Here is a 72089-nt window from a genome sequence, read left to right on the forward strand (position 1 = left end):
GTTCAGACGTGCCGAGAGAAGAGGATTGGGTGGAAAGAGTGAATCAGATATGTAGGATGGAAAAACTGTATTATATGCAAGAGGACAAGATGGGGTTATATTACAGGAGGTGAGGAAAATGGGAAGATTTTATAGCCAAGGTGAAATATTATGAAGCAGTAGAGTGAGATATGTGAAAGTACCCCTTACTTAGGAAAAGGTGTAATGGAGGTATGCAGAGTGGGTGGTTTTATTTTTTGGGGGGGTAGGTTTCAGGGTGGGTGGGGGTAATGGGAAAAAAGATAGAAAGGGATATAACTAATGGTTATGTATGTTATATGAGAGTAATGATGGAACATGTATTTTATATGGAAAATGAATAAATATTTAAATAAAAAAAAAAAGCCTTCCACCCGGGGGGCTCAGGGTAGAGTCCTAATCCTTTGGGAGGAGGACTAGAAACCCACTCTTAAGTGCACCTGTTTGTGTGTGTTTTTTGTACATTTAGGTGTTTCGTTTTGCACACCACCACGGGTTAGGAAAAAAAAACTCAGAGGTCAGGGATCAGGTAACGTCTGTAGACTGCAGTCTCCAACTCATCACACTGCAAGCGTCAACCCAAACCAGCACAGATGGAGTGGTCCACATGTGCGGCTGCATGAATTGCTGTGCATGCGCAGGGAGCTCTGGTGGAACCACTTTTGTGTTGCCACTTTAGCAGGGTGACAGGTTGGACCCTACAATATGGGGACGCCTTTGGGGACAGACCCCTTACTTTGGGGACTGTCCCAGGGAAATGGGGACAAATGGTACCTTACACAACTCCTCATTCTCTGCACAAAGCTGAGGTTTGGTGCCACCTGCCAGTCGAGAATGGAATGCCAACTCAGGGAACACCCAATACACCTATGAGTAGTAGGTGTGTTGTGAAGAGGCACCACCTGCCAGCCAAGGATGAAATGGCAGCTCAGGGAACATACTAACAGCTGCAAACTCTGGGTGTTCTGTACAGGGGCACCACCTGCCAGCTAAGAGTGGAATGACAACCTCAGGGAACAGCAAAAACAGTGACGTGTGTGCTGTGAGGGGGCGCCAAAGTCCAAACAGCTGTGAACACTGAGTTCTTTACAGGTTTACCAACTACTGGCCAGGAGTGTAATTGACACTTCAGGAAATAGAACAGCTTTAAAATCTGAGTGTCCTGTATGGGGGGCACCATCGGCTGGCCAGAAATGGAATTTACACTTCAGGAAATAGTCTGGCTGTGAGCGCTGAATGTGCTGTGAGAGATCACCACCTGCTGGCCAGAAATGGAATTGACACTTCAGGAAATAGTCTGGCTGTGAGTGCTGAATGTGCTGTGAGGAATCACCACCTGCTGGCCAGAAATGGAATTGACACTTCAGGAAATAGTCTGGCTGTGAGCCCTAAATGTGCTGTGAGGGATCACCACCTGCTGGCCAGAAATGGAATTGACACTTCAGGAAATAGTCTGGCTGTGAGCAACCACCACCTGCTGGCCAGAAATGGAATTGACACTTCAGGAAATAGTCTAGCTGTGAGCGCTGAATGTGCTGTGAGAGATCACCACCTGCTGGCCAGAAATGGAATTGACACTTTAGGAAATAGTCTGGCTGTGAGCGCTGAATGTGCTGTGAGGAATCACCACCTGCTGGCCAGAAATGGAATTGACACTTTAGGAAATAGTCTGACTGTGAGCCCTGAATGTGCTGTGAGCAACCACCACCTGCTGGCCAGAAATGGAATTGACACTTCAGGAAATAGTCTGGCTGTGAGCCCTGAATGTGCTGTGAGGAATCACCACCTGCTGGCCAGAAATAGATTAACAGCTCAGTGAAGCATTGGAATATCTGTGAGGGTGTCCTCTAATTGTAATTTCACTCCTGGCTGGCAGGTGGCATCACACATGAATGTGCAATTTTATTTGTGCTTTTCTTTTTCTCCGCATTTTCAGGACACGCATAGGGCAGTCCATTCCTTTTAATAGGCTGCCAAAGTAACTCATGTGACTTTTTGGGCATTGAGCTTTATGGGGGTTTTTTAACTTCACGTATTGATGCGTTTGTTGGGAGTTTTTGCGCTCATTTATGAATTATGTGCTAAAACCACATGTCCGCTTGTGGGGCCATTAATTGTTAATGGCACCCCAAATGCGGCAAGAAGGCATGTGTTTTTAAGTACGCAGAAAAGTTCACCAAACTTCTCAAAATGCGCAAAGCTGAAAGCCCAAAAAGCCAACATGGTCTACTTTGGCGCATTTGACATGAGTAGGGTAGACCATTGAAATGAACGGGCTGTCCTATGCATATCACACAAAAATGCACATGAAAAAAAAAAGTATCAAATCAGACATTGAACAAAATACTAGGCGTGAACCCAGTTTCTGGCTGTTCCCTGAGGTGTCACTTCACACCTGGTCGGAAGGTGGAGCCCTTGTACAGAACATTCAGTGCTTATACCTTTTCGGACTTTTCCTTGTGCTGCCATTCCATTTTTGGCCGGCAGACGGCGCCCACATACACACACAGTGCTCACAGCTCTTCTGTCTGTTCCCTAAGGTGTTATTACACGTCTGTCTGGCAGGTGGCGCCCATGTACCTAACACACAGCTGTTTCCTGAGGTTTCATGACATTCCTGGCCTGCAGGTGGCACCTCAGCTTTTAGAACTGAGGTGTCATTTCACTTGTTGCCTGCTAGATGGCGCCCCCGACACTCACAGCCGTTCGAGCTACTCCCGGCCGGCAGGTGTCAGTGTGTGGAGCGGCGCTGTTCTCAGTGACTTTCTGTGGCCGTCCTGTGAGTCTCGGTGGTGATTTCCGGTGGGGAAGAGTGGTGCGGAGTGGAGGGAGCCGGTGGTGGTGAGTTTTGGAGGCGGCTGGGGAGGGCAAAGGGTACACCTTCATGGGCTGACTACACACTGTAGAGGTGGGGTCGCTGCTGGAGGAGCACAAGTCCCAGCATAGTCTCCAGCTGTGTCCATGGCAGGCCTGCGCTGTGTATTGCTGTGCATAGTGAGGACTACAAGTCCCAGGAGGGCCTCCTCATAGTCCAGGAGTGGTGGACTACAAGTCCCAGCATAGCCTCCAGCTGTGTCCATGGCAGGCCTGCACTCTGTATTGCTGGGCATAGTGAGGACTACAAGTCCCAGGAGGGCCTCATAGTCCAGGAGTGGTGGACTACAAGTCTCAGCATGTCCTGTGTGATAGCTGGCTGTGTATACACCTTGTCTTCCTGTAGGTGTGGAGGATGAAATCTGCAGTGGTGTGTTTTATTATATACACACAGTGATGTATATAGAATGGGGTATACCCTACTATATGGAGGGGGGATAGAGATATTCCCCCCAGAGCACCCCAATATTGCTGGCGTAAAGGATGGAGCCCCTCCAGGATAAAATGCCCCCCCTTCCTCTCTATGATCCCAGTTGTAGAACTATAGGAAAAAGGTTTTTTTTTTTTTCATTTTGGATAGCGTAAGGGAGGGTTTTAAACCATCAGATTTTATTTTTCCGCCATCTGTGTCCCATTTTGGAGATTTCCCTTAATATCTTGTCCCATATCCAAACAGGAAGTGAGAGGAAATCCCTGTAAATTAAGGGAATCCTTAGGGCCCCCCCCATTTCCACTCCGCCACGGTCTGATGTGATGTAAGGGCGCACTCCGCCACGGTCTGATGTGATGTAAGGGCGCACTCCGCCACGGTCTGATGTGATGTAAGGGCGCACTCCGCCACAGTCTGATGTGATGTAAGGGCGCACTCCGCCACGGTCTGATGTGATGTAAGGGCGCACTCCGCCACGGTCTGATGTGATGTAAGGGGCGCACTTCGCCACGGTCTGATGTGATGTAAGGGCGCACTCCGCCACGGTCTGATGCGATGTAAGGGGCGCACTCCTCCGCGGTCTGATGCGATGTAAGGGCGCACTCCTCCACGGTCTGATGCGATGTAAGGGCGCACTCCTCCGCAGTCTGATGCGATGTAAGGGCGCACTCCTCCGCGGTCTGATGCGATGTAAGGGCGCACTCCGCTACGGTCTGATGTGATGTAAGGGCGCACTCCGCCACGATCTGATGCGATGTAAGGGGCGCACTCCGCCACGGTCTGATGCGATGTAAGGGGCGCACTCCGCCACGGTCTGATGCGATGTAAGGGCGCACTCCGCCACGGTCTGATGCGATGTAAGGGCGCACTCCGCCACGGTCTGATGCGATGTAAGGGCGCACTCCTCCACGGTCTGATGCGATGTAAGGGCGCACTCCTCCACGGTCTGATGCGATGTAAGGGCGCACTCCTCCACGGTCTGATGCGATGTAACGGGCGCACTCCGCTACGGTCTGATGCGATGTAAGGGCGCACTTCTCCACGGTCTGATGCGATGTAAGGGCGCACTTCTCCACGGTCTGATGTGATGTAAGGGGCGCACTCCGCCACGGTCTGATGCGATGTAAGGGGCGCACTTCGCCACGGTCTGATGCGATGTAAGGGCGCACTCCTCCGCGGTCTGATGCGATGTAAGGGCGCACTCCTCCGCGGTCTGATGCGATGTAAGGGCGCACTCCTCCGCGGTCTGATGCGATGTAAGGGCGCACTCCTCCGCGGTCTGATGCGATGTAAGGGCGCACTCCTCCGCGGTCTGATGCGATGTAAGGGCGCACTCCTCCGCGGTCTGATGCGATGTAAGGGCGCACTCCTCCGCGGTCTGATGCGATGTAAGGGCGCACTCCTCCGCGGTCTGATGCGATGTAAGGGCGCACTCCTCCGCGGTCTGATGCGATGTAAGGGCGCACTCCTCCGCGGTCTGATGCGATGTAAGGGCGCACTCCTCCGCGGTCTGATGCGATGTAAGGGCGCACTCCTCCGCGGTCTGATGCGATGTAAGGGCGCACTCCTCCGCGGTCTGATGCGATGTAAGGGCGCACTCCTCCGCGGTCTGATGCGATGTAAGGGCGCACTCCTCCGCGGTCTGATGCGATGTAAGGGCGCACTCCTCCGCGGTCTGATGCGATGTAAGGGCGCACTCCGCCACGGTCTGATGCGATGTAAGGGCGCACTCCGCCACGGTCTGATGCGATGTAAGGGCGCACTCCTCCGCGGTCTGATGCGATGTAAGGGGCGCACTCCGCGAGGGTCTGGTGCGATGTAAGGGGCGCACTCCGCTACGGTCTGGTGCGATGTAAGGGGCGCGCTCCGCTACGGTCTGATGCGATGTAAGGGGCGCACTCCGCCGCGGTCTGATGCGATGTAAGGGCGCACTCCTCCGCGGTCTGATGCGATGTAAGGGGCGCGCTCCGCGAGGGTCTGATGCGATGTAAGGGCGCACTTCTCCACGGTCTGATGCGATGTAAGGGCGCACTTCTCCACGGTCTGATGTGATGTAAGGGGCGCACTCCGCCACGGTCTGATGTGATGTAATCGTGCACTCCGCCACGGTCTGATGTGATGTAAGGGCGCACTCCGCCACGGTCTGATGCGATGTAAGGGGCGCACTCCTCCGCGGTCTGATGCGATGTAAGGGCGCACTCCTCCACGGTCTGATGCGATGTAAGGGGCGCACTCCTCCTCGGTCTGATGCGATGTAAGGGGCGCACTCCTCCACGGTCTGATGCGATGTAAGGGCGCACTTCTCCACGGTCTGATGCGATGTAAGGGCGCACTCCGCTACGGTCTGATGCGATGTAAGGGGCGCACTCCGCCATGGTCTGATGCGATGTAAGGGGCGCACTCCGCTACAGTCGGATGCGATGTAAGGGGCACACTCCGCTACGGTCTGATGCGATGTAAGGGGCGCACTCCGCTACGGTCTGATGCGATGTAAGGGGCGCACTCCGCTACGGTCTGATGCGATGTAAGGGGCGCACTCCGCTACGGTCTGATGCGATGTAAGGGCGCACTCCGCTACGGTCTGATGCGATGTAAGGGCGCACTCCGCTACGGTCTGATGCGATGTAAGGGCGCACTCCGCTACGGTCTGATGCGATGTAAGGGCGCACTCCGCTACGGTCTGATGCGATGTAAGGGCGCACTCCGCTACGGTCTGATGCGATGTAAGGGCGCACTCCGCTACGGTCTGATGCGATGTAAGGGCGCACTCCGCTACGGTCTGATGCGATGTAAGGGCGCACTCCGCTACGGTCTGATGCGATGTAAGGGCGCACTCCGCTACGGTCTGATGCGATGTAAGGGCGCACTCCGCCACGGTCTGATGCGATGTAAGGGGCGCACTCTGCCACGGTCTGATGCGATGTAAGGGGCGCACTCCGCTACGGTCTGATGCGATGTAAGGGCGCACTCCTCCACGGTCTGATGCGATGTAAGGGCGCACTTCTCCACGGTCTGATGCGATGTAAGGGGCGCACTCCGCCACGGTCTGATTTGATGTAAGGGGCGCACTTCGCCACGGTCTGATGTGATGTAAGGGCGCACTCCGCCACGGTCTGATGTGATGTAAGGGCGCACTCCGCCACGGTCTGATGTGATGTAAGGGCGCACTCCGCCACGGTCTGATGTGATGTAAGTGGCGCACTCTGCCACGGTCTGATGCGATGTAAGGGCGCACTCCTCCGCGGTCTGATGCGATGTAAGGGAGCACTCCTCCGCGGTCTGATGCGATGTAAGGGCGCACTCCTCCGCGGTCTGATGCGATGTAAGGGCGCACTCCTCCGCGGTCTGATGCGATGTAAGGGCGCACTCCTCCGCGGTCTGATGCGATGTAAGGGCGCACTCCGCCAGGGTCTTATGCGATGTAAGGGCGCACTCCGCCAGGGTCTTATGCGATGTAAGGGCGCACTCCGCCAGGGTCTTATGCGATGTAAGGGCGCACTCCGCCAGGGTCTTATGCGATGTAAGGGCGCACTCCGCCAGGGTCTTATGCGATGTAAGGGCGCACTCCGCCAGGGTCTTATGCGATGTAAGGGCGCACTCCGCCAGGGTCTGATGCGATATAAGGGCGCACTCCGCCAGGGTCTGATGCGATGTAAGGGGCGCACTCCGCCACGGTCTGATGCGATGTAAGGGGCGCACTCCGCCACGGTCTGATGCGATGTAAGGGCGCACTCCGCCACGGTCTGATGCGATGTAAGGGCGCACTCCGCCACGGTCTGATGCGATGTAAGGGCGCACTCCGCCACGGTCTGATGCGACGTAAGGGGCGCACTCCGCCACGGTCTGATGCGACGTAAGGGGCGCACTCCGCCACGGTCTGATGTGACGTAAGGGGCGCACTCCGCCACGGTCTGATGTGACGTAAGGGGCGCACTCCGCCACGGTCTGATGCGACGTAAGGGGCGCACTCCGCCACGGTCTGATGCGACGTAAGGGGCGCACTCCGCCACGGTCTGATGCGACGTAAGGGGCGCACTCCGCCACGGTCTGATGCGACGTAAGGGGCGCACTCCGCCACGGTCTGATGCGACGTAAGGGGCGCACTCCGCCACGGTCTGATGCGACGTAAGGGGCGCACTCCGCCACGGTCTGATGCGACGTAAGGGGCGCACTCCGCCACGGTCTGATGCGACGTAAGGGGCGCACTCCGCCACGGTCTGATGCGACGTAAGGGGCGCACTCCGCCACGGTCTGATGTGACGTAAGGGGCGCACTCCGCCACGGTCTGATGTGACGTAAGGGGCGCACTCCGCCACGGTCTGATGTGACGTAAGGGGCGCACTCCTCCACGGTCTGTTGTGATGTAAGGGGCGCACTCCGCCACGGTCTGATATTTTGGATAGAATGGAGAGGGGTTAGAACCCCTGTCAGTTTTTATTGCTGTCTATGTCCCCATTACCACTTCCCATCTGCCCTATAGCATAAATACTGCCACAGGGCAGCACGGGTGCTCAAACTGATGTGTATATATACGTGATTTTGCATTTCCGGGTAGGGGGCACAAGCGCCCTACCCGCGCTGCCATTCGTAGCTGCGGCTGTCAATCACCGGGCCCTGAATGGTAATTACTCGCTGGGGCCTGGTGATTTCCGAGGATCTCAGATGGGGAGGAGAACTGTTTTGTTTACTAACAGTCCTCCTTCCTGTCAGCTGCGGCACACTTCTGTGGATGGCTGTGCACAGCACAGCCATCCACAGCAGTGTGATTACAGTGAAGCACCCCGCCCCACCCCCTAGTAAAACTCTCCATGCATACAGTTAACCCTTTGACCACCCCCCTTTGATCACTCCCTGCACACTGTTAACCCCTTCCTGCCCAGTGCCATTAGTAGTGCCAGTGCTTTTTTTTTTAGCACTGATCACTATATTGGTGTCACTGGGCATGCCAGTGACACCAAGTCAGTTCCCCCCAGTGTCAGAATGTCCGCCGCAGTCCCGTTATAAATCGCTGATCACCACCATTAATAGTAAAAATTAAAAAAAAAAAATCCCAGTATATATACCGCCATTTGTAAACGCTATAACTTTCACATAAACCAATTAATTTACAGGTATTGGGATTTTATTTTTCAGCAATGACAGAGCAGAATAAATTTTGGTGTAAATTTATGACGAGATTTGTTTTTTATTTTTTTTTGCTGGACATGTTTAATAGCAAAAGTCAAAAATATTTTTTTTTTTCTCAAAATTGTCAGGTTTTTTTTTTATAGCGCAAAAAATTAAAACTGCACAGGCAATCAAATACCACCGAAAGAAAGCACAAGTCATGGGGAAAAAAAAAGGACGTGAATTTCATCTGGGTGCAGTGTTGCATGACCGCGCAATTGTCAGTTAAATTAACGCAGTGTTGTAACGCAAAAAATGGCCTGGTCAGGAAGGGGGGGGAATCCTCAGGAGGGCAAAGGGTTAAGGAAATTCAGCCTTTCCATTTGTCCTTTTTACCATTATAAGTGAAAGTAAAAGAAAATCCCAAATTTTGAGTTGTCCCCAGAAAAGTAGTAGGGGGGAACTCTTCGAATGGGGACTCTATTTCTGGTGACCTGGGGGGCCCCAAGGAATTACCTTCATTTGCAGGGATTTCCTCTCACTTTTTGGCTATGGGACAGGAAGTATAACCCTCCCTTACTCTATTCAAAATGAAAAAAAAAACAACTTTTGCTTATAGTTGTACCGTATTTGCCGGCGTATAAGACGACCCCCCTACTTTTCCTGCTAAAATGTAGTGTTTGGGCTATACTCGCCGTATAAGACTACCCCTCTTCCAATGCACACCAGTGGGAGGAATAGTGCCCCATCATTGGTGTCAGTGGGAAGAATAGTGCCCCATCATTGGTGTCAGTGGCAGGAATAGTGCCCCATCATTGGTATCAGTGGGAGGAATAGTGTCCCATCATTGGTGTCAGTGGGAGGAATAGTGCCCCATCATTGGTATCAGTGGGAGGAATAGTACCCATCATTGGTATCAGTGGGAGGAATAGTGTCCCATCATTGGCATTAGTGGCAGGAATAGTGTCCCATCATTGGTATCAGTGGGAGGAATAGTGCCCCATCATTAGTATCAGTGGAGGAATAGTGCCCCATCATTGGTATTAGTGGCAGGAATAGTGCCCCATCATTGGCATTAGTGGCAGGAATAGTGCCCCATCATTGGCATTAGTGGCAGGAATAGTGCCCTATCATTGGTATCAGTGGAGGAATAGTGCTCCATCATTGGTGTCAGTGGGAGGAATAGTGCTCCATCATTGGTGTCAGTGGGAGGAATAGTGCCCCATCATTGGTGTCAGTGGCAGGAATAGTGCCCCATCATTGGTATCAGTGGCAGGAATAGTGCCCCATCATTGGTATCAGTGGCAGGAATAGTGCCCCATCATTGGTGTCAGTGGGAGGAATAGTGCCCCATCATTGGTGTCAGTGGGAGGAATAGTGCCATCATTGGTGTCAGTGGGAGGAATGGTGTCCCATCATTGGTGTCAGTGAGGGGTGGAATAGTGCCCCATCATTGGTGTCAGTGGGGGGGGGAATAGTGCCCCCTCGCCGGTGATTGGCTGCCTGTGTGCCTTTCCTGAGCTACAGTTCTGGCGGCCAATCACCGGTGAGGAGGTGGAGCCGAGCAGCCGCACGAACATCCAGTGGCCGAACTGAAGGAGACGCCGCGCTTCCTGGACCGGATCGTCGTGGGACTGGATCCAGGTAAGAGACATCAGCCCCTGCAAACCCCTGTACTTAATGCCGCAGCCCCCCTAACATGTGTACCGGCGTATAAGACGACCCCCGACTTTTGAGAAGATTTTCAAGGGTCAAAAAGTCGTCTTATACGCCGGCAAATACGGTACTTTTAATGCATGTTGCAATGCACTGTATATTCAGTGTTCTAGTGTGTTTGTGTGTCACGATACACAATACATTGCATCATTGTGCATCTTAAGGCATGCAAGGCCATCTATTTTGATGCATTTCCACTAGAGAACACATCAAGCAAAAAGACAAATCCAGCCATACAGAATTCCAGCCTAAACCTAACTGTTCTTAAAAATGTGCCCTCCATAACACCTATGGTGACTATCCTGTGTAAAAAAAAAAAAAAAAATATATATATATATATATATATAAAACTATTTTTAGCTCACTCTGGTGATCTCCTGTGTCAGCCAGTACCAGCTGCAGGGGGGAGTGATCATTATAGAAGAACTTCGGGCAAAATGTTTATTTTCCCATTCATTGGGACTGTACCTGCACTGCATGGGTTATCTACTCATTTTGTCCAAGTAAAAGCTATGCTTACCGTATCCTTTGGAAATCGGTGTTCCCCCCCCCACACATCCAGCAGTGGATTGTTCCTACCGTTCTCACGTCCACAGCTGGTCAATGGGCCTAATAGCTTCAGGCTGCCAGACGCAGCCCTTTGCTTGCCTTTATCCGGCCCTTGAGGTATTATTCCTTCCACTGACACTAACAGTGCAGCATAATTCCTGCCACTGACAACAAAAATGGGGCACTATTCCTCCAACTGACACCAACTATTTCTCCGCTAATACCAAAGATTGGGCTTGGTTTACTCCCACTGGGCACAGTTTGGCCCTCCTAAAGTCTGAAGTAAACTGTCCCTTTCTTTAAGAAGTTTGGAGACCCCTGCCCTAGACAGAAGTGAGCCGTTAACACATGCAGTGCAGGCACAGCTCCACTGCATGGGAAAATAAAAATTAACCCAGTTTTTTTTTTTTTTTTTCCCAATACAGAAGCTGTCTAGAAGCAGTGCATCTCTCCTGGCATTTTAGTGCATCTGGAAGGGGCAGGTGTAGCACAAGCCCCACTACAAGCAGCCTTTAACCACTTGCTGACCGCAGATAGCCGAACGACGGCTACACTGCAGCCGGCCAGTTCTGGGAGGACGTCATATGACTTCTTCCCAGAACGCACCCCCCCGGCGATCCCCGTGATCACTGTGTCCTATGGACACAGCTGATCACGTGATGTGGTAAAAGGCCAATCACAGCGGCCTTTTACCACATGATCAGCCGTGTCCAATGACACAGCAGATCAGCGGTAAATACAGTTGCCGGTTATCGGATCCACTTTCCTCTCGCTCTCACAGCGAGGAAAGTAAATGTCAGAGGATGGATCAGCACTGATGATCAGTGCCCTGATGATTGGTGCCCAGCAGTGCCACCCATCAGTGCTGCCCCGCAGTGCCATCAGTCAGTGTTGCATTTCAGTGCCGCCTATCAGTGCCCATCATTGTTGCATATCAGTGCTGCCTATCAGTGCAGCCTCATCAACGCACATCAGTGACGGAGAAAAATGACCTGTTTGCAAATGTTTATAAACAAATTTAAAAAAAATGTTTTGTTCAAAATTTTTGCTCTTTTTTTGTTTATAGTGCAAAAAATAAAACACCCAGCGGTCAGTACATACCACCAAAAGAAAGCTCTCTTTGTGTGAAAAAAGTGATAAAAATGTTATATGGGTACAGTGTTGCATGACCACGTAATTGTCAAAGTGCGACAGCTGAAAGCTGAAAATTGGCCTGGGCAGAAAGGGGGTATAAGTGCCCGGTAGGCGAGTGGTTAAGTCTGTGGCAGGCTTCAAGTGAACGCTGTACCAGCTACCAGTGCTATCAGCATTTAGGGCCCTTTGTGTTCAGGGATGAAAATCTGGGATGCAACTCTTCTGCGTTTCAAACCGTCATCCCTGAACACAAAGGGCCCTAAATGCCCATACCATTGGGGACAATATTCAGCCGTAGGCTGCCATAGACATCACAGGTGCAAACTCCAAGGCTAATCATCATTTATACGTGATTACAGAGTATCGCTCACCCAGGGGCATATTGTACATGTCCGGTGTGCAGACACTTCACTGGCTGCAGGCTTGTTCCATTTCTTTCAGTTGCATAGCTTCCGTTAAATCACCCATGTAATTATGTTGTTTATTAAAACTTGTATCCTTTAAAAGTGACCATTAAACCAATTTTTATTTTTTTATTTATTTTGCAGACCTTCAGATAATCTGGCTCCCCGTATACTGAAAGAGAGAGAATTGTAATTTAATTGCGTCATTCACTCAGGGAGTCGCTATGGTGTTCTACTTTACTAGCAATGGTAATGTCAACTTTCAAATAGAATATATTTACGGTCAGAGATGTGCAAATAATAGCGCCCGATGCCCGTGACAAGTAGTTTCAGGCGCCAGGGAGGTGGCTTTTTGCTACATTTAACCCTGCTGCAGGCGCTTGCTGCTTATCAGGGATTGCTTTTTACTGGGTTCATAGTCAGCCTGTCACAGTCCACTCAGCCCTGGCACAGAGTACAGCCAGCTGCACGCGCTTTCACACCACCCTACTGCATGCTCTCGGGCTTCTTTCTCTGTCCTTATGGAGGGGGCGCACCTCATGCTCGTGCCCACGGAAGAAACACAAGGAGGGGGGAGCGGAGTATCGAACGTGTGTAGGAGAAAGTGAACCGGACCAGAGGACAGATCATCGGCACAGCTCCAGCTACGGGATTTAGAGGGATAGGATGCCTGATCATCTCAGTAAGGGAAAAAAGGAGGGGTCTAAAGTGTAACGGTGAGAGGTTGGAGGACCAGTGCTCAGCATTCCATCCTTTCCTTGCATGCGGTGCCTGGAGCTTGTGCCACAGTTCTCTCCACAGTCTGCAGTCCACTCATCAGCCAAGCTTGGCATGGGTACCCCATCTTTCCTGTCATCCCTTCCTGTCTGTGCCAGGTCATGTCAGAGGGGCAGATGTTCCTGACTGGCTGTGACAGTCCCAGATTTACCATATTTAGTCCCTGCAAATGTCAGCCCTGTCCAGTAGCCCAGGAGACCCTTTCCTTCTGATATATTCTGGGCCTCTTTTAATCTTTTTACCTGGAGAAAAAGTATTTGTCATCTAAATAAAGTCCTTGCAGGGCTCTTTGGGCGCCGGAAGTTGAAAACACGTTGCATCGCTGTATAGAGGTTCATTTGATTTTCCTCGGTGAAGCTTCCGAGCAGAGGGGACCAGGCGACTTCCTAACTGTGTGTAAAATGACCGAACCAGAAGTGAACCCCAAAGCCTACCCATTGGCCGATGCTCAGCTTACAAAGACTCTTCTAGATCTGGTACAGCAGGGTTCCAATTACAAGCAGCTTCGTAAAGGGGCCAATGAAACCACAAAAACACTAAACAGAGGGATTGCAGAGTCCATTGTAATGGCAGCTGATGCAGAACCACTTGAGATCATTCTTCACCTTCCTCTTCTCTATGAGGATATGAATGTCCCCTATGTCTTTGTGCGTTCTAAGCAAGCTTTGGGAAGAGCCTGTGGTGTCTCAAGACCAGTTGTTGCATTTGCAGTTACTATTAAAGAAGGTTCCCAGTTATAGCCCCAAATCCAATGTGTCCAGCAATATATAGAGAGACTACTGGTGTAATATATATATATATATATATATATATATATATATATATATATATATTTATTTTTTTTTTTTATTTATTTATTTTTTTTTTATTGAAATGACAGTGGGCTCAGTGCAGTATTGTGCATTGTACATTTTTTTTTAACTAGCCTAAAAATCTAATCTGCTTATGTAGGACTATTACGAATTCCAAAAGAGTATTTAACAGTGACTTCTTTAAAACATCCCTGTATGATCTGTCATGTTTAAGTTTAACATTCAGTTGTGGACATATAGTATTTTGACTTTTGAAAAAAGGAAAATGCTTAAAGAAAAATTTCAGTAAATTTGTCCCCCCCATGCTAAATAAAAAAGTCCTTGCAGAGAAATGTTCCTTGATGCCACATGACAGCTTTGAACATGTTACGCTAAGATGAGCCCAGTGGTACAGTGTCCCTTTAAAATGTTGGCAGCTATGCAGTGCCACCCTGGCAGAAAGTGCAGGGCCCTTTAAAATCCTCTGGGCCAATGCAGGATGTCCGATTTCAACTATACTGGTGACAGAAGTGCTGGATTAAAGTAGTATTAAAGGTTCAGCTTTAAAAAAAAACAAAAACAAAACTTGCCTGCTCTGTGTAATGGTTTTGAACAGAGCAGTCTCAATCCTCCTTGGGTCCCCTGCTGATGCTCCTGGCTCCTCCTCCTTGACCAGTGCCCCCAATGCAAGCTGCTTGCTATAGGGGCATTGGGGCATGCTCGCTCCTGAGCCCTGCTCTATGTGTCCATAAGATACACACAGAGCTGTGGGTTGGCCTCGCCCTCTTGCTCTCTTCTCATTGGCTCCCTGGCTATGATTGACAGCAATGGGATCCAACGGCTCTCACTGCAGTCTCAGCCATCGATGTGAGGGAGCCGCAGGACAGCCGAGGCTCTCATGCATATCGCTGGATTGGGCTCAGGTGAGGGGAAGCTGTGGGGGGAACTGCACACAGAATTTTTTTTAGAATGCATGACGGTGAAAAAACCTTTAGCCTTTACAACCACTTTACATATGTCACATAGCCCTCCTGGCAAGATGATTCCTAAACGCACAGGGGCTGGTTGTTAGGGGTCAACAATCTTGCAGATGGCACTGTATTGTTGTGTCTAGGCATCTCATCTTTGTTTTACTTTATGCAGAGGTTTTTTTGCTGTTGTGCTTTTTTAATTAATTCTGTTGTTTAGCTTCTGTTGGGTACTGATGTGTATGCAGTAGATTTTCAAGTAAGATCTGTCAGGAGTGGGAAGTTCCGGAGGAACTACTGGGGTGATCTATAAGGCATTACTTTTTTTTTCTCCCTCATTGGCGCCAGTGCCTCACTTACTCGCTCAACAGATGCGCTTCTGCTGAGCGTTAGGAGTGCACAACACTCTGCTTTCCTGATGAGCACCCTGTCTGTACTCATCACATTGCAAGGTCTCTCCCCTCCCTGCCAGTTCCCGGGTGTAGTGCTGGAGACAGGCAGGGAGGTGCAGAGGAGATAACCAGCGCAATGTTAAAAACATTAAAACTTTACATCGCCATAAAGCCCCTTTTCGTTTTTAAAAGCCCCAGACATTTTTTATCAAGACAAGTAAGATTGTCATGCGAGACAAGTAGATCGAGATCTTGATTTAGTCCCTTGGACAAGTAATTTTAAAAAAAAATTACCACACCCCTGTATTGTACACGTGTTTTTACTGGTAAGGTCATATGTAAATGTAAGATCAATTTTTAAGTGCCATTGAAGTATTACTTCTTGTCATCCACCTTACCATTTACCTTAAAGTAATTGTAAATGCTCCACCACCACCAATGGCTCCTACTGTTGTCTCTGAGCCAATGAGGGGGGAGAGATCGGGGCGAGCACCTGTACTCTTGTGCACGTCGCCTAAATGAGATCGGACTCAGGTAAGTATAAAAGGAGGCTTGGGGGGGAGGTGCATACAGAAGGTTTTTTACCTTAAAGTGATATTAGCCACTTGGCCTCCTGAGGATTTACCCCCATAATTACCAGGCCATTTTTTGCATTACGGCACTGCATTACTTTAACTGACAATTGCGCGGTCATGCAACGCTGCACCCAAATTTCCCACAAATTGAGCTTTCTTTCGGTGGTATTTGATCACCTGTGTGGTTTTAATTTTTTGCGCTATAAGCAAAAAAAGACCAACAATTTTGAGAGAGAAACAATATTTTGGACTTTTTGCTATTAAACATGTCCAGTAAAAAAAATAACATTTCGTCATACTAATACACTCCCATGGCTTCAACTATCACCTTGTTAAATCTAAATTATGATTCGGCACTTATATTGATGGCAAGCTTGCAAAATATTTGGTTTTTATGATTAGTCATAATTAATATTAATATGTGTAAGTGGTCTTTGACAAATGGTAGTATTTACTATTCTTCAATTATAGCTGAGACCAAAAGATATACAAGTTAAGCTGAAATAGTATATACCAGTTGAAAGTTGAGTAGACTATATTTAGAGATAGTTGGTTAAAAGTATTTGGTAGTTATGTCAAGGTTATTAGAAGTGACTTACTATTACAGTATGTATTTTAATAGTATTTGTTTGTATTTAGTATACGTTTCTAACATTGATACATATATACATTGATATGTTCTTAAGCTATACTATACTTTAAATATAGCTGAGGGTTACGTCATTAGCTTATAATATTATTTACATCAGCATACATATGTTCCTGTCCATCAAACATCATATGTATAGTATCCCCTCCCTTTTATGAAATGGCTTTGCTAAGCAGTAATAATTTCCATAGAAGGTATTAAGATCACTAACTATGACGTACATTTGCCTCTTAAAAGACCATGAGACTTCGGACAAGAGACACTCACTCACACACACACTTACAAGCTACATGACTCTTGCATACACACGTCTGAGAAGCTGCAACAGGTGCATACTGAGATCACTTCCGGCTACAATATAGTCACGTCCGGCTTCTCCTTCTTCACAAAGTCATTGAGAAGGACAGCATGGAGTATCGCACATGGCAAGGACAGAACAGCCATGACAGATAATCGTGACTTTGTTTTAAACGTTTGCTTGTCATTTTTACAATAGTTTTATCTACATGGAACTGTTCATAATACGCTTTACATTGTTATTCGACACCATTGTGTGATAGAATAAAATCACACTTCATTTTTTTATTTCAATGGCTCTTTCATTCATAATCGCCTCAAGACACTAGAAGAAGTATGATATGTGTCTAAAAATCCAACACACCTCTACACCGATGACACGCAAATTTACCTCTCCATCCCTCATCTCACCTCTTCAGTCTCCGCCCGTATCACCCACCTACTGAACAACATATCGGACTGGTTGTCGCTCCACTTCCTCAAACTGAACCTTTCCAAAACCAAGCTCCTAATTTTCCCCCCTGCCCGCACCCCCCCCCACCCTCTCCATGACCAACAACGCTACCATCAATCCCACCACGCAAGCCAAGGTCCTAGGTGTCATCCTAGACTCTAACCTGTCCTTCGAACCCCATGCCCAATCGCTGACTACTGCATGCAGGTTCCACCTCCGCAACATCTCCAAAATATGTTCGTTCCTAACCCCAGACACTACTAAACAACTCGTTCACTCCCTTATTATCTCACGCCTGGATTACTGCAACTCCCTTCTCACCGGCCTACCCCAAAACAAGCTATCCCCGTTCCAGTCCATCCTGAACTCAGTGGCCAGACTCATCCACCTTACCAACCGCTCCAATTCTGCCACCCCCCTCTTTCATTCCCTCCACTGGCTCCCAATTGCCCAACGGATCAAATTCAAACTACTAACACTGACATAGAAAGCCATTCATAACGCTGCCCCAAACTACCTCACCGACCTGATACCCAAATACCACCCTACCCGTAATCTTCGCTCCTTGCAAGACCTCCTACTCTCTAGCTCCCTGGTCTCCACCTCCCATGCCCGACTGAAGGACTTCTCCAGAGCTTTCCCCATCCTCTGGAACTCACTTCCCCAATCCATCAGATTGTCCCCTACCCTCCTCACCTTTAGGCTCACCCTGAAAACCCATCTCTTTAGGGAAGCCTACCCCACCCTCACCTAACAGCCAATCCCCTCCACTCCTCACTCCATTCCATCCCCCGCAGCCATCTCCCCCTGTATCACCATCCCCTCCCTCCTAGACTGTAAGCTTTAAAGGGCAGGGCCCTCGAACCCCTCGTGTATCGTGTATTGTTTTGCTACTGTATTGTCTTATGTCTTGTCCCCCATTCTAATGTACAGCGCCGAGCAAACCCTTTGGCGCTATATAAATACTCTGTTATAATAATAATAATAAATTTAGGCCACCATGTATTCTGCTACATGTCTTTGCTAAAAAAAAAACCCAAAAAATCCCAATACGTGTAAATTAATTGGTTTATGTGAAAGTTATAGCGTTTACAAATGGCGGTATAGATACTGGGATTTATTTATTTTTCTACTAGTAATGGCGTCAATCAGTGACTTTTAGCGGGACTGCGATGGACATTCTGACACTGGGCGGAACTGCCTGACACGCCAGTGACACCAATACAGTGATCAGTGCTAGAAAACAAGCACTGACACTGTACAGGAAGTCACTGGGCAGGAAGGGGTTAATGTGAGGGGTGATCAAAGGGTTAACTGTGTGCTGGGAGTGTTTTACTAGGGGGCACTGTAAACACACTGATCAGGATGGCTGTCCTATGGACAGCTATCCCAAGCAGTGTGCTCGAGTTGACAGGGAGGAAGATTGTTTGTAAACAAAACAATCTTCCTCCCCATCGGAGATGCTCAGTAATCACCGTGCGCCGGCATGTAATTACCGGCCGGGACCCGGTAGTTGACATTCACGGCCAAGAATGGTGGCGCGGGTAGGGCGCGTGTGTCCCCCTACCCAGTAAAGGAAGAATGATGTGTGTATATATATATATATATATATATATATATATATATATATATGTCATCCTGCGCACAAGTGTCGCCCTGTAGCAGTATATCAGCTATAGGGTGGTCCTTAAGTGGTTAAAGGTAAAACAAATAAAAAACATGTTATACTTACCTGCTTTATGCAGTGGTTTTGCACAGATTGGCCCTGAACCTCCTTTTCTTGGGTCCCCCACTGGCACTGCTGGCCTCTCCCTCCTGCCAAGTGCCCCCAGAGCAAGCAGCTTGCAATAGGGGCACCCTAGTCGCTGTAATTGCGGACAATGGGGTGCGACTTGGCATACGATTTGCACCCAGTGTGACCACGGTGTTAGTAAATAAACCCCAATGGCTCGAGAGGAGGGATTCCCCTGTAAACACTGTCTGTGTTGATAGGGGAGTAGAGAAAGGAATTTGCACTGTCTATAGCCAGCCTTAGGAACCAGAGTACGTGGAGGAAACCCACACAAGCACAGGGAGAACATGCAGACTCCATGCAGATAGTGTTTTGGCTAGGATTTGAGCTAAGGACCCCAGTGCTGCAAGGCAGAAGTGCTAACCACTAAGCCACAGTTCAGTGAAATGATAGTTGTGCTGGGAAGAATGTTACAGTAATAATTCTTGTTCTGAGCCCTGCTGACAGCATTTCCTTTATGTCTTCCACAGTTGTGTCTCCTCCGTACATGATATATATGGGAAAGGACAAATATGAAAGTAAGTTGTCGTTATTGGTAATAGACAGCATTGTACATTTTTTTTTGTACAAATAGATCTTTAACAGTTGTAAATCTGCAACATTGTGTGGCAAACATTTAAGTAGAAATGTACTTATAAAGTTGAATTATGTGAGGATCTGTTTCCCTACTGAAGGATGTGTAATTCTCATTAGCCAGTCTTGTGATTCACACATCTTTCTCTCTACACAGCCAGGAAGATGGCACCGCTGTTTGATATTTGATCTTTAGAATTGTCTTTGTTACCTGGCTGCTTATTGGACTGTGAATGTGCAGTGTGGTGATGCTGAGTTATTGTTCAGAGAACAAGTATGAAGCAAAGTCGTTCTGTTGCTGCAACATATAATTGTAGTGTCACCTGCCTGGCTTTGTAGTGTGATAGAGACATGTAGAACCCCTGTCAGTTTTTATAGTGTCCACACAGGAGATTTACCCACTTAATTTGTCCTATTGGCCACTGGCAGACTGAAATGTAAGGGAAATCCTACAGTTGTCACCAGGACAGGAATAGAGAGGAAATTTTCTAATGGGGACACTTGTTCCAGTGCCATCTGTCTACTAGGGGATTTCCCTTCACATTGGAGAGATTTTCTCACTTAACCCCTTCCCACCATCAGTATGCAGCTGTGGCCTTTATCCATGGGGCCGCATATCTGCATATCTCTCTTTGTGCTGGAAGCGCACAGAGACTGGGCTCTCACCAGGAGTTCTGAGTCTTGTATTAACGATTGAGACCCTGGACTCCCAGTTCCAGGTTACCTGATTGCTGTGATAGCCTCAGATTGGCTTTCACAATAATCAGTCACTGTGCAACCCTCCCCTGTGTTTTCTTTCTCTTCTGAATGGAGAGAATGATACATTGTATCTTTGCAGGGAGAAAGATGTAAATAAAAGTGTATAAAAAAGAAAAAAAAACAGATCAAGATTTGATCATGGTTAATTGTAAGGTCAAAGTAAGTGTCAAATGTCAGGATCAGTATATTTTAGATAGGATTTAAAAAACAAACAAATAAAACATTTTTTTATATTAATGTCAGTATGTTTTAGGTAGAATAAAAAGGCAAAATGCACATTGTTGTTTCTGGGCCCTACTACAGGTACATATAACAACTAACATACACATATGTGGTATTGCTGCAATCCTCAGGAGCAGGAGAATTTATTTTGGCTCATTCTTTGGTGGTAAGTTATGGTAATAGCAAGCAATATACAGCTATAAATATTAAAAAAACAGCAAGAGGAGTCTGATGGTGGTTGGAGCTGGAGGATAATTCTCTTGTGGTGGAAGTTGGAGGTCTGAATATAAAAGGTCTAGGATCCCTAAAAATTACCTAAAATGCGTTTATCTCACCAGAATCTGGTGAGTGCAGTATATATTTCTGTTTTGAGCACTTTTCTGGGTGGAAGTACATCTTTCTGGAGGAAGGACCTTTTTCTACTATCATATCGTGCACTTGTGATCAATGATTTTTTTCACAAAAGGAATTTTTTTCATTTATGTTGGAATGGGACTATGATTATACATATTTTTCTGTATGGTTATTAGGCATAATTTAAATTATTTGCACTGTTTTTTTTATATTTATTTATTTTTTGGTGTTAAGACACTTGGGTACAGCAGCATTTAATTTATTTATATATATATATATATATATATATATATATATATATATATATATTCTTACTTTTTTACATATTTTCTTGGTGCTGGTGATTTGTGGTTATAACATACAGCTATGTATTAAAAATTATAATTTTTTTTTATTATTATTTTTAGCCAGGAGATAGCCATTACCATTTACCACCGAAAGAAAGCCCAATTTTTCCTGGTAAAAACAAGGTAGAATTAACCTGGATATAGTAAGCAGTTGTGGTCAGGACTTTTTTTTCAGCAGGAACATAGGGTAACACAGTTCCAGCACTGAATGTATGTAATGGCAAGGGGTGCCTGATTGTGCTGCAGAGTCTATTGATGCTGGCTGCAGGGGGATCTATTGTTCCAGGAGGGAATCTATTTCTGGGGGGGTGTCTTGCTGCTGGGGAGGTTTATTGTTGGGGATCTATTGTTGCTGGGGTGTGTTTTATGTTTTGCTTGGGGTCATTTGTTCCTGGGAGGGATCTACTGTTGAGGGAGGTGTCTATTGTTGCTCGCTGCTGAAGGGTCTGTGGGTAGATCTGTTGTTGGTGTCGGGAGGGGGAGATCTGTTGTTGGTGATTGGGTATTTTGTTGCAGATGGTCCATTTTTGCTGAGGTTACTGGGGGAAGGGGGGGTCTATTGTTGCAGGAAATTTACTTGGCACCACAAACTCATACTTGCTTATGTATTCTTTCAAAGGGACTGTACTGGGAGGTGGATAGGGAGTGGAACCAAGAAATGGTACTCAGAGGTGGCTAGAGGCAGAGATAAGGGAGTGACTCAGAAATGGGCAGTTCCTGCACCTTTTCCCTGAGAAAAAAAGCCCTGGTTGTGATGAAATACAATAAAAAAGAGAAATCTCCCCCTAGGGTTGGGATTTTGTAGGCAATATGAGAACAATATATTAAAATAAGAATAACTTTTATTACATGATATTTAAAAGATAACACACAGTATTTTCCACATGCCAATCAAGTATTACAAAAGCTGAAGTGCAGCATATATCTTACAAGCAGAGATTAAAAATTAGTGCCCAACGCACAGCTCCTTCTTCAGGGGTAACTGCTTATAATGCAATAAGATCTGTAGCAAAATTAAGAATATACATATTATATTAAAAATATACACAAAACCAAACAAACAAAAAAACACCTTTCTCACATAATATCAATACTGCTGAAATATTGTGATACAGCACAAACGGGGTGACAAATGATTATTGGGACCAGTGTGGCCATGCATCACCATATCCAAATACCCCTCCTAGGATGGAACAGGGGGAGAGGGTGCAATATCCCCCAGAGACCCCGGAAATCACCGCAGGCAGACACTGGGATTACCTGAGGGCCAGTAAAGGGATAAAACAAAAATCAGAAAAATGATTTGTATATTTTATAATATCTGGAAGTATGTCCAAAACATCCACCTACCTGAAAGGTATAAGGGAGGAAGGGGGAGAGAAAAAAAGAAACAGGTGAGGGACCTCATCCAGATGGCAGAAAATGAGAGGTTTGTGCATTCCGCAATTGAATGGATCTTTCTGACTGTGTTATCTCCCACATTAGGGTCTGTAAATAATTATAATTCGATAGGAAAATAAACATCCTGAAAGTATTCATAATCCAATAAATTAACACCATATTTAGAATATTAGTTCCCCCCAGTTGATGCATTTAATAATAAAGAGCCACTAGGGCATCCGTGTAAGGGTAAAAGTATTAAATAGAAATAATCCAAAAATCCCCCAAAGTAGAAAGAAAAGGATTTTTAACTATCTAATGTTCCCATTTACCTCAATAACATAATTGTCAAGATAAGGGAGGCGGAAGAAGTTCACCGATCATGAAAGAAAGACTGATTGAGGAGTCCAGATTATATATAGGGATATAGAGGATCAATACCTCACACTTGTGACTCATTAGGTACAGTAAATAAGGTAAATAATTGGATGTATCCCAAAGCTGGCAAAAGAACCTACGAGCCCCTGGGTGAGCACGGCATGCAGGCGCCACCCCCCCTCCCCCACATATGTGACATGATGGCGTCACGCGTCAGACGCCCACTGACATGTGCAGATCCAACACGAGGAGACACATGAGGCACACCACCAAAGCAGCCAATAAGATGCCTGGTTAGTCCTCAGAGCCCCTCCTCGATTGGGCCAAAAAGGGGAAGATTGTGATGAAATATACAGTTTTACTAACATGTGAAAGTTGCTAAATTGTGTTCAGGCATTAGGATTTGTTTTACCCTCTGTCATTAAGGGGTTAATTTGTTTCCATGACAAATTGTGAAGGGAAATCTCCTCAACAGGACACAGACATAAAAATCACAAACTCGTAGATGCAATACGCTTTTTCATATGTAGTCTGCCAGTGATATTTTCTCTTGTTGGATTGTACAGGGGCTCTTGCCATCTGTGACTACTCATGAAAATTCTATGTGACTGTTGCTTGTAGACATGTCTCAATTAATTTTTTTTCTTTCTCTTAAAGATGAAGATCTTATAAAGTATGGCTGGCCAGAAGATATATGGTATGTAGAGGAGAGTTTACTGCTATACATATATTTTAGATGAATTGATGTTGGGGTTCCCCAAGTAGTTAGTCAGCACAGTTGTGTGACTCGACCTGCAACTCTGATAATTTTCCCAATGAATTTCAAATTTCATTGCATCTAGTTTGCAGCAGTTAGGATTCCTGACCTGCACAATTCTTCATAGACCACGGTACTCAGAACTCTTGTATTCAGATGAGTTTTAATTTATCTAGGAAAACGTTAGATTTGCAGACTGAGAAAGCTGAGTGGTGGGTTCCAGGTTTATTATGGAGCTCACTGAAACAGGTTTTCAAGGCACCAACTTGAACACATCTAATGTAAAGGATTTATTTCAACTTATACCAGCGCAAAACCCACAAAACAATAAAATACATCACCCAACCCATAAATAATAATTACTAAATATCACAAACTTTAAATACACTGTGACACAAAAATATTAATTAAAATATTAATGAAAAAAAAATATAATTTAAAAAATAATAAGTCCAGTGACAAAATCCAAAAAAACTGTCCCGTGAAAAAATTATATTTTCACTGGATTCTTCCGTGCCAGTGATACCTCCACCATCCACCAGTGCAAAACCAACATTAACCGCACTCACCAGATATTGGTGAGTAAAACGCCTTTCAGGGATATTAAGGGCTCCTGGACCCCCTTTAATTTGTATATGACCTCCAAATATTGCCTCCTCTAGGATATGGACACCTCCTCTGGTTACTCCTCTCACCGAATCCCCCAGAGAAAATCTGGAAGAAGAAAAAACCATAGTGTGATACCGTAATGATTTCAAATCTTAAAAGAATTTTTTCCAGACCACTCACATTTTAGCAGATATTAACCCGCATTTTATTGAAGCAAAACAATCTTTCTTTCATAAAAACGATTTCTGTATAGAGACCCCACAGCCAGGTATACAGCAGGATAAAATGTGAGTGGTCTGGAAAAAAATATTTTAAGATTGGAAATCATTACGGTATCACACTATGTTTTTTTCTTCTTCCGGATTTTCTCTGGGGGATTCGGTGAGAGGAGTAACCAGAGGAGGTGTCCATATCCTAGAGGAGGCAATATTTGGAGGTCATATACAAATTAAAGGGGGTCCAGGAGCCCTTAATATCCCTGAAAGGCGTTTTACTCACCAATACCTGGTGAGTGCGGTTAATGTTGGTTTTGCACTGGTGGATGGTGGAGGTATCACTGCCACGGAAGAATCCAATGAAAATATAATTTTTTCACAGGACTGTTTTTTTGGATTTTGTCACTGGACTTATTATTTTTTAAATTATATATATTTTTTATTTCATTAATATTTTAATTAATATTTTTGTGTCACAGTGTATTTTAAGTTTGTGATATTTAGTAATTATTATTTATGGGTTGGGTGATGTATTTTATTGTTTTGTGGGTTTTGCGCTGGTATAAGTTGAAATAAGTTTTTTTTGTTTTGCACCTGTGTACAGCAGCATCTCACGGGGAATAATGTGTGGAATAAGAGAATCCTGGGCGCTGAGGTTTTTTCTTTCTTTACTAATGTAAAGGATGTCTAAACCCAAGATCAGAAATATAATATAGTACAACTTACCAGTGGTGGCTGCATTTCCTTTATATTTTTTTTTAGGCTAAGGACATTTTCAGTAAATACCTGTTGATCCTAACAGGAATGCTGTGTTATTGTCACCTCCTATGAGATGAGCTGAGTGTTATTTTCTTTCTGTAAATTACTAGTCTCCCTATCTTCCTTGTAATGGAGATTGAGAGGAAGGATGACATGTTTGAGGCCCAGCCAAGATGTCAACTGTGACTTTCTCCATGGACATAGTGGAGTGAGAGAGCGTGGTCACCCAGGGACAGTAAGTGTGTTATCTGCAGGGTCTAGGTTAAAATAAATTAAAAAACAAGCAGCCCAGGTACAGTGAGTGAAGTGCAGCTCAATGCCTGAATATGAGAACTCTCAATAACAAAAATTGTCCATGGAGTTTGAGAGAGACTACTCTTTTCGAACAACACAAAATCAAAGAAAATTTTTCTCTAAAGCAAAACCAAATTTTTATTCACATACAAATATGATTAAAAGCATAACAAAATGCCAACGGGCACATCACAATATGATGGTTAGTTGCATGATAGTGTATACACAAAACAAGGTAGACAAATGATATCCTGACACGCTTCACATTTCGTAAAGCAGTGTTCACTTCCTCACGAGACAGTGATGTTACATAGGATAGGAAACCAAATACAGTCTGTATACATTAAAGTCAGACATCCTTTTTCTGCCAAAAAACCATTGGAATGCAACGGGGAAGACTGCATGGGATTGGCTCAGTCTGGGAGCTGTAAAAAGGGCAGAGATCCACAAAACAAGGACAACACTGAAGGAAAATTGGGCCAAGTTGTCAAACATGTAATAGATGGCTGCAATAGACATAGAATTTGGTAGTCTAACCCCAAAGGTCCAAAGTGTTCACAGCCATTGCTCAGTAAGAGAAGTTGAGAAAGCCCACCACTCTAGGCATGTATACTAAAGTATAACTAAAGGCAAAACTTTTTTTTTTTTACGTTTTGGATATAGTGGAGATGGATTAGAACCCCTGACAGTTTTTTTATTGCTGTCTTTGCCCCTGTTAAGGAGATTCACCCTCTCTTGTTTGTCCTGTTTACCATTCATATCATTGAAAGTAAAGAAAATCCCAAATGTTGGGTTGTCTCCAGATAAGTAATAGAGGGGAAATTTTCCAATGGGAACACTAGTTCTGGTGACCTGGGGATTCCCTAAAAAGGTCCTTAATTTGCAGGGATTTCCTCTCACTTCCTCTTTGGCAATGAGACAAGAAGTGAAGGGACATCTCCGTGTGGTTTTTTTTGTTCTCTACTACACTTTGTATCGAGCTTCCCCAGCTTTGTGTTATAGCTGCACAACCTTTGATTGGTCTTGGATGACCTTCCATATATCCTAGTATATATTGGTCTATCGACCCTCTACTGATCTGGTCCCTGAGCACAGGAGGTGTTGTATCAGTATCTACTTGTTCTGGTGACCTGGGGGTTCCCTAAAAATGTCCCTAATTTGCAGGGATTTCCTCTCACTTCCTGTTTGGCTATGAGACAGGAAGTGAAGGGACATTTCCGAAATCGGACACAGATGGTGAAAAAAAGTAAATCTGATGGGTGAAAACCCTCCACTACTCTTTCCAAAATAAAACAAAAAAAAAGTTTTCTCTGCTCTGATGATGACAGTTCTGCATTCTTCCTCACCGTTCCACGTAATCCAGGGCAATCTTCTCAGTAGATCTTTCTGTTGCAGGTAGCTTTCCCTTTCAGATGTATGAAGGCAAGTGATGATGCAACTCTTGTTCATGTGCAGTGGAGTTCATTATCCTGGCACTGGGCTACATTGCTCAGCATCTTGCAAATGCTGAAAGTGTGCACTGCACATGGGCTATGTTCATTTAGAAAAAATAAAACTAAATGTAAATGTTCGTTTACAAAAATAAAAATGCTAGCAAAAAGGAAAGGGGTTTTTTTTTTTTTGTTTTTTTCGGCAAAAGGGACACTCTCAATTAATAATCTCTTTTTTTCTGACTAAAGTTCTGTTTTAAAATGGTTGTAAAGCATTTTTAAATGATTTTAGTAAGCATGCTATATTTGCCTGCTCTATGCAATGGTTTTGCACAGAGCAGCCCATAACCTCCTCTGTGGGGGCCCCTGCTGGTGCTCTGGGCTCCACCTTTCTTCTGAGTGCCCCCATAGCAAGCTGCTTGCTATGGGGACACTCATGCTGGCTCAATCCTGAACCTGGCTGTATGCATCTATTCAGACACACAGTGCTGCTCAGCCCCACCCACCTCTCTCCACTCACAGGTTTTGACTGATAGTAGCAGGAACCAATGGCTCCTGCTGCTCTCAGCCAAGCCTTTGAGAGAAGGGAGAGGAGCTGCTGCTGATGGGACAGTGCTGGATCAAGATCAGGCTTCGATGAGTTTTTAGGGGGTGCTGGGGAGGGAGACTATTGGAAGGGTTTTTTTTTTTTACCTTCATGTGAATGAATGAAGGTAAAACCCTTTTGCCCTTACAACCATTTTAAGGTGAATCTATGCTGTGCTCACAAAATGCAAGCAAGAGGACAAAATACTAGTCACCAGCACTGTTTGTGGTCTTCCCATGGTTGCCCTTTTCCCCGTTACTGACCTACCATGCCTTGCTATGCACTTTGTCTCTATTTGGAGGTGGCTTAGTTTTAAATAGCAGGACTTTGCTTCCTCATGTCAGAGCTGCTTCCTTAAGACTCATGGTTTGATAACTGCCAGGCTAATGACAAAGAAGCAGCATGAAAGGTGCAGGAAGCATGGATCCACAGAATAGATGAAGCAGAACATTGAGATACTACAGGTCATCAGGTACAGCTTCCTGTCCAGCAAGGAGACCAGTGAACATCACGGTAGTGGCATCGCCAAACCTCACTCCCGATCTCCTGAGACTAGCAGTCAGCGGCAGCAGTGCCTTAGATGTCATACTGTAGATATACAGCTAAGAGGCTACAGAACAAAAGTATATAGGGACAGGACAAGTGCAAAGTTCTTTTATATCAGATATTCAAAACAAAGGCAAACAGGTTCTGTTTAGGCACAAATACAAATCTAGATGGTACCCAAATAATAGCAAATCTTTATTTTTTTTTTAAGCTCAGGGTTAATTTCAGTCAAGAATTTTGTTGTCTGTTGCTGGGCCTGTTCTGTCTTCTATACTGATGACTTTGTTGCCTGTCCTTGCAGGTTTCACGTAGATAAACTCTCTTCTGCACATGTTTACCTTCGACTACAAAAGGTGAGGCTAGCCACATACAATATTATAACTGGCAACACTGCAGCACATTGTCAGCATGCCGCAGCACTGACACAGCCCAAGCAAAGCCTTTCAGGCTGCAAACAAGCTGGCACCTCTTGAACCCCAACTGTAAGAAATGTTTTTATATTTCAGGATCAGACGATAGATGACATTCCTAAAGAAGTTCTGACAGACTGTGCACAGTTAGTAAAAGCTAACAGCATTCAAGGTATGTGCTTGTTATGTAATAATGTGTGGAAACGTATTGCTTAAAAGATAGCTAAACTCAAGAACAAAAATGTAGTACATCACAACTTACTAGTTTTTAGGCTAGGTTCACATCTGTGCGGGTGGTGCCGCTGTGGATCCGCACGAAAATCCATGCAGTAGCACCACCCGCACAGAGAAATGCGGACCCGCGGGCGGGTGCCATTAGTTCTAATGGCACGCCACCCGCACTGGAAAACGCAACCGTACTGGGAACCGAGGTTCCCATGCGGGCTGCGTTTTCAGAAGAAGTGCAGAGACGACTTATCTGCATGTCACGGGGCATGCGAGTCCTTTCAAAGGAATGGGTTCTCGTGCCGGCGCAAAACGCTTCCCGCAAGGCTGCACATATGTGAATCGGGGCTTAGATGTGCCTGCATTAGGTTTCGTTTTTCTGGCTAAGTACATTCTCTGAAAAGTACAGAAAATACCTATTACTGCTGTCAGAAATGCAGTGTCACTGTAAGCTGACCTGGAAGCACAAAACAATGTTGCCTTCCTTCTGATAACTACTATATCATCACTTCCCATGTAATAGAGTTGAACAAAGCCAGACAGGTTGGTCCAGACTGTGTGTTAACCATGGCTCCCTCCATGGATACAGTAGTAACCATGATGGGACAGTAAATGTGTTAGAATTACTAGCTGAAAATGGGGGGAAAAAAAGCCTGAAAACAGAAAACTAATGCAACCACCACATCCAAGGACTACAAACCTGCAATATCATACATTTTTGTTTTTGGGTTTAGATACACTTTAAAGCATAAGGATAAACCAGCACAGCAAGCCATGTACAAGTCAGTATGCTGACCTTCCTGTTCCTTCTCTGTCGCCAGGCTGCAAGATGAACAACATCAATGTTGTGTACACTCCGTGGACTAATTTAAAGAAAACGTCAGACATGGATGTCGGCCAGATCGGCTTTCAACGGCAGAAAGACGTAATTTCTGTTTTGGAAACATAAACATAAAAGTTTAGCAGTGATGGAATTATTTATAAACTGAAGCAAACCTTTTTAGACCTTTTCCTGTTTACAAGGTGGCATATAATCGCTCATTATTGGCAGGGCTTGGTAATAGACTGCTGGCAACTTTACAGAATCCTATTCATCACTGTTACACATACAAAATAAATCATACTAGAACAAAACTAATATTTAATGCTGAACTCCAGGCAAGCCACTAAATAAACAGATGAAACACATGTAGAGGTTGATTTACTAAGTGCAAATAGACTGCACTTTGCAAAGTGCAGTTGCTCCAGAGCTTAGTAAATGAGCTAAAGCTTCAGTTTGCAAAGAATAGCCAATCACGTGAAAGGAAAATAAAAAAAAGCAGCATTTTTGCTTGCACATGATTGGATGCTAGAAGTCAGCAAAGCTTTTGCTCATTTACTAAGTACTGGAGAAACTGCACGTTGCAAAAAGCACAGTCTATTTGCATGTAGTAAATCAACCCCCTAATGTTTAATCTGTCAAAGGATTTATATTTCGGCCCATCCAGTCTCGGGGTGTATGCAGCTCTGCCACGCAGCACAGCCCTATCTGGTGGGGGAGAAGACTTTTGATTTACAGAAAAAATGTAAAGGTGAACCAACACTGTACACCCTGCCCACTGCCCTAATCCGTGCAGTGCGTCTCTCCGGGAATGCTGAGCTGTCAGTGCCCATGCAGCCAGTAAGTACAGCAGGAACCAGGGGTTGTACAAGGTGTACAGGTGCAAAGGTGAACTAACGCTTTAAAAATAAAAATTTTAGGAGGCATTAGTGAATACAGAGTTGCATTGATTGCTGTCTTTTATGTTCAGCTTTAATTGTAACGTGGCAATTAAAGCAGGACTCCAGTTAGAATTTTTTGTTTACCATGCAGTGAGGCTGTGCCTGCTCGTTTTTTCTAGGGGTGCAGATTAAGTTCATACTCACCTGAACCACTGATCCCACAGAAAAATGCGATCCCCCATGGTCCAGCAGTGGACTGTTCCTGTCTGTGGAATGTGCATTGAGCATGCTGATGTCAGTAACAGTCCATTTACAAGACCGCTGGACTGCAAAGGGGGGCAGGAGCCAAAAGGACCAGTCTTGTGCAGGGAGGATCGGCGGGACAGGTGAGTATATCATCGGTGTCCTCTCCCCTAGAACAAAATGAGCATATGACCCGTGCAGTGCCAGCACAGCCACACTGCATGGGCCAAAACATTTTTTTACCAGATTTCGGTTTTAACTCTTGTTTGGTCAGGGGATGAAAGATGTTGCAGAACAGACTTTTGAACAGCACACCTCTATTGCATCCCAAACGTTTGGAGGCTTCTAGGCCTCTGCTAAGTAAATAGGGTTATGTGTAGCACCTCTAGGTGCCAGCTTTTAGGTTCTCCTGTGATTTCTATAACTGATCTGTTTAAACTTAGAATGTTGCCACCGTTGTTTGTTGTCCAATAACATTTTCTTGAGTAACGTCTGCATAGCTGTACCCAGCCGTGAATTTGCTATAGGTTGGACGGGACCTTCCTCATTTCGGGCGGATGTCATATGACATCCTCTGGGAACGAGGCTTGCATGCGGGTACGATCTGTCATTGGCTGTGTCCACGGGATACAGCCAATGACTCATCAGTGTACCAGCCCGCTGCTGGTACCATGTGATCGCTCTGACCAATCACAGCAGATTACATGACAATAGTAAACAATGAATGGCTTTGATTCATGCCATTCATTGTTACAATTGTGTTGTTAGCTGTGATTGGTCACAATGATCACATGGTACAGACATGGCCAATCACAGCCCATCCGTCAGTACATCAGGATTGCTCAATTTTCAGATATATATACCATAGTTTGTGGACTAACTTTCCTACAGACTAAATAACAAACACTGATTTGAGTTATTTTCAGCAAAGAAATGTAGCAGAATACATTTTGGCCTAAATATATGAAGAAAGATGTATTTATTTTCAAAATGTTATAACAGAAACGAAGAAAAACGTGTTTGGTTTTTTTTTTTCTAAATTTTCAGTCTTTTTTTGTTTGCTCAACAAAGAATAAAAACCCAGTGGTGATGAAATACCACCAAAAGAAAACTCTATTTGTGTGAAAAAATGATGTGACAGCGCTGAAAGGCAGGAAGGGGATTAAAGTGCCTGGCATTGAAGCAGTTAAAGGGAATGTATAGTGATTTTTCATATATATCCTTTATCATCGTCTGCACTGAAACAATCCTTTTTTTTTTTTTCTTGGTAGGATCCCTTCATTCGTTAATCTTCATTTACAAATACTAATTTCCTTTCTTTGTTGTGAGAGGAAGGAGAGATATCTCAAATGTAAACTGCTCAGATCAGTCATTCATGGGTACACTGGTCTGCCTGTGCGTTTTTTTTAAGTGAATTTTATAAACAGTACTCCAGAAAAAAAATTTTTTCCATGTTTAAAGTGTAACTAAAGGCAAAACTTTATTTTTTTTTGTTTTTGGATAGAGTGGAGAGGGATTAAAACACTTGTCAGTTTGTATTGCTGTCTGTGTCCCAATTAGGGAGATATATCCTCTCTTTTTGTTCTGTTTACAATTATGATTTACAGTGAAAGTAAAAGAAAATCGCAGATTTTGGGTTAAGTAATAGTGGGTAAATCTTCCAGTTAGGTGACCTGGGTGTCCCCAAGGGATTTCTGTAATTTGCAGGAATTTTCTCTCACTTCCTGTATGGCTATGGGACAGGAAGTGAAGGGAAATCTTAGTAAGGGGACAAGGTGAAAAAAAAATCGGACAGGATTTATAACCCTCCCTTGTCCTATCCAAAATAGAAAAAAAAAAACGTTTTGCCTATAGTTCTTCTTTAAGTCTTCATTGCTTGGGTGTTATTCCTCAGGTGAAAACTGTGACTGTAGAGAAGAAAGTGAACGAGATTCTAAATCGCCTGGAAAAGACAAAAGATGAACGTTCCCCAGACCTGGCAGCAGAGAAGGAGTCACGAGATCGGGAGGAGAGGAATGAGAAAAAGGCTCAGATCCAGGAGATGAAGAAGAAAGAGAAGGAAGAGGTGAAGAAGAAGAAAGAGATGGAGGAACTAAGGTACATCGCTCCGTGTAACTGCATGCATCTTGAGCTTGACCTTGGGATGCTCTGGTTCACCTTCTATTATGAATCTGCGAGAGGGAGTCTTTAGGGACCATTCACACCTATGCTTTGCAGTTGCCACAATGCACTGTGCACGCATTAGAGCAACGGCATTAATTTTTAGTGGCATCCTAATGCATTAAAGAAACCCCCGTGCTTTGCAGCACTCCGGAACACACAGTAGTGCACTATTTGCATTGTGGTGTGCTGCAGTGGAAGAAGCGGTGCAGGTTCAGTTTTTGTCACCCTTGACATCAGTCCGCTTTCTAACCTACCAGATTTTTTTTACCAAGCTTTAAATATTAATATTATGGATTTCTAAAGCAATGACAGTTTGTGCAGCACTTTAAAAGGAGACAGTACAATTACAATACAATTCGAAATCCCTCAATACAATTCACTGAACCTCCAGTGCAGATGGCTGCACACACATTGGCTCTTAGTAAACTAAATAGTAAAAGGCAATGTTCCTTCATTCACGCACCAAGATCTGTACTCAGTCAGGCTCTCTTGTAGAATAAAGAAATCTTCTCGACATGAAAGATATAAAATTAAAAATATTAACGACATGCAAAGAAATCTTCCCAACACAAAAGGTATAAAGTTGAAAATACTAAAAACATGCAAGCTAGCTTTAAAATATACATAGATCTCATTGTAGCTATATATATATATATATAGTCCCTTTAGAATCTTTTAGTTTTATCAAATGGCCAAAAATGAAACTGTCTAGAAAGAAATGATTCCTTCTTCAGTTTTCAATACTGACGTAATACTTTTTTATTTGCACTAACATACAATTTTGTGGACAAGCTTTCGGGGTATGTCCCCTTCTTCAAGGTCCAGGCAGTACTATTATGGAAATAGTACTGCCTGGAACTTGAAGAAGGGGACATACCCCGAAAGCTTGTCCTCAAAATTGTATGTTAGTACAAATAAAAAAGTATCACGTCAGTACTCAATTGTTTCTGTCGAAAGTGCACTAATACGGCTACAATCACCTTCTTCAGTTTTGACATTTTTAACCAAAAGATTGTTAGCCTGCCCACCAAGACAAGGTAGACTCTTTTAGGGCAGGATCTACACTAAGCTACACTACGCTAACCTTCTCCATGCTAGTCATGGTTTCTTTAGTGTTGGATACCGGTTTGTAATATTCTGTTCCAATTTTGATGGAGAGGGGCGTCTTGATCGTTGTTTGTCTTCAACACCTTGTCGTGCTTCTTTGAAGGCCTTGTGCCATCAATACACTTGTGCAGATGATAGTGCAACTTCTTCATAAGCTTTCCTCACCATTTCCAAAGTTTCTGATGCAATTTTACCCAATTTCATACAAATATTTTTTTGCGTACCGCTGTTCCAAACTCCCTTGCATTTTTCTCAATACAAGGCACTTGAACAGGGTGTCAAGAAAAAAAAAAAAAAGAATGCCTTGACTTGTACAGGGCTGAAATTCAACTGATCAGTATTCTAAGGTATACCTGGCACCCCACCCCAAGTGACCTTGGCCAGCTTCTTCCTTCACAGAGCCCTTCTCGAGCGTAGGAACTTCATTCTCATTATATCTTGGACACACCTCATATAAGAAGGTGAACTGTTAAAAGAGAAATTTAGGAATAATTTTTTTTTTTTAGGTTTTACTAAACCCAGGACCCTGCATTCACTATATGCCGTCTACCACAGTGCACACAACATGCCAGTGCAATCATTTTAGCAAATATAAACTGCTAAATACCTTTTCTCATCATCAATTAGCACAGTCTTTATGACTTCTGTCAGTGTCCAGCGGAGCATTGGTTAAAGCTTGTAGAAGGAGTTTTCTTTCTGCTCTAGGAAGATGCAGAATCCCTGACCTCTGTCTGGACAGTGCTGATTAGCCCTGTGCTGATCACATGCACGCTCCCCCACAAAAAAATAAACCTTTCTAGTAATACACACCAAACTGAGCATGTGCAGAGTGTCTTCACACGATATGTCTTAGGAGATAAGAGGGGGGAACTGGAAGAAGAGGAGGATCAGAGAAGTCAGGAGCAAACTACATTTTTACACAATGCAGAGTATTAACCCCTTAGATTCCACAGTGAGTATAACAAGCATGCTTTACTGAATATACAGACTGATTTTACTGTTGTGGATTTAGTAACACTTAAAATTATACTTACCTAGGTGGATGCAGCATGGATCTGATGCTGCATCTGTCCCCCACCAGTTCTGAGTGTGAGAACTGAGCGATCAGACACCGCTGATCGCTCAGTTCTCTCCCTCTGCTCTGAGCAGAGAACCGGGATTGTCAGTTTCCGGCTCTCTGCTTCGCCCCCCAGCACTAACTGGAGTGCTTGGCTCTAGAGGAGCTGCCGGCCCAAAGATCTGGGTAAATACCGACTTTAAAGTCGGGATCTTTCCCCAGCCTGGACCGGCTGAGTGACATCACAGGAAACGGGTCACGGTAGTGCAAAACGAACTGCACTCCTGTGATCCACAGGAGAAGTACAGCCAAATGGGCTTTGGCTGTATTTCTCCTTTAAAGTCCCAACACCTTGTTGTCAAACATGCTTACAGCCATCCTTGAGTTCTAGTCCAGTGACTTTGCCTGGGTTGAGATGATGTTGTCATGCTGCAGGCAGGAGGAAGCACTTCCTTAGTCTATTCTCCCTCAGTGATCAGACTGTAACTGTGTAGCAATGGCCCAGAATATTGACACTATCCAGGAACTGCGTATAAATTATTTTGTGGTGGAGACTGTTGCCTTTAAATACAAACTTGAATATTGAATTAACTTAAAAAGGCTCAGGCTACATTCACTGGTGCGAATGACAGCTGCAGGAGTTTGCGGATTCCTGCGAATGACAGCTGCAGCCACTGAGCCCTGTACATTTCAATGACAGATCAGCGGCGTCTACAGAGGCAGTAATCACCTCAGGTAAGCAAAGGGTACTGGCAGGGAATCTAGAGTTGCACCATCACTACTACGCCCCGTGCTGTATTGTGCTCCACAATACAGGTACAGAGAATAAAGCTTTTCTTTTACCACCCCCTTTTCAATATGCCATAGTGTTACCACTCTGTAAGATAGCTCCAGCATACAGGATAGATAAAGCAAACTTAGTTTTCTGACACACCATTACCTTGATGCCCAGAAACTGGCTGCCACCTAGCAACACAGAATACTGACAGCTCAGTGCAGTAGAGTAGTGTGACTGAAAACAAAGCCTGCTTCTCTCTCCACTTTGCCCCAACCTGTCACAATGTTCCCCTATTGCCACTCTTCAAGACATCTGTGAAGTTCTGGATGGCTGATGGTAGAATTTGTACTGAATGTATTGTCTGTCCAGCAGAGCTCACCTTACCCCCTGCCAGCCTTCAGTGCTCCTATAATATGTGTGTTAGTGAGGGGGGTAGGAGAGCAGAACTGAGCGCACAGTGATCACCTGCTCCATGCCACGCAGGCAGCACAGACTTCACTGGATATGCTCCTTGCTAATTATTAATGACAGAGTCCTTCCCTGCTCGGGAGGCTCAAGGTGTGGGAGGGGGAGACCCTGGCAAGGCATAATAGGCATATACAGAAAGACTTGGAGCAAGGGTAATAATGCAGGCTTAGTTCTCAGCTATATCGCTGCCTAGGCAGCAGCCTGTTATAGGATATTGCACATTCCAGCAGGACAGCTGAGTAGTGCTGTGCCCAAAAACTAAGCTTGCCTTTCATCACCCGTTGTGACCACTGTGCCTCAATCCACTGAAAGGAGTCCTGCAGATTTTAGTCACCTGAGACATTGCCCCAGCAGGTGGGCTTATTTCTCACACTTTATGGAGGTCTCTGCTTTCCTATCACTGCACTGTAGGGTACCACAAGCGCTATAGCAGCTCCCAAGCCATCCCACATCTGTGTGTAGCCCAGGAACTCTTGAGAGTTGTATAGGAAGTTACGTAGGCTGCCCTTCCGACCCTACCTCCTGCTGTTGCCCAGACTTGTGATGCCAAGCCCTTTGATGACATGAAATAAAGCTAATATTGTCTAGTGAGGCAGTGTAATTGAGAACTTCATACTCAAGCCTTTGAAGGAAAAATATTGCTTAGACTGGTTTGATTCATTTCTTTCTTATGTTTTTCTATGCTGTCCATCTCTTTTTTGGGTTTTTTTTTTTTCTGGTCTTATATAATAGATTTTTGTAAAAGAATGACTAAATAGGCATGTCCCCAGTCTCCAACAACCTCTTTATTTATTACAGTCAGGTATTTATATAGCGCTGGCAATATACAAAGTACTTAACTTGTTATTGTCAGGAACATCAGGCCCTCTTCCTGCATACAATGACATACAGTTCAGACTACTTTGGGAACACTGCGACACAAATACCTAGATGCAGAATTCAACTCCTTTATTATTGATTAGGCCTTAACTAATAAATGATAACACAGCATATTTCAGGCAGTTTCCATAAAACACCAATCAGAATACAGTAAAAAGATCTCAGTAAACTACTACATGGCTAGTCATAACAAAATGCAACAGAATACTAACTTCTGCAATTTCTCAAGGGAAAATGTGTGCATAGATAACAGCATTTAAATGCCAAGGGAACATCTTGAATAAGTTAGTAGGCACAAAGCAAAAGTTAGTTAACTATTAACCCTTTCAATTATACATTCACATTATTCCTTGCCCTCAAGGAACTTGCTAACCTAAATTGCAATTCTAGTCAGAATACAAAATCTACCATTTATTTAATTGAAAAAGATGATAAACGTCTATATTATACACGTTTTGGATTGCTAAATGTCTGATTAGAAACAACTGTCTAATTCAGACACTGAGCAACCCTCCTCTCCTTCACCGACAACGTTTGCCTTGAGCAGCTAAATTTGGCTGCTCAAAGGCACTTTCGAATTGCCGGTGCCTGTTCCAACAGAGCCACACAGCCCCTCCGAGCTCCAGTTAGCGCGCCCAGCCCCATCCCTTCCGTGACATCACAGTGCATCTGCAAATCATGAGAGAGCTCCAGACTCAAAGTTGCAAGGCATGTCACGCCCTCACTAGCTTTTACTACACGCCCACCAACTGCACTTAGAATCAAAAAGTAGAGGAGTACGGTCACATGACTGGCAGTGAACTGCACAATAAAAAGGTAGAAGAACGGCAATATTTCCATTTTGGAACATATGGTTGACGTTTTGTTACATTAACGATTGTGGAGGGGGTTATATATGTATAAGGCTTTTCTTCCACATTGAGGTTCCTATCTCTCATACATACACATACACTCATGATAGGGCCAGTTTGGACTGCAGCCAATTTATCTAACTGCATGTCTTTGGAGTGTGGGATGAAACTCATGCAAACATCATGCAGATGGATTCCTGGCTGGCATGTGAACCAGGTGCTACAAGGCAGAAATGCTAACCACTGAGCCACTATTACCTATACTGTGTTTGCAGCCTCTTTCTCCTTTTGCAAGTCTTCAGTCTCTGACTGCTTTCTGTAGCTTTACATTCACTGAATATCATGTGCGGCCTTTCAGTGATCTCACGGGCCACACTTGAGGCTCTTATTTCAAGTAAGTGAAAGTAGAGCTATCGACAAAACTTTTTTTTTTTCTTTAAATTTTGGATAGAGTAAGGGAGGGTTATAACCTGTCAGTTTTATTTTTGTCATTTGTGTCCCATTGGGGAGATTTACCTCCACTTCCTGTCCCATAGCCAGAACAGGAAGTGAGAGGAAATCCCTGCAAATTAAGTGAATCCCTTGGGTCCCCCCATCTCACCAGAACTTGTGTCCCCATTGGAAGATTTTCCCTCTATTACTTTTCTGGGGACAACCCAAAATTTGGGAATTTCTTTTACTTTCACTTTCAATGATAATGGTAAATAGGATAAATAGAGAGGGTAAATCTCCCTAACGGGGGCACAGACATCAACGAAAACCTAATAGGTGTTCTAATCCTCTCCACTCTGTCTAAAACTAAAAAAAAAAAAAAAAAGTTTTTCTTGTGGTTATACCTTAATCAGTTGCCAACCGCTCTATAGCCAAATGATGACTTCAGCAAGGTCAGCTAGTTCTAGGAAGGCTTCTATTGACGTCCTCCCAGAACCACGCAGGGCACGCATGGGGCGCACTCTGTGATCGCTGTGTCCTTCAGACACTGCTGATCACAGAGCAAGGTGAAGGGCCAATCACAACGGCCCTTTACCATGTGATCAGCTGTGTCCAGTCACAGCTGATCACAATGTAAACAAACTTGTCGGTTATTGGCAGTTCTTTCCTCACGCACTGTTTAAGAGTGAGCAAAGGAGAGCCATTAACCAGCAATTCTAATGGGATATTTACACTGATAATCAGGACACTAGTCAGAAGTTTCCTGATCATCAGTGCAGCCCATCAGTGCAGCCTACCAGTGCACATCAGTGAAGAATAAAAATTACTTATTTGCAAAATATTTTAACAGAAAGTAAGAAAAATGTTTTGTTTTTTTCAAACTTTTCAATCTTTTTTTGTTTAGCAAAAAAGAAAACCTGGTGGTTAAAGTACCACAAAAATAAAGCTTTAACTGTCAATAATTTCTTCTGGGCACATTGTTACATGACCGCGCAATTTTCATTCAAAGTGTGACAGCACTGAAAGCTGAAAATCGGCCTGAGTAGAATGGGGGTGAAAGTGCCTGGTATTAAAGTGGTTAACCATCACTGGTTTAGGTACCCTATAAGGAAAATAACTCACATGGCCACTAAATGGGGAAAGTCCAGTGAAATCCATTATGCATTCAGTAATACAAAGGTCCCATGCAATGCCATCTTTCACACTGGCGAGGGTTTTATTTCCTGGCTATTTGAGTGTCCCTGTACATTCTGGGTTGTGTTGCTTACACACAGGCTGATGACAGATACTAATGTGAGCTGAATATTGTTTCTCTAGAGTGTATGTTATGCTACGCTTAGTGCTAGGTTAATACACTGACAAAGAGTCTGTGCAGCAGCTCAGCAGAAGAGAGTATATGAGTGTTATGTGAGAACTGTTATTAATGGCAAGCATCTCCGTTTATAACCAGCGTGGGAGGTGCTGCAGCTGTCAGACCCGAGGGGTGATCTTTTGGCTCTGGGGGTCACCATTGGACAAAGTAAAACTGAATAAAAGGACAAATATAAATCTTTCATTGGACTGGGCTATTTTCAGTGAATTGTCCAGTGCACATACACCTGTGCTAGCTCTATATTGACATGTCGCTTGCCATTTACACTTTCAGTAATTTAGTACATTTGTGTGAGGTCTTCATATGCCCTGTGCTAGCTTGGATCACTTGTGTCCTTGCACCTCAAACCCTTTGGCTGGCAAGGACATATCTCCTGCGTCATGGCAGTCAAGGAGTTAAAACAAGCTTATGGCTGGGCAGCACAGTGGTTAAATGGTTAGCACTTCCGCCTGGCAGTACTAGGATCGTTGGTTCAAATCCCAGCCACGGCACCTCCTTCCTGGAGTTTGCATGTTCTCCCTGTGCCTGTGGGTTTCCTCCGGGTACTCCGGTTTCCTCCCACCTCCAAAGACATGTTGGTAGGTTAATTGGCTCCTGTCTAAATTGGCCCTAGTATGTGTATATAAGAATGTAAGTTAGGTATGGTAGATTGTACGCCCCTTGAGGGTTAGGGACTGATGTGAATGTACAATATATATATATATATATATATATATATATGTGTGTAAACCGCTGCGTAAATTGATGGCGCTATATAAGTACCTGAAATAAATAAATAAATGGCTGCAGTTTAACCTTTGGCTATTTGTTAACCGTAATCTTGGTGGTCGTAAGCCTGTGGAAGTCGGAAGTGTTTGGAATTTTGTGTGTCCTTTTTGTTGGTAAATTAGAATAGAGAATGAACGTATTTGATTATTTTAATTCATGTGACATCAGAAATGCCAATTTTAAAGTGGTGTTAAACCTGCAGTGCTGTTTTTAGTTTTCCTCTTAGGTCCACGCAAGTGAAACTATGAATTATTGTACCTCCACTTAGAAGAGTGGCTTCTGCATACAGGGCTTGGGAGCTGTCTGCCATGGAGCGTTGGCACAAGTCCCAGCTGGCAGTGTGCACCTAAGGGTGGCTACGCTGAGGCCCCAGGAGGACCCTTTAAAGTCTTTGTTGTAACCCTATAGTAGGGAATGACAGACAGAAATTGAAATGGCTGTATTTGCAGACATGACAGCCAGTACACATGAAAGGGACAGCAGGTCAGGCAATTAATAGGTATTCTGTTAATTTTCAAAAAGAAGTGCAACAGCCACTCTCAAGAGAAAAAAACAACCACAAAGATCTGAAGATCACAAATCAATAACACTATATATCATTCTGCAGCGCTGAACAAAGGAAAAAAATAGTTAACCAAAAAAGTCCATGTACATAAAGTCCATAAAATGATAGCAATAATGATACACAAAGTTCAAGGAGAGGATCCCAGCACCATCTTCAGTGTCAGAAACAATCAGCACACCACCACAATGAGAGCACCAAACTCCTTACCAAACTGTCTTGACCCCCCCTATTTATAGATTAGTCAGAAGTGCTTTATTGAGTATCATACCCCAGATCTCCACTTTCACTGTCTTGACTCCAACTGTACACCTCCTTGGACTTCCCAAGATAATAATCTGGACCTGGAATGACCTGCTTTGCCTTTAAATGACTCCCTCCAGATAGGGAGCAATCTGCTCTCAGGCAGACATCAATCACCGACCTCAAAAAGAAGGGACGGTACCTCATAAGAGCACAAACAAGCCATTATAGTGCAGCTTCCAAACAACTTTAATAAAAGGCAAATACAGTCACATAATCTTGCACAACCGGTCACCCTCTAAATATAATTATAATATGCAAACTGTTGTAATTCCTACACCGTTCACCTGATTTGGATGTAAATACCCTCAAATTAAAGCTGACAGTCTTCAGTTGTTCGTTTCATTTCAAATCCATTGTGGTGGTGTATAAAGCCAAAAATGTTAGAATTGTGGCGATGTCCCAATATTTATGGACCTGACTGTATGTTATGTGGAGTCAGAGTGGCCAGGAGGAACTGATATTATTTCTTACTGATACGCTGGCTAAGTTTGGTAAGCTGCATGGTCTGTGAGGTGGCCGAGCGTGGATCCACTGTTCACTGGTGGTGTATTTATTTATGAGATGAAGTGAGCACATGAGAGAACAATATTGATGAATTAAGGATATTAAACCATATTATATCTTTTTGGAGGGTTCGTCTTTTGGGAAGCATGGAAGGAAGGTTTATTTAGTGGAAGAATCCAGGAGGCGGAATGTATGATAAGCAGTTTTCAAGTAATTAGAGGGTAAGAGTAAGGATAACAGATATTTAGACGTGGACATGTGGTGGAGTTGAGCACATTTTTACACAGATTTTTGTAAGTGTGATTCATAGTCACAAGTGTGTATATATTGAGGATAATGCACTATGTGAGGTTTATCTTTTTTTGAGGAGAATGGAGTAGAAAACACGCCTGTGAAGATATTGAATGAAGACAGTGGAATAGGACATCACTTTGGGGTTATTTGAAATAGGCACATTGTGAAATACACTCACAGACAAAATCCAAATCACTCTTATCATTGGGACACCTAGGAGAGTTTACAAAAATATATGTTTGAACTTTTATGGAGGTATTGCTCTACCCCCTGGAAAGCATTGTTCTCAAGTTATTTATTGCTATATACAGTGAATGAAATAAGTATTTGCTCCCCTGCTGATTTTGAATGTTTGCCCACTCACAAAGAAATGATCAGTCTAAAAATCGAATGGTAGGTGTATTGTAACACTGAGAGACAGAATAGCAACAAGAAATTCAAAAGAAATGCCTGTCTAACAAATGATGCACTGAATTGCATGTTCATGAGGGAAATAAGTATTTGATCCCCTATCATTCAGCAGGATTTCTGGCTACCAGGTGTCTTTCATACAGGTAGCAAGCTGAGATTTGAAGCAGTCTCTTAAAGGGAGTGCTGCTAATCTCATTTTGTTACCTGCATAAAAGACATGCATTTCTTTTGAATTTTTTGTTGCTATTCTGTCTCTCAGTGTTACAATACACCTACCATTGATTTTTAGACTGATCATTTCTTTGTGAGTGGGCAAACATTCAAAATCAATAGGGGATCAAATACTTATTTCCTTCACTGTATGATCCAGTAGTTCTGTTTTCTTAAACTGAAACCCAAACCTTCTAATAGCTTTATGTTTTGAATGGAGTAAAGAAGGGGCTGGAACTCTTGTCAGCTTTTTATTACAGTCTGTGTCACATTTAGGCTAGGTTCACATAAATGCAGGGGCGGGGGGTGCATGTAAAGCAGCCCATAGACAATACAATTTTCTCTCTTTCCACCACAGGTGGAAGGAAAGAAAATTGCTTGATTCCATCATCAACACAGTGTTGATGGGGGAATCCCTTCCCGCATCACTGTTGTGTTCTGCTGGTGGTGAGCCTTTTTGGCTGGCAGAATACAATGTTCACTGCTGGTGGCTATACTGTAGTTGCTGGCAGTTATCGCATGTAAAAAAATCCAACGGTGGTTGTAGTGAATTCGATCGATGGATCGACTTCAGTAAAATCAGCCTGCTCATAGATGGAATGAATCTCGATCCATCTATGACCGGCCTTAGTCACATGCATTCCCACAGCCATACACATATAGTGGTGCTGTAAAGAAAATGTATTTCTTAATGGCACCCCCACCCACTGAAAAATGCGGTGCGGTTTACCTTCATATGGAAATTGCATGGTGCAAAAGCACCATACAATTTCTGTGCAACCACGTTTCAAAAAAGTTGCAGAGGCCTTTTCCCTGCAGAAATCACAGGCACAGCAGTTTAATAAATTGAATGCGCTGCTGTTCCTGTGCAAACATGGCATGGAAAGCCACATAGATATGGAACAGTCCTTAAGGAGATTTCCTCTCACATGAGTTCTGGTTATTGGAGGGCATGTGACACGAAATGATTAGAAAATTCTGCAATAGGCCATAGAGACATCAAAAACATCCTTTAGTAGAGTGAATAGCAGTAGAACCTCTTTTAGGCTTTTTATTACTGTCTTTATCTTCCTTTCCTAGTGACCCCATTCTTCTAGTGTCACAGGGATAAAAAGTAAGTAGAAACACTGGAATAAAAAGCCTGACAAATGGTCTAACCTATTCCTCCCTCTGTTCAAAGGATAAAACAAAAATTGGTGTTTGTTTTAAGGTAGGAAACACTCTTACAAAGACATGTAGATAGTGATGTGTCATCCATATGCTGCGAGATATGGATCTTTGTTTTGTTGCAGTTTTAAGAACCCCTCCCTCCTAGATTGTAAGCTCGCAGGATCAGGCCCTCCTATCCCTCTTGTATTGAACTGTATTGTTGCTGTATTGTCTCCCGTTATATTGTAAAGTGCTGAGCAAACTGTTGGCGCTATATAAATCCTGTATAATAATAAATAAGGACCCCTCTTCTGTATAACAGGGGAAGAAAATCTGATATATCTCCAGTCATCTGCAGGGCTGACTACCTACATGGAAGAAAAATATATTTGAAATATATTTTAAAAATATTCTTCCCAAATATATTGACATATATTTGAAATGCTACAATTTTGGCCATATTCCATATATTTCAAAATATATTTCAATAAAAAAATAATATATATGTTTAAAAATATTTTTCATATATTTTGTAATGTATAAAAAACGCATTTCAACATACAGTATATGTGTGTGTATGTGTGTGTGTATATATATTTATTTATTGAAATATATTTTTAAATATATTGAATATGGATAAAATTGTAGCTCTGGGATCCCTCCTGCACTTACCTTGTCCTGCGCTCCCGTGATGTCCCCCCTGCAGCGTCCCCGACCATCTCCTCCGGCCGATGCCGGCATCCGTCTTCCAGGTTCCGTTCCCTGCGAGCGTCGGTACCGGCAGAAAATTCAAAAATTTTAAAAGTGACATTCACTAAATACACTAAAATCACATAGTAAAACACAACTGTATCAAACCATTTCACATACATTCTGTCCCGAGTGCTTTGTCCTGTGCCCTGCCTGCATTTTTACTGTTCTTTCTGCCTGGAAACTGAGAAATGTCCATGGTGTCCAAAAAGTGTCCCTTTAGGTCAAAAGCGTTTTTAGACCACCTAGAGAACAGCGATAGTAAATTAGAACCACTTGCAGAATTGAGTGATAATGATTCGTGGGGAAATTCGTCATCAGACACTGAAAACGATTCTGCGACTAATCTCAGTGATGTGTGAACTTGGCGCTATATTTCAAATTTCAGTGTTTTTGGTTTGATTACATTATTGCATTAAATTTATTATTATATTATTTTTTATGTTATATTATAATTTATGATTTCGTGTTTCAAATTTTATCATACCCGAGATGTTTACTAGACTTGTTCGGACAGATTTCAGTGAGTTATTCCTAAGAATTACAGGCCTACAATAAAAAAACGACATATTTCCATTGAAAACAATGTACCGCTTTCAGCACAGAAATACTGGCCTAATCAGACCGCTAGGGAGGTTAATTCACTTCAAGCTGTTGTTGGATACCTGTACAAGCCCATAGAAATGCAAAACCCTCTTGAAGCAAGTTAGAAGGAGGTCATCGACGTAAGCCTGAAGCTCATTGACCTAGGCTTTACTGGCTGTTGTAAAATATCTCTGCCTTGTGTACTAACATCCTTGCTCTTCTTTCCTCAGGAATTACTCATCATTGATGAAGACAGAAAACATGTCTTCCAATCAGGTCAGTAAACTCAGGAATAACTCTTCAATCTCGTTGTGATTTGCTGATTTACTAGCTGATCAGTAATATGAAAGTGCAAAGGTTAAAGCAGTTTTTCAGTCGAAGGTGCAAAAATTAAATGTTAGCTGACTTTTAATAAACTGCCACTCGCCTGTCCCACGAACCAGCTTCATCCTCACCTGAGCTGGTTTCTTCTAAGGTCTTCAGTCCCCAGCGCCAGCATCATGGGCAGCTGGTTGTGACTGCTTGCGGCTTCACAGCCAGCTTACCATTGCACATGCACGAGCCATGCTGCGCCTTGTGTGTGGTCCTGCAGTCTTCTGGGACCTGTGATGTGTTTCAGAGGAATGCAAGCAGGAAGAAGGAGAACTTCGGCTCAAATTACGTAGTATATCCAAGCAGAAGTGGGAGCGGGTTACTGTCAAAACCAGGTAACCCCCTCACAAAAATAAAATTGTCAAACATGGCAGTGGAGGAGGAGAAACAGCAGAATGCCAGAGGAGGGGGTGAAGGAGGAGAAACAGCAGAATGCCAGAGGAGGGGGTGAAGGAGGAGAAACAGCAGAATGGCAGAGGAGGGGGTGGAGGAGGAGAAACTGCAGAATGGCAGAGGAGGGGGTGGTGGAGGGGAAACAGCAGAATGGCAGAGGAGGGGGTGGAGGAGGAGAAACAGCAGAATGGCAGAGGAAGGGGTGGGGGAGAAGAAACAGCAGAATGGCAGAGGAGGGGGTGAGGGAGAAGAAACAGCAGAATGGCAGAGGAGGGAGGAGAAACAGCAGAATGGCAGAGGAGGGGGTGAGGGAGGAGAAACAGCAGAATGGCAGAGGAGGGGGTGAGGGAGGAGAAACAGCAGAATGGCAGAGGAGGGGGTGGAGGAGGAGAAACTGCAGAATGGCAGAGGAGGGGGTGAAGGAGGAGAAACAGCAGAATGGCAGAGGAGGGGGTGAAGGAGGAGAAACAGCAGAATGGCAGAGGATGGGGTGGGGGAGAAGAAACAGCAGAATGGCAGAGGAGGGGGTGGGGGAGAAGAAACAGCAGAATGGCAGAGGAGGGGGTGGGGTAGAAGAAACAGCAGAATGGCAGAGGAGGGGGTGGGGGAGAAGAAACAGCAGAATGGCAGAGGAGGGGGTGGGGGAGAAGAAACAGCAGAATGGCAGAGGAGGGGATGGAGGAGAAGAAACAGCAGAATGTCCCCTTTGGGTGAAGTTCCACTTTAGTGTGAATTGCCAATACTTTAAGCAGTTTTAAAGGCTCAAGGTTTCTCACCCTCATGCATTCTATGCAAGAAGCTAAAAAACCTTCTGTGTGCAGCAGTGCCCCCCGCCCCCTCAATACTTACCTGAGCCCTATCTCAATCCAGCGATGTGCACAACAGCCTCGGCAGTCCCAGGTCTCTACCTCCTCATTGGCTGAGACAGCAAGTGGGAGCCATTGTCAATCACAGCCAGTCAGCCAATGAGAGAGGGGGCGGAGCCAAGCCACAGTTCCGTGTGAATGGACACACAGAGCAGCGGGTGCCCCCATAGCAAGCTGCTTGCTATGGGGGCACCCGATAGAAAGGAGTAGTCAGAAGAGCCTGCAGGGGACCCAAAAAGAGGATTGGAGAATCCCCAAACATTAAGCTTCAGTGTTAATAGCATGCATTGGGCAGGGCTAAGCTCTCCAGTTCCAAAAAAATGACACAAGGAATCTGTTTACAATTGCCAATATGCCCTACTAAGTTGGAAGAGTAAAAATTATCAATATGGTATGTAATATCAATAGGGAGAGAACTAGCAGCGACATCAGCACCGTGCTGCACATAGCCTGTAATGAATGCAGGGCCCCACCCGCTACAGGCTTCTTGTAGAAAACTAAAGAAGGGAGCGGATACAAGACCAATCAAGAGGAGAGAGAGCAGCAGTAAGCAGTCTTTATTACAGAAAGTCTCACACTGGATTACTGCACTGATCTAAAACAAATACACAAAGCACACCAAGACTCAAGGAAGAATACACATGACTGTTGTATTTAGACAATACTTGCTGATGTTAGAGTTCAGTGGTAAATGTAATTGTTCTGTGATCACACTCTAGTTCTATGTTATCACTCATTTCTGTACTTTATCTTCCGGCAGGATGGCAATGACTCCGACGAGTTCATGTAGCATGGTCTTGTAGCGATGGGGACCCTTTGTTTCGATGCTAAAATAACGGGAGCCTCTCCGTTAAATCTCCATCCAGCATTTACTTACAGCTCCAGCCTGACTCATCAGCGGTGGCTTACATGGGATAGCGGGAACATCCTCCCACCCTGAAATGGATTATGTCTGCTCCTCTAAACCTGTTCCGTTACCTGGACGAGGAGATGGAGGATTGGGAGGATTACCCCCGTTTGTGGAATAACACTGAGTTAGCCTGCAGGTTCCTTCAGTGCCTGAATGTTGCTCAAATCACAAACCCATCTGCACGCTAAGGAATGGCTGCTGTATAAGCTAGACACGCCGCTCCCCGTCACCACTCCCACACTTAGCTGGGCTGTTACACTTTTAGCTGACAACCCTGAAGATCATGGAGAAACAAGGAAATATTTTTATAGCCGTCGATTGAATGCACATTTTTATTTTTTATTATTTCGATCACTGGGGAAACATCCCTGAAATTTGGTGACAATGACTTGCCTTTCTCTTGCTCCATGCCATGTTTGGGTGCAAGCAGTAAGCAAGATGGGAATTAAAGTATATGGAATATCTGCACTTTGTCTTTTTTTTATTTTATGTAACCAAATCCTAAGAAATCTTCTCTTAAAGAGGAGCTTATGGGCAAAAGAAAAAATGTCAAACCTGATGCAATTGCAATGTAACTAGTATTAACAGCACTTTGCACCCATAACACAGTTTTATATTATATTATTTTTAAAAGCAAACTTACTGGCAGGATCAACAGCCAATAAAACTTTTATTGGCTGTTGATCCTGCCAGTAAGTTTGCTTTTTCGTCTTCCTTTTACCCTTTCACTACCAATGCCTGTGAATTGAATTTTAGAGTAAACAAACGCAATAAATTACCCACATTTTATAAAATCTAAAAGATGAGGTTGTGCCAAGTAAATAAATGGCCAACATGTCAAACCTTAAATTTGTGTGCGCCTATGAAATGGTGACAAATCCTATATTTTCTATAGGTGGTGCTTCAGATCCCCTATAGGTCATCAGTGTAATGTTACAGAGGAGATCTTGTGCTAGAACTATTGCTCTCAACTCCAGTGTGCATGGCGATATGTAACACGTGTATCTCAATCAGCGTTTTCATGTGTAGGCATCCTGACGTGTGTATTTATGCTCGTGTGTGTGTGTGTGTGTGTTGGGGGGGGGGGGGGGGTGCATGGCGATATGTAACACGTGTATCTCAATCAGCGTTTTCATGTGTAGGCATCCTGACGTGTGTATTTATGCTCGTGTGTGTGTGTGTGTGGGGGGGTGCATGGCGATATGTAACAGGTGTATCTCAATCAGCGTTTTCATGTGTAGGCATCCTGACGTGTGTATTTATGCTCGTGTGTGTGTGTGTGTGTTGGGGGGGGGGGGTGCATGGCGATATGTAACACGTGTATCTCAATCAGCGTTTTCATGTGTAGGCATCCTGACGTGTGTATTTATGCTCGTGTGTGTGTGTGTGTGGGGGGGTGCATGGCGATATGTAACAGGTGTATCTCAATCAGCGTTTTCATGTGTAGGCATCCTGACGTGTGTATTTATGCTCGTGTGTGTGTGTGGGGGGGCTCAAATAAATGTCTTTTTTTTTGGGGGGGGGGATGTTATGTGCTTAGGTGTAACTTTATTTTTTTGCAATAAAATTTCTTTCATCACTTAGGGGACACAAAGTCCCGTAGGTGATGATTTTTAGGTGACAGGTTCTCGTTATTGAGACATACAGGGTCTGAAAGATCGTGCACCTCTCTTGGCCTCTATTCAGTGTATTGCAATGAAGATGCAGGACTTTTCAAAATGCGCCTCACCTGCAGACCAGTGGTGTAAAGAGTCCCATAGGATTTAGGGGTTTGCATTTTGTTGCACTTTTATCAAGGTAAAAATGCATCAGTGTGAAAGCCACCTTAGACTTGTTAACCCTTTCGCTGCCAGGTCCGTACATCGTATGGGATTGTCTATAAAACTGACAGGCAGACTCCTGCCTGTCAAGTGGAAGCAGCTGCGTGGCTGTGCTGCCGCCTGACATCTTCCACAGCCCATTTTTTTGTTGTTCACGTGCGTGTTCGCAGACACATACAAGGTGTGTTCATGAACCCGCACTCACCCACATATCATATTAGGACACAACAGATGTGCCCATGCAGCTGCATGCCCCAGTAGAAATGAATGGGCACTGGCATGTGCTGGTCAAATACTTCCCTGAGCAGGAGATGCTGTGTGAATAGACCCTAATTCAGGTATTTACTTCATACATTTGATGACGTACGAATGAATACTGAGCAGCATTAAACTGTATCTTTTATATCTGCCTGGAGTTCAGCTTTATCGGGTAGCAATTTACCTGCTGTGTTGACTCAAAGGCGCAGCTGTTATATATACTTGGGTGTAGTTCTCACACTGGTCACTGGAGGTCCTTCTATGCCTAGCTTCTACAATATAGATCTGCAGTAAACAGATTTGTTCTGCATTGGCCTGATGTTTTTTTCTTCTACTTCATGTTGTTTTGTTTTATAGTGATTTTGAAATGTAAAGTTTATTAACCGCTTCAAGACCAGGCCTATTCTTACATGAAAAATCTGCATTTTTTTAAACTAGAAAATTACTTAAAACCCCCGAACATTATATATATTTTTTTAAAGCAGAGGGTCCTAGAGAATAAAATGGTGGGTTTCTAAAATATTAGTTTAGCGCTGCACTAATATTTTAGAAATTGCGATTCTGGGACTGTTACCTATACCCTGAGTGCTAGCTGCTTTTAACTCATTTGGATATATATAATTTTAATATCATATAATGCATTTAGCGCTCGCTCTATTATCTTTTTTACATACTTTGAAAATGGTGGGTTTGCCATTTCTATGTCACACTGTATTTGCACATCGGGTTTTTAAAAGCAATTTATGTTTTTTGAAAAAATACACTTTCATTTTAATGCAGAAAGCCCAATTGTTTGGTAAAATATATAATATGATGTTACACTAAGTAAATAGATGCTAAGCATGTCACACTTTAAAAATGCACACGCCTGTGCAACAGCGGGAAACTACGTACCTTTTATTATCCATAGGCGACACCTTAAAAGCCTTTACAAGTTACCACTTTCGATTTACACAGGAGGTCTGGTTTTAGAAGTATTGCTATCGATCTGACGTTCACAGTGATACCTCATGTGTGTTTACGATCCATCACGTAGGGGCGCTTTAAAAATGTTTTCTTTTTTTTGTACATTGTCCCTTTTATTGTTTTCTTTTGGATCACTTTTAATGTAAACATCCCTTGTGATAGCAATAGACATGTGACAGGTACTCTATTAGACCCCAGAGCTCTCCGCTGCCCTTAAAGTGTTACTAAACCCACAACAGTAAAATCAGTCTGTAGATGCAGTAAAGCATGCTTGTTATACTCACTGTGGAACCTAAGAGAGGTTAATCCTCTGAATTGTGTAAAAAGGCTGTTTGATCCTGTCTTCTCTGATCCCCCCTTCTTCCAGTGTCCTCTTATCTCCTGATAAGACATATCATGTGGAGACACTCTGCACATGCTCAGTTTGGTATGTATTGTTAGAGAGTTTTTTTTCTCTTGGGAGAGTGAATGTGTTCAGCACAGAGCCAATCAGCGCTGCCCAGAGGTTAGGGATTCTGCATCCTCCTAGAGCAGAAAGAAAACTCCTCCAACAAGCTTTAACCAGTGCTCTGCTGTACACTGATAGAAGTCACAAGACTGCTCTAACTGCTGATGAGAAAAGTTATTTAGCAGTTTATATTTACTAAAATAATTTCATTTCCATGTTCTGTGGGAGACTGGATATAGTGAATGCAGGGACCTGAGAGACCAGATATAGAGGATGCAGGGTCCTGGGAGACCAGATATAGTGAATGCAGGGACCTGAGAGACCAGATATAGAGGATGCAGGGTCCTGGGAGACCAGATATAGTGAATGCAGGGTCCTGGGAGACCAGATATAGAGAATGCAGGGTCCTGGGAGCCCAGATATAGAGGATGCAGGGTCCTGGGAGACCAGATATAGTGAATGCAGGGTTTGGGGAGATCAGATATAGTGATTGCAGGGACCTGGGAGACCAGATATAGTGAATGCAGAGTCCGGGGAGACCAGATATAGTGAATGCATGGTCCTGGGAAACCAGATATAGTGAATGCATGGTCCTGGGAAACCAGATATAGTGAATGCAGGGTCCTGGGGAAACCAGATATAGTGAATGCAGGGTCCGGGGATACAAGATATAGTGAATGCAGGGTCCGGGGAGACCAGATATAGTGAATGCAGGGTCCTGGGGAAACCAGATATAGTGAATGCAGGGTCCGGGGAGACCAGATATAGTGAATGCAGGATCCAGGATTTAGTATACTTTAACAGCATCTTTTCACACCAAGATCGGTGTGATCTGTTGCTTTCCAAACCCAAAAATGGCTTTGTTGACATCCGGCGGAAGTGACAGAATACTTGTCGCTTCCGATTTATCAGACCATAGAGAGGATTGAGCCAGTAATTGCCGGCTGCACACTTGTGTTCTCCGCTAGGTAGGGGGTCCAAGAAGGCCGTGGACTGCAGTGGGAAGGGGGAAACATCCCCACCCACTGCATGTAAAAGCTATCCAGTGGCTAAATAGAAAATGGCTGCAGGCATCATTGTGGTGTAACCACTCAGGTGGCGTACCGGCATTAAGTGGTTAAAAAAAATATGCAGGAAATATATAATATATCTCCCCCCCCCCCCCAAAATGTGCATTTATTTTTTAAAGGTGAACCTGTCCTTTTAAACTTTCTTGTTACTTTCGCAGCCCTACTCCATAGACGTCATGGTTTCCCTACACCACTAATGATGGTAGACAAGCCTCAAGCAGCTGCATGCAAATTTGAATAAATAATTTGATGGTATTAAATTGTAATCCAGCCATTATGGATGTACCTTTTGGCCCAGAGGCCTAAAGAAAACCAAAGAGTATGGTTCTAACCACTGTCTTAAAGGTAGCAATAAATCTTTATATTTTGCATTTGTGACAGAAGTGACTTATGCAGCAAATACATACTGTTTTAAAGTGTATTGAAACTAAAATGTAATATATAAGTTTACTAGTCCTTAGATGTGGTGGCTTTCACTTTTCAGGCTACAACAAGCGTTTTACACCAAGTACAAAAATTAGCTGTTTATTAAATGCATTGCCATTGTTGCTTCCTGTGAGACAAAAATAGAACATGAAGGACCTTCTCTCTATTGTGTAAATTACTAGTCCCTGTAAGCCATCATGAGGCTGCACAAAGGCAGACTTGTTAGAGGTCCGTCCTGTATGACAACCATGGGTTTCCTCTTAGATGCAATAGAGCAGGGGTATTGAATTTAAATTTCAAGGAGATCCGGTCACAAAAATTTTCTTCTGGCCGAGGTCCGAATAGGGTGTGCCCATCGGAGTGCAACTTTACATCATGTATTCCCATCACATCAGGTGTGCTCATCTGAGTGCTCCTTTACATCAGTTTTCCCCATCAGAGTGCCCCTTTACATCACATGTGCCAATCAGACTGCTCCTTTCCACAGTATGTGCCCATCAGAGTGTCCCTTTCCACAGTATGTGCCCATCAGAGTATCCCTTTCCACAGTATGTGATCATTTGTGACCCCTTAACGTGCGCTCTGGTGGGCACATTCTATGTTGTACCCATCAGTGTGGACCTTAAAATTAAATGTGCCCAACAGCATGACTCCTTAACAATAAATGTGCCCATCCGAGTGCCCCTTAATATAAATGTGCCCATCATAGTGCTCCTTAATATAAATATGCCCATCATAGTGCTCCTTAATATAAATGTGCCCCTGTAAGACCACACCCTACCTTGAGGGCAGACAGGAGCTGTGCCGGGATCCTTGCTGAAGGACCAGCTGCGCGCTCGTGTACAGGCAGGCAGCCAGAGTCGGAGAGACGGTGAGCTGCAAGGGGCTGATGGGCACGTTATGTTAAGGGGCGCTCTGGTGGGCACATTCTATGTTGTACCCATCAGAGTGGACCTTAAAATTAAATGTGCCCAACAGCATGCCCTTTAACATTAAATGTGCCCATCAGCGTGCCCCTTAATATAAATGTGCCCATCATAGTGCCCCTTAATATAAATGTGCCCATCATAGTGCCCCTTAATATAAATGTGCCCATCAGAGTGCCCCTTAATATAAATGTGCCCATCATGGTGCTCCTTAATTTAAATGTGCCCATCAGCGTGCCCCTTAATATAAATGTGCCCATCATAGTGCCCCTTAATATAAATGTGCCCATCATAGTGCTCCTTAATATAAATGTGCCCATCAGTGTGCCCCTTAACATTCAATGTGCCCCTGTTAAAACACACCCTACCTTGAGGGCAGACAGGAGCTGTGTCGGGATCCTTGCTGAAGGACCAGCTGCACGCTCGTGTACAAGCAGGCAGCTGAGTCGGAGAGACGGTGAGCTGCAAGGGGCAGGGGACACACGTGATGTCATCGGTTGCCCATCAGAGTACCCCTTAACATACAGTTGCAAGAAAAAGTATGTGAACCCCTTGGGATTACGTGGAGTTTTGCATGAATTGGGCATAAAATGTGCTCTGAATGTCATCTAAGTCACAACAATAGAAGAACACAGTCTGCTGAACATAATACTACACAAACATTAGATGTTGCCATGGTCTAATTGCACATAACATGTAAACATTCACAGTGCAGGAAGGAAAAAGTATGTGAACCTTTGGACTTAATACCTGGTTGACCCTCCTTTGGCAGTAATATCCTCAGCCAAACGTTTCCTGTAGTTGCAGATCAGACCTGCACAACGATCTGGAGTAATTTTGGACCACTCCTCTTCACAAAACTGTTTCAGTGTAGCAATATTCTTGGGATGTCTGGTGTGAATCGCTCTCTTAAGGTCATGCCACAGCATTTCAATCGGGTTGAGGTCAGGACTCTGACTGGGCCACTCCAGAAGGCGTATTCTGTGCTGTTGCAGCCATTGTTTTGTTGAATTACTTGTATGCTTTGGTTCATTGCCCTGTTGCATCACTCATCCTCTGCGGAGCTTCAGTTGGCGGACAGATGGTCGTACGTTTTCCTGCAAAATGTCTTGATAAACTCTGGAATTCATTTTCCCATCAATGACAACAATCCGTCCAGGCCCTGAGGCAGCAAAGCAGCCCCAAACCATGATGCTCCCTCCGCCATGTTTTACAGTGGGGATGAGGTTTTGATGTTGGTGTGCTGTGCCTTTTTTTCTCCACACATAGTGTTGTGTGTTCTTCCCAAACAACTCAATCTTGGTTTCATCTGTCCACAGTATATTTTGCCAGTAGTGCTGTGGAACATCCAGGTGCTCTTTTGCAAACTTCAAACGTGCTGCAATATTCTTTTTGGACAGCAATGGCTTCCTCCGTGGTGTCCTCCCATGTACTCCATTCTTGTTTAATGTTTTCCTTATTGTAGATGTGTCAACAAAAATGTTAGCATGTGCCAGAGATTTCTGTAGGTCTTTAGCTGACACTCTGGGATTCTTCTTTACCTCATGCAGCATTCTGCACTGTGCTCTTGCAGTCATTTTTACAGGAAGACCACGCCTAGGGAGAGTAGCAACAGTGCTAAACTTTCTCCATTTGTAGACAGTCTGTCTTACCGTGGACACATGAACATCAAGGCTTTTGGAGATACTTTTGTAACCCTTTCCAGCTTCATGCAAGTCAACAATTCTTGATCGTAGGTCTTCTGAGAGCTCTTTTCTGCGAGGCATGGTTCACATCAGACAGTGCTTCTTGAAACGAGTAAACCCAAAACAGGTGTGTGTTTTTTAAGGGCAGGACAGCTGTCAGCAACACATCCAATATTATCACACTGATTGGAGTCAAGGTTGGCTCACTCCTGGCTCCAATTAGCTCTGGGAGAAGCCATTAAGCTAGGGCCTCACATACGTTTTCCTCCCTGCACTGTGAATGTTTACATGTTATGTGCAATTAAACCATGGCAACATCTAATGTTTGTGTAATATTATGTTCAGCAGACTGTGTTCTTCTATTGTTGTGACTTAGATGACGTTCAGAGCACATTTTATGCCCAATTCATACAAAACTCCACGTAATCCCAAGGGGTTCACATACTTTTTCTTGCAACTGTAAATGTGCCCATCATAGTGCTCCTTAATATAAATGTGCCCATCATGGTGCACCTTAATATAATTGTGCCCATCAGAGTGCCCCTTAATATATATGTGCCTGCCATAGTGCTCCTTAATATAAATGTGCTCATCAGAGTGCCCCTTAATATAAATGTGCCCATCAGTGTGCCCCTTAACATTCAATGTGCCCATCTGAGTGCCCCTGTTAGAACACACCCTACCTTGAGGGCAGACAGGAGCTGTGCCGGGATCCTTGCTGAAGGACCAGCTGCGCGCTCGTGTACAAGCAGGCAGCCGAGTCGCAGAGACAGTGAGCTGCAAGGGGCGGGGCACACACGTGATGTCATCGGTTGCCATGACGATCGCCCTACTGAGCGGCTGATCTGTCATTTCGGGCTGGCGGTCCAGAAGGGAGTGCTGCTCGGGCCGTTCTTGTGTATTAGTCTGCCATTTAGTGACCGCTGCAATAAAGAAGTAATTATAGAAAGGAAGTGTGTGTGTATATATATATATATATATACAGTCATGGCCGAAATTGTTGGCACCCTTGATATTTTTCCTGAAAATCAAGTATTTCACACAAAAAAGGTATTGCATTAACACATGTTTTGCTATACACATGTTTATTCCCTTTGTATGTATTGGAACAAATATAAAACAGAGGCAGAAAAGCAAATATGACATAATGTCACACAAAACCCCAAAAATGGGCTGGACAAAAGTATTGGCACCCTTAACTTAATATTTGGTTGCACACCCTTTGGAAAACATAACTGAAATCAGTCTCTTCCTATAACCATCAATAAGCTTCTGACACCTCTCACCCGGAATTTTGGACCACTCTTCCTTTGCAAACAGCTCCAGGTCTCTCTTATTGGAAGGACACCTTTTCCCAACAGCAATTTTAAGATCTCTCCACAGGTGTTCAATGGGATTTAGATCTGGGCTCATTGCTGGCCACTTCAGAACTCTCCAGCGCTTCTTTGCCATCCATTTCTGAGTGCTTTTTGACGTATGTTTGGGGTCATTGTCCTGCTGGAAGACCCAGGATCTTGGACGCAAACCCAGCTTTCTGACACTGGGCCCTACAGTGCGACCCAAAATCCTTTGGTAATCCTCAGATTTCATGATGCCTTGCACACAGTCAAGGCACCCAGTGCCAGAGGCAGCAAAACAACCCCAAAACATCATTGAACCTCCACCATATTTTACCGTAGGTACTGTGTTTTGTTCTTTGTAGGCCTCATTCCGTTTTCGGTAAACAGTAGAATGATGTGCTTTACCGAAAAGCTCTATCTTGGTCTCATCTGTCCACAAGACGTTTTCCCAGAAGGCTTTTGGCTTACTCAAGTACATTTTGGCAAACTGTAGTCTTGCTTTTTTATGTCTCTGTGTCAGCAGTGGGGTCCTCCTGGGTCTCCTGCCATAGCGTTTCATTTCATTTAAATGTCGACGGATAGTTCGCGCTGACACTGATGCTCCCTGAGCCTGCAGGACAGCTTGAATGTCTTTGGAACATGTTTGGGGCTGCTTATCCACCATCCGGACTATTCTGCGTTGCAATCTTTCATCAATTTTCCTCATCCGTCCACGACCAGGGAGATTAGCTACAGTGCCATGGGTTGCAAACTTCTTGATAATGTTGCGCACTGTGGACAAAGGCAAATCTAGTTCTCTGGAGATGGACTTGTAACCTTGAGATTGTTGATATTTTGCCACAATTTTGGTTCTCAGGTCCTCAGACAGTTCTCGTCTCCTCTTTCTGTTGTCCATGCTTAGTGTGGCACAGACAGACACACAATGCAAAGGTTAAGTGAACGTCTCTCCTTTTTATCTGCTTTCAGGTGTGATTTCTATATTGCCCACACCTGTTACTTGCCCCAGGTGAGTTTACAGGAGCATCACATGCTTGTAACATTCTTATTTATCCGCAGTTGTGAAAGGGTGCCAATACTTTTGTCCAGCCCATTTTTGGAGGTTTGTGTGACATTATGTCGAATTTGCTTTCTTTCCTCCCTTTTTTTGTTTTGTCCCAATACACACAAAGGGAATAAACATGTGTATAGCAAAACATGTGTTAATGCAATACGTTTCGTGAGAAATACATGATTTCCTGGAGAAATATCAAGGGTGCCAACAATTTCGGCCATGACTGTATATATATAGTCTCACAGGTTGAAAATGACTGAAGAAAAAAAAACCCATTAGACAAGACTAATGCAGCCACCACAACAAAGGACTGATAAGCTGCAATGTATTACGTTTTTGAATTTATATATGCTGTAAGACTCTTATGCTGTATAGAGGGGTTTTGGTTCCTTTTAGCCCACTTCACCACCACCTGTCTGTTTATACTTTTTACCCTTTAGGTAAAGTTCCAAGGAACCTGGCCATGCAGCACTGAGATCATGGAGCCAAAGTGCTAGCTCCTCTTCAATCTGTAATGTAAGCTCCTGCATTTCTAGCATTTCCTTCATAAACTGTGCAAATTGGTAACTTATACTTTTGAGACCATCGTTAACTCACTCAAAAAACAGCAACTTAATGAAGCCAGCTCCTGGCTTGTAGGCACATTACTCCACATATCCCGCTATTTCTCCAGTGTATCCGCCCTGCCACTCCAAACATGAACTTGTTTTCTTGCCCTGGCATTGTAACAACACGTAATGCAATGCTAGCAATGACTGGAGAACAGATGATATTAATCACTGGTAAATATTTGCTAATGCGGGCTGTTCTTGTTTAATGGTTCCAGTGATTGGCCGCGTTGCTGCTTTAATCCAAGCAATTCAGAGGTGATCTGGCAGGAAGGAGAGTGATGAGTACCAATTGGAAGACATGGCACTCCCGGTAGTGAATGTATTATAGAAGCGGGATCCTGAAACACAGGGCTCTGAACACGGATTCGTTTTCAGCCAGAGCTTTAAAGGAAAAATCATACTGAGCAGAAAAAACTCATCACTGTGACCTATACATACACTCACCAGCCACTTTATTAGGTACACCCGGTCAATTGCTTGGTAAGACAAATTGCTTATCAGCCAATCACATTGCAGCAACTGCATTTAGGCATGAAGACGACTTGGTGAAGTTCAAATCAAGCATCAGAATGGGGAAGAAAGGGGCTTTAAGTGATTTTGAACATGGCAAGGTTGTTGGTGCCAGATGGGCTGGTCTGAGTATTTCAAAAACTGCTGATCTACTGCGATTTTCACGCACAACCATCTCTAAGGTTTACAGAGAATGGTCCGAAAATGAGAAAATATCCAGTGAGCGGCAGTTGTGTGAATGAAAATGCCCTCTTCATGTCAGAGGAGAATGGGCAGACAGGTTGCTGCGACATTCAGATGGTATGGTCAGAATTTGGTGTAAACAACATGAAAGCATGGATTCATCCTGCCTTGTATCAATGGTTCAGGCTGGCAGTGGTGGTGTAATGGTGTGGGGGATATTTTCTTGAAACTAGCAAGGTGTATCTAATTAAGTGGCTGGTAAGTGTATGTTCTAATGATCTCAACAAGCTTTGCTGTTTTTGTAGTTGACATAAGCTATTTCAGCTGATCACATTTTTGGAATAGATGGAGTTGGCCTCCTTTACCATAATTAAATGATTGGTCTCATTGCTGTGATAAGATACATTTCATCCCTATGTCAATCTAGACCTGCCGAAACTTAGATTATATTATATTTGCAAGGCTTTGAAATTTTTACAAATACTTTATACTTCCTGTAAATCCACTGTCCCCCAAAGGGGCTCACAATTTAGTGTCTCTACCACATAGAAGAACCAGCTAGTTTCCTGTCCCCCAAAAGAACTCAATCTAATCTCCCTACCGCATAGGACCAACTAGTTTTCTCTCCCATGAAGGAGCTCACAATTTAATGTCCTACCATATAGAAGGACCAGCTAGTTTCCTGTTCCCCAACAGAGCTCACATTCCAATATCCCTACCACATAGGATCAGCTAGTTTCCTTTCCCCTGAAGGAGCTCACGATCCATTATCCCTACCACATAGGATTAGCTAGTTTCCTGTCCTCCTAAGGAGCTAACAATCTAATGTTCCTACCACACAGAAGGACCATCTAGTTTCCTGTCAACTGAAGGAGCTTGCAGTCCAATGTTCCTACCACAAAGAATGACCAGCTAGTTTCCTGTCCCCCAAAAGAACTCTAATCTCCCTAACACATAGGGCAGGGGTTAAAATTTCAAGTCCAGACCTACTAGCCGGTCACAAAACTTACTTTCCACCAGTTGCCCCACCCAACCTTGCCCAGGTCCGTACAGGGGAGGGGGGATATACATTACTGTATACATGTCATATCACTATAATGGAGTACAGGGGAGCTGGGATATACATTACTGTGTACATGTCATATCACTATATTGGAGTACAGGGGAGCTGGGATATACATTACTGTGTACATGTCATATCACTATAATGGAGTACAGGGGAGGGGGATATACATTACTGTATACATGTCATATCACTATAATGGAGTACGGGGGAGCTGGGATATACATTACTGTATACATGTCATATCACTATAATGGAGTACAGGGGACCTGGGATATACATTACTGTATACATGTCCTATCACTATAATGGAGTACAGGGGAGCTGGGATATACATTACTGTATACATGTCATATCACTATAATGGAGTACAGGGGAGGGGGATATACATTACTGTATACATGTCCTATCACTATAATGGAGTACAGGGGAGGGGGGATATACATTACTGTATACATGTCATATCACTATAATGGAGTACAAGGGAGGGGGATATACATTACTGTATACATGTCATATCATTATAATGGAGTACAGGGGAAGGGGGATATACATTACTGTATACATGTCATATCACTATAATGGAGTACAAGGGAGGGGGATATACATTACTGTATACATGTCATATCACTATAATGGAGTACAGGGGAAGGGGGATATACATTACTGTATACATGTCATATCACTATAATGGAGTACAGGGGAGGGGGGATATACATTACTGTATACATGTCCTATCACTATAATGGAGTACAGGGGAGGGGGATATACATTACTGTATACATGTCATATCACTATAATGGAGTACAGGGGAAGGGGGATATACATTACTGTATACATGTCATATCACTATAATGGAGTACAGGGGATGGGGGATATACATTACTGTATACATGTCATATCACTATAATGGAGTACAGGGGAGCTGGGATATACATTACTGAGGAGGGTGTCTCCTATCAGCGGAGGAGAGCGGTCCCCTCGGTGGCGGTGCCGCAGAAGCCAGAAACCGGAAGTTGTAAACCGGAACTCGGCTTCACAATGAGGCTTGGAGCGCAGGTGCAGTAGCTCCATGCTTCATCTGTGCTCGCCGCTCGCCACAGAGGAATTTCTCCTTGCATTTGGCGAGCGGGCGAGCAGCTTTTTCAAGCCCTAACATAGGCCCAGGTAATTTCCTAGCCCCGGAAGTAGCTCACACTCTAATGTCCTACCACACAGAAGGACCAGCTAGTTTCCTGTCTGCCGAAGGAGCTCACAATATATTGTCCCTAATATATAGAAAGATCAGTTTGTTTCTTTTCACTTGAAGGAGCTCACAATCCAATGTCCCTACCACATAGAAGGACCAGCTAGTTTCCTGTTCCCCAAAAGAGCTCATAATCCAATATCCCTACCACATAGGATCAGCTAGTTTCCTGTCCCCCAAAGAAGCTCACAATCTAATGTTCTCACTGCATAGAAGGACCGGCTAAATTCCTGTCCTCTGAAGGAACTGACAATCCTATGTCTCCACCAATGGGAGGACTAGCAATGAAAATGTGTCTCTACCCACCCTATCCTTCAGCTGTCTCCAACCATCCCAGCACCAGGGACTGCTGGCCTTTCGGAAGACAACCCCTCCACGGACCGAGTAGGGGGGGGGGGTGTTGGGGTTGCGGCCTGATCCATGAAGGCCCCCTGAGACATGTTGGTCTCACTATCTCATGTACAGGGCTTGCCAATGCTCTATGATGATCCTGTCCCCAGCCCGGCTCTCCTCCCTTCCCTTTTCCTCATCTCTCCTCACTTTTTTCCTGCATTGCCAACGTGATCACAGAGACAGACAGAAGTAGTGGTGCTGGGAGAAGGAGAGTGGGTACCCTTCGGTAGTTGGAAGATGCCAGTGCAGGTTTTGCTGGCTCGCTCGACTGTCACCCTCCCCGAAGCATGGCCTGGCCCCCAACAGGCCGCAGACCAGCACTGGTTCAGGGGTTGGGGAGCTGTACTTCATACTGGCTAACAGCGTGGCCTAATCAGCCTATATAATTGAGACCCATTCTGTGTATTATTGGATAATGATCTTTTTTAGCGAAGGCAGGTGTCCAACAATTGGCACTTCGGGGGAAATCAGTGGGAAAGTTAAAAAAGTCATCCAAATCCTTATTCTTCTCCCCTGAGAAAAGTGGTGCCAACACCAACAGCTGCTTCTAATGTTGCACCATCCCTCCTTTCACCATCTCTGTGTTGACAAATGCCAGCTACGCCAGCTAATATATCTTCTTTACATGTAGATAGCTCAGTGGAGTTGTTTATTTTTTGGCTTCCATTTTAAAGGGCTTCGTCTTTGGAGGAAAAGATGTTTAACCTCCTCATACAGACAGGGTTCTTTACGGTAAGAGCTGCAAAAAGAATTCTCATCCCCTTGCTCCACAGGAGCTAGTTCTAACCAATTCAGGAGATTGCCTAAAGAGGAGCTTCAGTTTCCCCACAAAAAATTCATCAGCTACTGCTGCTGACTATTAATATAAGGACACTTATCAGTCCAGTGCTATCTTCACCTAAACCAGCGTTAGACTTGTGGCTACACAGCTAACTTCCCATCGTGCATGCGCAAGCCGCCCTGTGCTTTGTGAATGTAGCTATCTGGGACCTGTGATGTGTCGTAGTTTTATGGGACCTGTGATGTGTCCCAGAAGACTGCAAGGAAAGATGGTGGGGGGTGAACTTCCACTTGGATCGCCTGGGTCAGGGGTATCAAACTGGTGGCCCTCCAGCTGTTGCAAAACTACAAGTCCCATCATGCCTCTGCCTTTGGGAGTCATGCTTGTAACTGTCAATCTTGCAATGCCTCATGGGACTTGTAGTTTGGCAACAGCTGGAGGGCTGCCAGTTTCACACCTGTGGCCTAAGTAATCCAAACAGATGTGGAAGAGGGTACCTGACAAAACCAGGTACCCTCCCCCCCCCAAAAAAAAATATAAATGCCCAAAAGAGGGAGAGGAGGCAGAAAAGCTGAACTTCCCCTTTTGGGTGAAGTTCCATTTTAAAGGCCAAGTTTACCATTTGCACTTCCTGATTTTCATACCTTCCATTCTGTTCTTAGACAATGGCATCTGCCTTTCTATGGAAATTGGATCAACGTGTCTGTGCTACTTGTATGGAATCCTGGAATATTTTCCTGGCACTCATTACAACTGAAGATGTGGCTGGGAAAAGCTATGAAACATCTTCAAAATCGCAGAACAAGTCCAATGGAATTTGACCAATTATTAGACATGTGCACACCAGACATTTTTGTTTCATTTCAGATGCATTCGTTCATTGAAGAATTTTGTTTCGTTAAGCTCATTATGTTGAACTGATTCATTTTCGGGATTCGTTTCGCATATTCGTAGGATCAGGTGGATTTGAAAAATGTTGCAGTTTTTCCGGAAGATTGCTATGCATTTGATATATTATTTAATGGGAAGGAATCCATATTTTCGGACACTAGTCCAACTCACCGAGACAAATGGTGTGAGCTGATTGGACAATATCAACTGGTGTTGTGTGTATCCGAATTAATGAATGGAACAAAATTCAGATCCATTTGTTATCCAAATTATCGTACGAATGATAAAATTTGAATTCATTTCCCCACGGCAGAACTACTATATTGCATCATGTGACGTCATCCAAATAAAACAAAGGCATTCTGTAATTTTGTTATAACCTTTTTTTTTTTTTATTAATTGATGTGCGTTACAATGTCCATTCCTAGATTCGTATACATCCGAATCTCCAAAAATGAAAATTTAGTTGATAAACGTAACAAAACAAAACACACGTGTCTACTAACTATTACTAGATACTCGGACAAGATTGTATTGGTGTGTTCCTTAACTTCTGTTGTGTCATGGTAGAGGAAGTGAGGGAACTTTTCTCCAACATGGATACAGACAGAAATATGATGTTTCTTTAGTAGAGTAGATAAGGATTGGGTCAGATTTTACTGCTATTTCAGATCCTTTCCACAACAATACCTCCTACACCAAAACCTAGGGGTGTACAACTGTATGCACTCAATTTGCAGAGAGTATTCAGCATAAGAAGAAAATGGATTCTCATCAACAGTCCTATTAGTCAACCAAGACCACTGTATTATGGTGGAATATATGGCCAGCATAGCTGCTAAGAGGTTAACACTTCTGCCTGGCAGTACTAGGGTCGTTGGTTCAAATCCCAACTGTGGCACCACCTGCCCTGGAGTTTGCATGTTCTCCCTGTGCCTGAGTGGGTTTCCTCCGGGTACTCCGGTTTCCTCCCACACTCCAAAGACATGCTGGTAGGTTAACTGAATCCTGTCTAAATTGGCCCTACTATGTGTATGTATGAATGTGAGTTAGGGACCTTAGATCAGCCTTTCTCAACCAGGGTGCCTTGAGGTTTCATCAGGGGTGCCTTGGCAAAATGTCTAAAATTGCTCAAAACGTGTATACAAGCCAGCGGGTGAAACAAGCCTACCTTTTAGTTACACAAAGTCACAGGTTTTCATTGTGCACCATTACGACCATCTAGCCACCAGCATCCTGACAACCAATGACATCAATTGATAAGGAGGATGTCAGCTGCCTGCACAGCATCCTAGTTTGACCTTCCCCTCCCCTTCTCAGTCAGTGCTGGGGTCACATTAGCTCAGTGATGGAGAAAAACTGAGGGAGAAGAGAAACATTGGCACACTAGTCAGTACCAGTGTGCAAAAGTGTATTTGCTTTGGAAGAATAAATCACCTCTAATGTTGGGTGTCCTACATGTGTGGATGTTGCTGCGTTATATAAAACTATTAGAATAGTTTTTCACATCTTAGAATGGGGTGCCCTTTTAAAATTAAGGACAGTCTTGAGTCACCCCATTTTAGAATAGAGTGCTTCAAGACTGTCCATAATTTTAAAGGGTGCCTCGGGACTGTCCATAATTTTAAAGGGCGCCTTGACTGAAAACAGGTTGAGAAACACTGCCTTAGATTGTACGTTCCTTGAGGGTTAGGGACTGACGTGAATGAACAATATATATGTAAAGCACTGCATAAATTGATGGCGCTATATAAGTACTTGTAATAAAAATAAAATAAAATAGCAAGGACGTTTATTGACACACATGTGCACACTGTCCTTCATTAGGAGAGTGACAATGTTCTGTCTCTCCAATATAAGCATTGAAAGTGTGATCTCCTAGATTGTAAACTCGAAGGAGCAGGGCCCTCGAACCCCTCGTGTATCACATTGTATTGTTACTGTACTGTCGCATGTTCTGTCTCCCTTTGTAATGTACAGCGCTGAGCGAACTGTTGGCGCTTTCTAAATACTGTATAATATTAATAATAATCTCTGCAATTTACAGCTGTGATGAGATAGTGATAACTCCAATCTCAGTTGGATACCACAGTCAGTGACTCAATCGAGATGATATCTTGTAGATCTTGTGAAGTTTACTCCATAAACTGAGAGAATCTTACAACAATGAACATCAGATAGGTCAAAAGATCATAATGTGACCTGCTTCATGACATGAGACTAGAAGCTGCAAAGCCTTACTGGGAAATAGGGGTGGGCTATCTATACAGCATTAACTAAACCAAATGAAAGGGAGGAGCAGAAACAAAATACAGAGAACACTTAAAGGCATATGACAGTCATGTGAAACATGACAGACAACTACATGTTTAATTTTATACAATGAAGAAAACACATAAGCCCTCATGCGCATGGGGTGCTTTGATAACGCTAGCTGTGTAAAGTCACGTTAAAGACGTGAGTTTTTCAGCTTTTTTAGCGTTTTTGCATTAGCATTTAGCAGCATTTTCCCACGTTTTTCCACGTTTTTCCGCGTTTGCGTTTGTTAGCGGTTTTTAGCTTCTTTTTACTAGAAAAAAAATTTGGAGGGTCACAAAAAGTCCAAAAATGCTGGTTTGCGACATTTTACTGTGTTTTGCTGCATTTTTCAGCGTTTGAGCGTTTTTACAGCTACAAAACTCCTAGAAACCCACTAGTCCTGGGTTGTTTTCCAGCCAAAAAATGTTCATTACAGTCTATGTGCATGGACACATAGGATAACATGCTGGGGGGTTTACTAGCTGTAGAAAAAACGTCAAAAGGCAAAAACAGCCGCTGTAATACCGTCCAGTGTGCATAAGGACTAACTGGTTAACAGTTTTTTATAGACCTTACAAAAAGCTTGACAGAAGAACTAATCTGAACAGATTGCTGAAAATCGGAAGTCACATTGTACATAAATAGGCCAGGTACAGGAAAACCTTTGATGTATGCTACCAGATGGCCATAAAACATGAATACATTCCTCTATAGTTACCACAAGAGGTCTTGACAGGTTCATGACACAGGAGTGAACCATTCTAGAAGTATCTTGGATGATCAGATTCAATGTGTTGTCATTAGGTACCAGAATAACATCAAAAGATGTCAACAGCTTTGTTTTAGATAAAATATGGAGCAGAACAGCTGGAAGAAAATCATAAGGATTGTGTTATTTTTATATATTAACCACCTTCCCTCCACCCTATAGAAATACAGGGTGGCAGGGCTACACGAAATCACGTATACATACATGGTTTGCATTTCCGGGTAGGTGGCGCGTACGGGTGCCACCCTACCCGCGCCACTATTGGCGGCTAAAGATGTCAATCACCGGGTCCTGGCTGGCGATTCCCAGCCGGCACTTAGCAATCGGGGAGATTGACAGGGGAGAGACCTGTGTGTAAACAACACAGGTCTCTCTGCTGTCAGCAAGGACATGCTGCTGTGTGAAGAAAAAAATGTAGAAAAACACACACGGCACACAGTTAACGCTTTGATCGCCCCAGATGTTAACCCCTTCCTGCCCAGTGCCATTAGTACAGTGTCAGTGCTTTTTATTAGCACTGATCACTATATTAGTGTCACTGGGGATGTCAGTGACACCAAGTCAGTCCCCCCCCCCCCGTGTCAGAATGCCCGCCGCAGTCCCGCTATAAGTCGCTGATAGCCGCCATTACTAGTAAAAAAAAAAATTCCAGTATATATACCGCCATTTGTAAATGCTATAACTGTCACGTAAGTCAACCTAAATTTATGACGAAATGTGATTTTTAAACATTTTTTTACTGGATGTGTTTAATAGCAAAAAGTCAAAAATATTGTTTTTTTTCTCAAAATTGTCAGTCTTTTTTTGTTTGTGAAGCACCAACACACCGACCCACAGTAAAACCCTCCCACCACACAGTTAACCCTTTGATCGCCCCAGATGTTAACCCCTTCCTGCCCAGTGTCAGTACAGTGTCAGTGCTTTTTATTAGCACTGATCACTGTATTAGTGTCACTGGGGATGTCAGTGGCAGTTAGTTCCCACCCAGTGTCAGAATGCCCGCCGCAGTCCCGCTATAAATTGCTGATCGCTGCCATTAGTATTATAAATAAAAATTCCAGTATATATAGTATACTGCCATTTGTAGTCGCTATAACTTTCATCTAAACCAATTAATATACACTTATTGGGATTTTTTTGTGGCAAAGACATTTCGCAGTATACATTTTGGCCTAAATTTATGAAGGAATTGGATTTTTTTATTTTTTTTTTGGATATGTTTTATAGCAAAAAGTCAAAAACATATATATTTTTTTCAAAATTGTTGGTCTTTTTTTGTTTATAGTGCAAAAAATAACATACACAAAGGTAATCAAATACCACCGAAAAAAAGCTCTATTTGTGGGGGAAAAAAAGGACAGAAATTTAATTTATGTACAGAGTCACATGACTGCGCAGTTGTCAGTTAAAATAACACAGCGACGTATTGCAAAAAATGGCCTGGTCAGGAAGGGGGGTAAATCCACTGGAGGGCAGGTGGTTCAAAAACGGCATCTCGTAATTGCTAAAACTCGCTACAAGTTGTGAGAATTTCTCTATTTGCTGTGGTTTTCTGTAATGATCACATGCATTTCAGCAGCTTCTCCACTGAACTCTATTGTAGCAAAAACACTGCTCTTTGCTTTTATAAAAGTCCCTGACCCTTTCCAAAAACGCAGAAGCTGAATAAAGCATGGATGTGAACGTGTCCAATAGGAAACCATGTTAAATGGACTGTAGTGCGTTTCTACAAAAAGCACTAAAAACGCATTGGTATGAACGGAGCCTTAGTTATGCTTTACCCATGTGGGTTATTCCAGCATGGTGTGCCAAAGGAATATGCTTCACAACTGACACATCCCAGAAAATTAATCTCTCTGCATTATAATGGAGCAGGGAACTGTCAGAAATGGTGTGCACTACACTGACTAAGGCTCCATGTACACGGGACACTTCTGAACGATGGAAACTGACTGCTAGAAAATGTAGGTTAAAAAAAGTCTGTTTAGCCACGTTTGCATACCACATTTATGAGCGTCTGCGTTTGGAAGCATTTTTTAAAGATAACCTCAGGAGACCTTCCAAACTGCCCACAATGCACTGAAAAACAGTAAAAAAAATTAACTATTTCAGACATTTTGAGAGAACTAGAGAGAGCGGAAGCAGAGAGAGCAGTGTTTGAGATTAGCTTTTTTTTTTTTTTTTGTGGTGTTTGGATGTGTTCCAGCTCATTTCTGTGTAGAAATTTTTGCAGCAGTGTCTAACATATTTTCTTTCATGCGAAACTTCAACGTATGGTGTACCGGGTCCATTTAAATACCGGGAAAACGCTTTGCATGCATTTTTCATGATGAAAAAAGGATCTGGACAACATCTGGAAATGGCAGAGTTAAAAAAAAATTCCAAACGCTTATAAAACGGTTAGCCGCATTTACAAGCGTTTGGAACGCTGATAAAATCTACTGAGCGCAAGTTTGGTGCGTTAAAAAAACAACTGTAAACTCAACTGCCTGTAAACGATGTGTACATGGACACATAGGAAAACATTAGGGAGAGTTCAGGGGCTGCTAAATGTGAGTTTATCAGTTTCAGTGTACATGGAGCCTAATCAGACAGACCTGTTTTAGCAGCATCTGCTCCATTTGAATGTTTCAAAGAATGGTACAAGCATTATGCTTGCACCACTCTTTGTTAATTACACCCACCAAGTATATTTCTCCATTTTGATTTCAGATTCAATAGCAAAGAATCGTGTTAATTATTTTTAATTATGCATACTTTCGGTCCCATACCACCGGGCAGTAGAGTACAATTACCCCTAACTAAAGACCCTGTTTTAGAACCTCTGTCAGGTTTTATTTGCTGTCTTTGTCCCCTCTGGATAGATTGCACCTCAAATGAGGGGTAATATTCCTATCAAAGACACAGGGCAATGGAAATCCAGTAAACCTTCATAAGATCACATTTTAGGAATTGTGGGAAACGCAAAGAACAGAAAATAAAGTGATATAGAGTTTATGAACTGCCTTTATCCCTGTTATTAGTACATCAAAGCCTTGTCCCTACCATGGGATAGGGGAAGTCTTTTTTTTTTTTTTTTAATAAACTTCTAACTTGATTATTTTCATATCTCTGTCCAAACCCAATACCCCTCACTGTCTTCTCTGCCCTTCTTTTCATCCCATGGAGAGAAATTTAAACATTCGCTGAATGGCAGGTCTAGGCCCTCTTTTAACAGTTGCCAAGGTCGGAGTGTTACTCATAGCCGGCGTGGGATGCAAACGTAAGGCTGGAGGGCTCTGATTCCATGCCTGGGTGGGTCTGTTTTTGTTTTGTTTTTTGTAGACATTCACGTGCCGCTTGTTTTCACCGATTCCTCTCCATATACCTATTGTGTCTCATTGAAGTGCTATTTCCTGTCTTTGAACCCTGAAGCACTACAGATAATTAAAGACAGCTGAGAAGAGAGGGAGATTAACCAATTGTGCAGCTCCACCTTGGATAATGTACTGTATGATTCTTTACTAAGGCTAGTTCCTTCTATGTAGGCCTAGACCAGGCATGTCAAAGGAGCTATCCTCTTGCACCCTTTGTTGGGTCTTTGGTAGGGTTGCCACCTCATCCCTTTAAAACTGAACACATATTAATTACACAGGTTCTGAGGCTGATTTATTGTAGATAAGACACTAAATGATTTTAATTACCACTTTAATCAGCCACAGAACCTGAGTAATTAACCACTTGCTGCCCAGCCACTGTAGATATACGGCGGCAGGGCAGCACTGGCAGGCAAAACCACATTTTTAAGATGTGTGTTTTGTAAACAAATAGGCGCCGCCCTATCTGTCCCGCCGATTTTTGCCGCAGATGTCAGTCGCGATCGGCAGTAAACAGTGACAGAGAGCACAGCTGCAGTAGCTGTGCTGTCTGTCACTTCCCTGTCAGCTCGAGGATGAGCTGATCGAGAAAGAACAGTTTCTCTTTCTCGATCAGCCTTGTCCCATCCAGCACACTCCCCCGCCCCCTAGTAAAACACTCCCCTCACTCCTATAACCCTTCCCTGCAAAATAAAGTTAACCCCTTCCTCCCCATTGTCATTAGTACAGTCAGTTTTTTTTTTTTGCACTGATCACTGTATTAGTGTTTTTGGGGATGTCAGTGACCCCAAGTCAGTACCCCCCAATGTCAGAATGTCCGCCGCAGTCCCGCCATAAGTCGCTGGTCGCTGCCATAAGTCCCTGATCGCCGCCATAACTCGCTGATCGCCGCCATTATTAGTATAAAAAAAACCCTAAAAATCCCAGTATCTTTCCCGCCATTTGTAAACGCTATAACGTTCACGTAAACCAATTAATTTACACGTATTGGGTTTTTTTTTTTAGCAAAGACATGTCGCAGAATGCATTTTGGCCGAAATTTATGACTAAATTTGATTTTTGCATTTTTTTTTTACTGGACATGAGCAAAAAGTCCACAATATTGTTTTTTTTTTCCTCAAAATTGTCAGCCTTTTTTTTTATAGCGCAAAAAATAAAAACCGCACAGGCGATCAAATACCACCGAAAGAAAGCTCAATTTGTGGGGAAAAAAAAAGATGTAAATTTCATTTATGTACCATATTGCATGACCGCGCAATTGTCCTTAAAACTAGCGCAGCGCTGTATAGCAGAAAAATGGCGTAAATTGCAGTATTTATACCATAGTTTGTAGATGCTATAACTTCCACATAAAGCAATCAATATACACTCATTGGGATTTTTTTTACCAAAAACATGGAGCAGAATACATTTTGGCCTAAATTTATAACCAACTTTGAGTTTACTATATATTTTTTATAGCTGAAAGTAAAAAATATTGTTTTTCTTCAAAATGTTTGGCCTTTTTTTGTTTATAGCATGAAAAATAAAAAGCGCACAGATGATCAAATTACACCGAAAGAAAGTTCTATTTGTGTGAAAAAAAGGACGTAAATTTTGTTTGGGTGCAGCATTGCATGACCGCGCAATTATCAGTTGAATTAGTGCAGCTCCAAGTAGCAAAAAGAGGCCTGGTCATTAAGGGGGGTAAATCCTCTGGAGCTCAAGTGGTTACCGTATTTTACGCCGTATAAGACGCACCTGACCATAAGACGCACCTAGGTTTTAGAGGCAGAAAACAGGAAAAAAAAATTCTGAACTAATGGACTTCAGACATAGTACAGGAGATGACCAGAGACTGCGGACAGCACAGGGATGACCAGAGACTGCGGACAGCACAGGGATGACCAGAGACTGCGGACAGTACAGATGACTGCTGACCTTTGGGGAGGTGGGGAGCGGGTACCTGAATTTGACAGGTACCCGCTCTTACTGATCTTGATCTTACATGTTCCTCGATCCAGCCGCACGCTGTCTTCCCGGCTTCTGTAATGGCGCTCGGCATGACATCCGGGTGCCCAGTGCGCATGAGCGAGAAGCACTTGCGCTTTGTGATTG

The 72089-nt window shown here is 43.8% G+C and overlaps 1 protein-coding gene and 1 pseudogene across 2 annotated transcripts; both read left to right on the forward strand.

The window, feature by feature from the left end:
• The first annotated feature begins 2728 nt into the window (after positions 1-2728).
• Positions 2729-48369, forward strand: CCDC25 (coiled-coil domain containing 25). 2 transcript variants are annotated; one of them, XM_089686069.1, is made up of 10 exons: positions 2729-2859; positions 12376-12480; positions 19397-19444; positions 23597-23636; positions 28437-28488; positions 28642-28717; positions 29592-29695; positions 32609-32811; positions 45591-45636; positions 47752-48369. In XM_089686069.1, exons 2-10 carry the CDS (start codon positions 12456-12458, stop codon positions 47779-47781), a joined length of 624 nt encoding a protein of 207 aa, XP_089542195.1. In that variant the 5' UTR covers positions 2729-2859; positions 12376-12455; the 3' UTR covers positions 47782-48369. The 2 variants fall into 2 exon arrangements, with proteins under 2 accessions (XP_089542195.1, XP_089542196.1); XM_089686070.1 differs by lacking the exon at positions 12376-12480 and having other exon boundaries at positions 2791-2859.
• On the forward strand, positions 12576-13796 carry LOC149455670 (NHP2-like protein 1 pseudogene; annotated as a pseudogene).
• Positions 48370-72089: the final 23720 nt, after the last annotated feature.

This window comes from Staurois parvus, unplaced genomic scaffold, assembly GCF_062004578.1.
Source record: "Staurois parvus isolate SC_StPar_1 unplaced genomic scaffold, SC_StPar_1.0 ptg000390l, whole genome shotgun sequence".
Taxonomy (NCBI): Eukaryota; Metazoa; Chordata; class Amphibia; order Anura; family Ranidae; genus Staurois; species Staurois parvus.

Bases quoted from the DNA above. Each gene is read 5' to 3' on its own strand.
- CCDC25 (XM_089686069.1), top strand. From the start codon at position 12,456: ATGGTGTTCTACTTTACTAGCAATG. The intron at 28,489-28,641 runs GTGAGGCTAGCC...TTTATATTTCAG, and splicing joins TTTACCTTCGACTACAAAAG to GATCAGACGATAGATGACAT. The intron at 28,718-29,591 runs GTATGTGCTTGT...CTCTGTCGCCAG, and splicing joins AAAAGCTAACAGCATTCAAG to GCTGCAAGATGAACAACATC.